Source organism: Glycine soja, chromosome 14 (genome assembly GCF_004193775.1).
Source record: "Glycine soja cultivar W05 chromosome 14, ASM419377v2, whole genome shotgun sequence".
Taxonomy (NCBI): domain Eukaryota; kingdom Viridiplantae; phylum Streptophyta; class Magnoliopsida; order Fabales; family Fabaceae; genus Glycine; species Glycine soja.
Window position 1 is genome coordinate 17,690,546 of NC_041015.1, and position 60,948 is coordinate 17,751,493.

General features: G+C 36.1%; 2 protein-coding genes across 4 annotated transcripts; one reads left to right on the forward strand and one right to left on the reverse strand.

Moving 5' to 3' along the window:
- The first annotated feature begins 29,663 nt into the window (after positions 1–29,663).
- LOC114383565 (E3 ubiquitin-protein ligase At1g63170-like) lies at positions 29,664–51,073 on the forward strand. 2 transcript variants are annotated; one of them, XM_028343259.1, is made up of 6 exons: positions 29,664–30,113; positions 30,215–30,268; positions 30,658–31,294; positions 39,540–39,665; positions 39,745–40,030; positions 50,092–51,073. In XM_028343259.1, exons 3-6 carry the CDS (start codon positions 30,684–30,686, stop codon positions 50,323–50,325), a joined length of 1,257 nt encoding a protein of 418 aa, XP_028199060.1. In that variant the 5' UTR covers positions 29,664–30,113; positions 30,215–30,268; positions 30,658–30,683; the 3' UTR covers positions 50,326–51,073. The 2 variants fall into 2 exon arrangements, with proteins under 2 accessions (XP_028199060.1, XP_028199059.1); XM_028343258.1 differs by having other exon boundaries at positions 30,215–30,263.
- A 6,564-nt stretch (positions 51,074–57,637) lies between these two features.
- On the reverse strand, positions 57,638–60,323 carry LOC114385497 (polyadenylate-binding protein-interacting protein 5-like). 2 transcript variants are annotated; one of them, XM_028345608.1, is made up of 3 exons: positions 60,202–60,323; positions 58,778–59,257; positions 57,638–58,066 (listed from the first exon to the last, which is right to left on the reverse strand). In XM_028345608.1, exons 2-3 carry the CDS (start codon positions 59,204–59,206, stop codon positions 57,905–57,907), a joined length of 591 nt encoding a protein of 196 aa, XP_028201409.1. In that variant the 5' UTR covers positions 59,207–59,257; positions 60,202–60,323; the 3' UTR covers positions 57,638–57,904. The 2 variants fall into 2 exon arrangements, with proteins under 2 accessions (XP_028201409.1, XP_028201408.1); XM_028345607.1 differs by lacking the exon at positions 60,202–60,323 and adding an exon at positions 59,956–60,074.
- Between the last annotated feature and the right edge of the window lie 625 nt (positions 60,324–60,948).

A 60,948-nucleotide genomic window follows, 5' to 3' on the forward strand; every position in this document is an offset into this window, starting at 1 on the left:
GCGTTGAAGGAAGCATTGAACACGAAAAACATAATCAATTAGATATTAGGTATTTTCATCAGCTGTTCATTAGAAATCCCCAACTAGGGTGTTTAGCCAGCCATTACAAAGAAACCCTAACAATAAATGAGATTAAAAGCAGAGAATGATAGTTCTTTACACAAGAAGGGGGATTCCTCCTCCTCTTCTCAGCATCCCACACTCACTCTCTACTCAATAATATCTCTCAAATGACAAAACCTAGGCTTCAATGCACAAGCTACTCCTCTTTTCCCTAAATAGGCCTGTGGCTGCTCTAGAATTTTGTGCTCTGGCCGTCTGTAGAAGCTGTCATAAAAGTGTCATAAAGGTGGTACCCTAATTCTGCATAAGACAGGCTTTAAATAGGCTTTGAAATTGCGATGTTGCGCTTAGCGCCAAACTCATGCTTAGCGTGAGTAAGTGAAATTGGGCTTAGCGCCAGTCTCGAGCTTAGCCTAGCTGAAGGCACCTTCTGCGCTTAGCACACTGATCTCGCGCTTAGCGCACAACTTTGATGCTAATGCTCTGCCAGATTCTCCTTTGTGCTAAGCGCGCTGAAGCTGCGCTTAGCGGTGGATATGCGTTTAGCCCAGCTGCTGAGCTTAGCCCAACTGCTACATTTTGCAATTCAAAACTTAGCCTCTTTTTCACCTGAAAATGCATAGATTTCATCATTAAATTCAATGGAAATGTTCTAGAGACAACGTTAACCATAAAACAAGATTTATTTACCAAATTTACTCTAAAATGACCATAAATTGGGGAACTATACAAGCTTTGGAAAATGATTTTTATACAAAAGTTAGTCGTATAAAGCGACTAACAACTCCCCCAAATTTACAGTTTTGCTTGTCCTCAAGCAAAGAAAGAACAGTTCACTTGTCCTCGAGTGACTAATACAGTGACCAATCAAAAGAAAATGGTGTTTGATTCATCAAGGACATCAACCATATGACCTGAATATCATGGAATGCTTAAATCAATCACTTCTCACAAGCATGCAGCTTTTCAAAGATAGGAGCACAAGTATTAGAGTCACAACTAAAATAAGCTAGTAAGCATGACAGAAATCAAGGGAGAATCATCAACCAAAACCTCACAGTCATTGTTTCACTCAACTCAAGTGTTTAGGCTTATTCCATCATAAACAACCAACACAAGTTCCAACCTTTGCATTTCATCTCCTATCATACAGAAATGAACACATAAAAATGAATCCGATGAACTTTCTAGGCTTGTAATGGGGTTAGGCTGCCAACAATTCATGGTTTTTCTAGGATTCAAAAGCTTAGGTTCTAGGAGAGCATTCATCCATAGAATAACCTTCACTTTTTCATTCATTCCTTCCCCATACTTGCCTTTTTTTCTTAGGTACTTAGCTTTCATACCTGAAATTATAGCATACACACTTATTAACTTTATTTATACTTACATTCTTTTTAACACAAAAATAGAAATAGTGTGTATATACTATTTTCTTTACCCATTTCAATCCTTACCCAGTGCCTCCCCCAAATTTGGGACAAATTTACCTTGATAATACCTCCCCCAAATTTGGTACAAATTCGCCTTGAACCATCTTCTGTGGATGATACTCTCCTACAACCTAAAATAAGGTAGCAGAAGATACAACTGAATAGGCTCGAGGTTCAATCAATCAATCAATTCATTCAGCTCAAACTGGGTGCAAGGGATAATTCATTCAATCACAAGGTTAGCTTTTTGGCTAAGTAGCTATTCATAATCAAACATGGCCTTCATCATTCTCAAGTTCATGCATCCAATCCATACTTCAGAGATTCACACAAAAATCAGCACTAAATGATGGTTGTTTCTCTCAAAATTTTAAAGATCACACTCTCACCGGGATACGGTTAATGCATTCCTTCACAATTAATCTGACAACCAACTAACATTTTCAGACATAAATCCAATCATAGGCTCATTCTCTTCTAATGACGACAAACTTGATCAAAACAATCATCCAATCATCCCAGTCCATTCGATTCATACATTTTCTCAATCAAATCATTTCCAAACACTCATTTCATACCAAACAATATCCACTGCATACAATGTTCAATCAATTCACTGTTCAATCAAGCTTTTTGTACAAGCACACAAACAACTATGCTACTGAAATTAAAATGCTGAAATTTAAATGACATAAAGCATAAAATAATTGAAATAAAACTAAAGTGTTCATAATGCAAAAAAAAAAATAAAAATTTAAACGTCCTGCTCCTCCTGTGGCTGGTCTTCATTAAGATCCAGTACTGATGATGGCTGAGTCTCCTCAAGAGCAGGTGTTGTGGGCTCCTTAGTCATAGGCTCCTAGGCTGTGGAGGCCCCACCCTCTCCAGAGGAAGAAGGCTGGTCTCCTGGCCAGGCCACCTGTGCGTTAAACTCCTCTATGCTCATAATAGAGGGTAAACCCAAGCCCTGAAGTCTCTGCATGATGATGGACTGCCTTCTATGGATGCTTTGGAGCATGGAATGAAGCATCTGAGGCATCTGAGGAGTGAAAATAAAATCTACTGGACTTGCAGAAAGAGGAGTTGGTAGTGGTATTTGTGAAGGTGCTGGAGGAATCACTGGAATATCTATGGAGGAAGAAGGAGGATGTGTAGAAGAAGAGGGTGCTGGTGCCTCTGATGGTGCTGTGGAAGGGGCCTCAGATCTCTTCCCTTTGGCCTTCCTGGGTCCTCTGAATGTGATGGTTAGATCATTGAGATTCCAACAGTTCTTCTTAATGTAAGCCAAATTAATGGCAGGACTCAGGCTCTCCAAGGATCTAGAGTCAGACTGAACTCCCCTAGCCTTACATAAAGTTGTAATCAAGGCCGGGAATCCAAATCTGGATGTATCATGCTAAGCAATGAGGGAGATCTAGTGGGAAATGAGGTACCCCACATTCATATCCATCTTCATAATAATGCCATAAATGAGTCTGGCCCTGTCAAGAGTGACATCAGAAGTATGGGAGGTGGGAATCAAGTTAAAGAAGGAAAGAACACTCCATATCTGAGCTAAGGTGGTCATGTTCTTCCTCAAAATCTTCAGGGGCTGCCCATCAGCATTAAGCTCGAATACCCTCCCCTGGATACAGAGCTTAGCAGCCAACTCCTGAGGATCAAGCCTCAAGAGTGCAAATCTGGAATAAGCACAGAGTGATTCCCCCTCTTCCACAATAACAGGGGTCTTCAAGAAAGCATTAAGCGTATCCTCATCAAATTTAATCAGATGACCTCTCACCCTCACCTGCTTAGGTGATTTTTCCTCGGGGTCATAGAGGTTGGCATAGAATTCCTTAACAATGGCAACATCAATGTTGCCATCCCCAAAGTCAGTCAACTCCTCGTCCTAGTGACGTCTTTCTAGTTCCTCCTTGAACTCATTTAACTTTGTATAATAGACCACCACGTTCCTCTCTAGCAAAAGCTTCCTAGGCACAATAATGTCTGTATATCTTTCCCAAGCCTCTTGGGAAGTAAATCTTGATTTGTTAAATCTAACTTGTGTGGGTGTAGATGATGCCTTTCTTTTCCTAGAAGTCATCTGCAAAATATAAGAAAAACACACAAGATTAGCACATGTTTATTCTAAAAAAAAATAGAAAAATAAAATTGAAAATAGGGCTGGGCGCTTAGCGCAGCATGCTGGCGCTTAGCGCACCTTATGAAATTAACACAAGCGCTAAGCGCAGCAAGCTGGCGCTTAGCTCGAAGACACAGAAAACATTTTTTCCTGCAGAATAGGCTTAGCGCACAGGGGCACTTAGCCTAAGTCTACAATTTTTAAAAACAGTAGAGGACTGGGGCTTAGCGCCACATGCTGGCGCTTAGCTCAGGCTCAACAGAGAGACACTGAGCCTTAGCGCACAGGCGTGCTTAGCCTTATTACAAAGGTTAAAGAAACAGAACTTAAGTGGTGCTTAGCTCAGCAAGCTGGGCTTAGCGCTTGAACTACACTGGGTATCTCAGTATACCATTGACGCTTAACGCACTGGCGTTCTTAGCGTTTGCATCGTTTTGGTTCAAGAGCTAAGATGAACGCGCTTATTGCGACATGGTCTGCTTAGCACGATCATCAAAAATCTGAAAAATTTTAACAGTTGCGATGAATCGGCTAAGCGCAGCAGGCGCGCTTAGCGCGTTCATCGTGAATCCCAGAAGATACTCAGGGGTTCCCCCCCCCCCCCCTTTTTAACCACATTGCCCCTAATGGGCTTCTAAACTACCTAAGGTCCTCAAATACCTAACCCTAACTAAGTAACTTGACCTAACAACAATGCTAACTATCAAAGCATAAATCCTCTATCCCAAGGTGTGAAGAATGAAATACAAAGCAAAAGAAATCAAGAGACTTACTTGGATTGTGTAATGCAGAGTGTGAAGAAGCAAGGGATGCAGAGGGGCTGGTAAGCACACAGTAGAAACAGAAATATGCTCAGAGATGAGAGAGTGCAAAGGTTTGGGTGCCAAGGTAGCAACCCAAGTGCCTCTGCCTCTACTTTTCAAAAACTGAAATTCGTATGGCGCGCTTAGCGTGCCAACGTGACGTTTGAGTTTAAAACACTGGCGCTTAGCCTATCCTCGCGCTAAGCCCAACTTGAAGTTGTAACTTCCAGTAAGCATTTGGGGCTTAGCGCAGCATTGGCGCTTAGCGCTTTCTGCAACACCAAAAATCTTCCCGCAACATGTGCTTAGCCTGAAATGCGAGGCTTAACGTACATCAAGCTTCAACTTACAGTGAGTGATTCAGGCTTAGCGCCACTACCTGCGCTAAGTGCACTTCCAATGACTTTAAAATAGAATGATGTTGGCGCTTAGCGCATCCTTCCCCGCTAAGCCCAGCTTGAAAGCTCAACTTACAAAATGAATCTGGGGCTTAGCACAAGATGGCGCGCTTAGTGCAACTATAATAAATTTTCATAGAGAGAAAGTGCGCTTAGCTGAACCATTTAGCAATTCAATCAGGGGTCTTTGCGCTTTCACTCAAAGATTCATCGGGAAATTGATGAAAAGAAGAGATGGCAGCTTTGCCTTCTGCAGTCTTAAACTCAGGGAAATATTTCTTCAAAAATTTCTCCACTACTTCATCCCATGTCTTAAGACTATTACCTTTGAATGAATGAAGCCACCTCTTGGCTTCTCCTGATAAAGAAAATGAAAACAAGCTCAGACGGATTGCATCTTCAGGCACTCCAGCCAACCTAATAGTATTTCATATTTCTATGTAAGTGGCTAAGTGTGCATATGGGTCTTCATTTGGTAATCCACGAAACAAATTATTTTGAATCAACTGGATCAATGATGGTGGATAAGTAATGGTTTGTGCTTGAACTTCTAGTTGTGCAATGCTAGTGAAAAATTGTGGCACATTAGAACTTGAATAATCTTCCAGAGTAACTCTTCTTGGATCTTCAGCCATGATGTAGTCTTCAATAGGATCTAAATGAGGATGTTCTATAATAGGAAAACTAGAAGATGCCTCAGAAGATTGAGGTTCTTCCTCTGGAATTGTTGCTGCCTCTAAGTCCTGCAAAAATTTGCTAATTCTCTCTTGATTACGCCTTCTACAAGTGGCATTAATCTCCAAATCAATGGGAATCAAATCACCTACAGAAGATCTTCTTCGCATATAAGAGCAGTACAACAATTATCCAGTTCAAAAGAATAATGAATGTACTAAACTACTATGTTAGTCAAAAGAATAAAAAAAATTGAAAATGCAAAATTAAAACAATGTTGCAAACTGAACTAAACTCTATTAACAGTTTAGTTCCCTGGCAACAGTGCCATAAATACTTTGATGCCTCCCCACTGCAGTTACTTTTTGTGCATTTATGTCTCAAGGAAATTTTTAATGGGGAGTTTTCTCACTGGAAAGCGCACCGAGTCGTCAAGTATTTAAAATTAAAACGGATGAATCCGAGTATTGAACACAGGGAACTAATGTTAGCCTAAATTAAGTTCAGAATCAAAGCATTGTTGAGAGAACATGAATAAGCGATAATTTCAAATAGAATTTAAACTAAACTTGTATGCTAAAACCTATAAAATGCAAGGTAAATAAAATGACAGCAGTAGGTAGATATGTTGGGTCTTTCTAACAAACAAGTTGATGCATATAAATATATTTCTCTAATCAATCGTGCTCTTGTTTTCTATGCTGTAGCCTAAATTACTAAACCCTTGGTCCCTCGTCAGACTGAATATCCAAGCTTCGTCCACAGATCCCTCATTTAAGACTACACCTAATTTAGACAGCCCTCTTAGGTTTAGACTAACTTAAACTGAGTTTCATCCGCAGATCCCTCATGTAAGAGTAGACTCAGCTCAAGTAGCTTACTAAAGTTTAGCCTAATTTAGCCTATGCTTCGTCCACAGATCCCTCATGTAAGACTAGGCTTAAACTAAACAACATTATTGTAACAGCATAATTAAAACCAAAACTTAACCCGCAGATCCCTCATGTAAGGCTAAGTTCCAATCCTACTTCAATCAAGTTCTAAGGCAACAGTACATTTTTCGATGCTAAAGTCACCTAACTATGCATATAAATGGGTGATCAGACCAAAAGCATACAAACATTAAGCATTGAAGGAAGCATTGAACACAGAAAACATAATCAATTAGATATTAGGTATTTTCATCAACTGTTCATTTGAAATCCCCAACTAGGGTGTTTAGCCAGCCATTACAAAGAAACCCTAATAATAAATGAGATTAAAAGTAGAGCATGATATTTCCTTACATAAGAAAGGGGATTCCTCCTCCTTTTCTCAGCATCTCACACTCATTCTCTACTCAATAATCTCTCTCAAATGACAAAACCTAGGCTTCAATGCACAAGCTGCTCCTCTTTTCTACTTCTAGGGCTCCTTTCCCCCAAATAGGCCTGTGGCTACTCTGGAATTTTGTGCCCTGGCCGTCTGTAGAAGTTGTCATAAAAGTGTCATAAAGGTGGTACCCTAATTCTGCACAAGACTTGCTTTAAATAGGCTCTAAAATCACGATGTTGCGCTTAGCGCCACCCTCGCGCTCAGCGCACGTAAGTGAAATTGGACTTAGCGCCAGTCTCGAGCTTAGCCCAGCTGCTGAGCTTAGCCCAACTGCTACATTTTGCAATTCAAAAATTAGCCTCTTTTTCACATGAAAATGCACATATTTCACCATAAAACAAGATTTATTTACTAAATTTACTCCAAAATGACCATAAATTGGGGAACTATACATGCTTTGGAAAATGATTTCTATACAAAAGTTAGTCGTATAAAGCAACTAACATTCTACATTAGCCAGCAAAAAAATGAAGAGAAAGCGTCTAACAATGAGAGAGTGGTTCGCTTATAGACTTCAGTCCAGGCCAAATGAAGCACACACTTTATTGATTTCGAGGAAACTATTTCATCAATTCATTGTTGAAGGATATACCATGATTGAATCGGAAAGACTTAGCTACATCAGAAATAATCAAAAGAAACTTAGAGTTGATAAGTATTGCAGCTTACAAAGTTCATTGGATGTTGGAACAAGCAAAGGCTTAACTAAAGGGAAAAGAGTCATTTTACCTTCAACCTTTTTTGGGAGCCCACGCTACATGGATCAACTTTATTTTGATGGTATGACAATATGCAGTCATGTTGGTTTCCCAAATCTTTTTATTACTCTAACATGTAATCCAAATTAGCCTGAAATTCGTAGATTACTTTCACCTTTGAATCTGAAAGCAATAGACAGGCCAGACAAAGTCTCACGAATTTTCAGATTGAAGTACGAACAAATGCTTTCAGACTTAACAAAGGATCACCTGGTTGGAAAATTTGTTGCATGTAAGTTTACTATTATTTTTGTTGTTAAAGTTAGACATCAGTTTATTATTTCCCCACTTTTGCTTATGCTATAATATAAACGTTAAATTTTTATATGTTACTGTTTGTCTAAGGTTGCTATTATTTTTGTTGTTAAACTTACACAATAGTTAACTACTTTCTAGTTTTGCTTATCATGCAATACAAAGTTTAAATATTTATATGTTATTGTTTGGCTATTAATACTATCATTTACCAATGCCAGATATGCATACAATAGAATTTCAAAAGCGAGGACTTGCTCACGTCCATTTATTGTTATTTTTACACCAAGACAATAAATATCCATCTTCAGATGACATTGACCAAATAATATCAGCAGAAATACCTTCCCATGAAGATGACCCAGAACTGTATACATTGGTGCAAAATCATATGGTACATGGCCCATGTGGAATTCTACAATCTCAGTCTCCATGTACGAAAGAAGGCAAGTGCAGTCGTTTTTATCCTAAAATATTTCAGCCTCAGACTCTTTTGGATTCAAATAGTCATCTAGTCTATCGCAGAAGAAATGATGGTCGTACAATTTCAAAAAATGGTGTTATCATTGATAATGGATACATAGTACCTTACAATCCAAAATTACTCAGAAAATATCAAGCACATGTAAATATTGAATGGTGTAACCAAAGCACTTCAATCAAATATTTATTTAAATACATAAACAAAGGGTATGACAAAGTGACTACTGTTATGGTTTATGATGGCAACGATGCAGTTCAGAATCCTAGCATTCAAAATGACGAGCTTAAATAATATGTAGACTGCAAGTAATATTATCTTAACCTGCATAATTCATTTGTTGATTATTACTTTTATTAATCAATCTTTATGCCAAATACATTTCTCCCTGTGAAGTTGCTTGGAGAATCTTTGCTTTTCCAATACATGGGAGAAAACTTGTCGTTGAGAGATTGCATTTCCTTCTTCCAGGCCAACACATTGTTCTTTACGAAGATCATGATGATATAGATGATGTCCTATCGAAGAGAAGCATTTTAGATTCAAAATTTCTAGCTTGGATGAACACCAATAAATGTTTTCACGAAGGCAGAACTCTTACTTATTCACAATTTGTCTCAAGATTTGTATATAATCAAAAAAATAGATCATGGCAGCTCAGAAAAAAAAGGATATACCATTGGAAGACTAATATGGGTCCCAACAACCACAGGAGAATTGTTTTATTTAAGAATGATGCTTAGTACCTGCAAAGGACCTACTTCATTTGAGAATATTAGAACTATTGCAAATATTCAATATGCTACATATAGAGAAGTTTGTTTTGCCATGGGTTTTTTACAAGATGATAGAGAATATGTTGAAGCAATCAAAGAGGCTAAAGGACTAGGGCACCGCTAATTATTTAAGTAAATTATTTGTGTTAATGCTATTAACAAGTGCCATCAGTAAACCTGAAGAAGTTTGGAACCAATGTTGGCATTGGTTAGCTGATGACATTCATATCAATATAGAAAATCAACAATGAACACAGGTTACTTTTAACTATTTTTTATGTTGAATACCATCATTTATAATCATTGTTTAACAACTTCCTTTTTATTTCTAAGAATTACACATTGATGATCATGCTCTTAGGAATTTGACATTGTTTGAAATTGAACAACTATTCCACACAAACCAAAGATCACTAAAAGACTATCCTGCAATGCCATATCTTGAGAATATCAATTTGACATCATGTCTAGCCAACAACTTGATATTACCAGAGCTTGATTACAACAATGATGAAATCATATCAGAATTTGACCATCTTTTTGCGTCCATGACAAGTAATTTACCTATTCATATATTATAAATTCTATCCCTGGCAATAAACTTCTCACTAAAATACATAGAGTATAATCGCCATCTGCTTCTTTCAATCAAGAATTAAATTATTGTTCATTTGTATATAACGGTAACTTATCCATAATTGTAGATGAACAAAGATCAATTTACAACCGAATTATGCAAGCTGTCAACAACAACGAGGGTGGCATGTTTTTCCTATACGGGTTTGGAGGTACAGGAAAAACATTCATATAGAGAACATTGGCTAGTTCATTGAGAGCAAAGAATCAAATTGTTATTATGGTTGCTTCTAGCGGCATAGCTTCTCTATTGCTTCTAGGAGGCAGGACTACACATTCCAAATTTAAGATTCTTGTACCAATTTTTGAAGACTCAACATGCAACATACATCAAGGGAATCAATTAGTAGAATTGCTAAATCAGACAAGTCTAATTATTTGGGATGAAGCACCAATGGCTCACAAATTTTGCTTTGAAGCATTTGATCAAATCTTAAGAGACATTATTACAAATAAATCAAGCTCTAATCAAATCTTTGGAGGTAAAGTTATCGTATTCGGTGGAGATTTCCGATAAATACTACCAGTCATTCCAAGAGGAAGTCGCTCATACATTATAAATGCAACAATCAATTCATCGTATCTATGGCATTCCTGTGAAATATTAAGGCTAACAAGAAACATGCATTTACAAAGCAATGTACAAGCAGTTGATGAACAAGAAACTGCCTAATTTGCTAAATGGATTCTAGACATTGGAGATGGAATTATTGGTCACGAAAATGATGGTTATGCTACAGTTGAAATTCTTAGGCACCTGCTCATAATTGAATATGATGATCCAATCCATGCTATAGTCAACTCAACATTCCCAAACTTATATCAGCACCATAATAATCCTCAATTCTTCAAATTCAGGGCAATATTAGCTTCAACCAATGAAATAGTCGAACAGGTCAATGATTATATACTATCGTTGATTCCAAGTAATCATCCCATCACTTATGTAATTGGCATTACTTCAGTTTAAAGTATGACTGCTCAAATTGTAATTTTACAAATTTACTCTCTATTTAGTATTTCTACTCTTACTAACTGAAAAAAATATCATAGGTGAGCACATGGAATACCTAAGCTCTGATTCTTTTGACAAATCAGAAACCATCGAAGGTTGCTATTTCCAATCAATTACTATTGAATTCCTTAATTCATTGACCACATCTGGTTTGCCAAATCATTCTATAAAACTTAAAATTGGAAGTCCTATAATGCTCTTAAGAAACCTAGACCAAACTCAAGGGCTCTGTAATGGTACTAGATTAGTAGTTACAAGGCTAGAAAAACATGTTATTGCAGCTGAAATTATTTCTGGCAAAAATCCTGGCCACAGTGTTTATATTCCAAGAATGTCAATGTCCCCTTCACAATCACCATGGCCTTTTAAGCTTTTGAGAAGACAATTTCCAATTACGCTCTCTTATGCAATGACAATTAACAAGTCGCAGGGACAATCACTATCTATGGTTGGACTTTATTTGCCAAAACCTATTTTTAGTCATGGTCAATTATATGTTGCATTATAAAGGGTCAACTCAACAAAAGGATTAAAAATTTTGATTCATGATAAATACCAGAAAAATATGACTTCTACTACCAATGTAGTTTTCAAAGAGGTCTTAAAAAATGTAAGAAGGTAAATTTAACTTCTGCAAAAGCCCAATTATTATCATTTATTTGCCGTTTTACTAAACTGATAACTTACTCATATGTATTCAAATATGTATTCTAATATGCAGCTAAATAGAAGATCATATGAGCCACAGTTAAATTTTCTATTGTGAGGTACATAATGTCATTTGCTATATTAAAATCTTCCAATTGAAATTTATAATACTCTCTTGGCCTTATAAATTGCATCTATTTCAGTTGATTTTGGAGGTTAAGATTTGACCAATGATATTCTGATTATCACACTATTAACTGCTTTACAAAAATATCCACAGCTTATGAATGTTTAGCAGTCAATCGCATCTTAATCTACTACTATATGCTTTTTTTGAATATTGTCTGCTTAATCAAATATGACCAACTTCATAAATACCGAAAACTGCTAGTATTCAATTGCCCTGATTTGCATCAAAAGCACAGATTTACCCTATTTTATCTAAAAACACTACCTGAACCCGAGAATAACTATATATTTAGTAGCCCTGTCGCGATAAAATTTCTCTCTATTTCATTCATTGGTTCTTATATAGTAATTATTTTGTTTACCATAGGAAATGTATAATCTCCATTACCCCATTTATCTTAGCTATCTATTCACATAGCAATCCCACAGGTATACCAAAATATGTTACACCTACTCCATCGGACGAAATCCTTGCATTATATGCTATTGTCGTAATATTTTTTTACCAACACATTTGTCATAATGGTATAACTTTATTCAGACATATTTTGGTCATTTTCAGAAGGTAAACAAAAGATAGCAAATAACTTGCTCTAAATTTCCCCAAAATACTCAATTTTAAACCATTGAATCATCGAACATAATTTTCCGGCTGTATGGAAACTGCTCTCCATCCATGTATAGCAAAAACTCAAATTTTGTTTTTTAATCTTTTTGTTACATTCCTTCCCGGCAATTATTTTATACAATGCTCTTACCCTCTATTCACCTTTCCTACACAGGCACACTCCAGCACGTACACAAAACACAATTGGTGTTTATACTTCATCACTCTCCTAGTATAATTAAATTTAATCTACATTTGACATCTATACTTAATAATTTGTTGCCATGTCCAACAAAATAAAAAATTGCATGCTAGTAGCTTACAAATGCAAACGAATAACTTTGCATACCCACAAATATTAAAATTCGAATAAAACAAGTGTCAATTGTGATCTTATACTATGCCAAACCAGTCATTATAAATAACATTGACACCCACAGTAATATCTCATATATATATATATATATATATATATATATATATATATATATATATATATATATATATATATATATATATATATGTACTTTTCTAAAATAACTTCAAATATCATGTGATTATTAACAAAATAATCATCAATAAATTCAATTTCCAATTACATTCTTTACATGGAAATTCCACCGAAAAAATTATATTATGCTATTATCCTTTACACTTAATTTTTAACAAAACAATCATCATATTACAATTATAATATTCTATATTGGGTTTCTTATTCCTTTTGCTGTCAAATCACTAATTATACCCTTACTACTTATGAATCTTTTTTTTATCAAACTAATCCATTAACCCAAATAGCTCATGGCAGAAAATTGAGTCATTTGCAGCTGAGAAGATTCCATGCTTTTATTACATTCCTACATCACTTATCATATACACGTGATAATCATCAACCTCTATCACTAAAGTGCAATCATACAAAACATCATAATATTAACCATTCACAAAAAACCTCCCACTTGCTTGCGCACCTATTCATCTTCACAACCACTGATATACCCACTAATTTTGGCGCTTCAGAGGCAACAATTCAGGTTGCAGCATTCCCAACAAGCCATCTTCCGCCACTTACACCATTGGGAACATGCATCAATTAAGTATATGCACCCTACTACTAAAGCATCATGCACCACACTATACCCTACGTTTCCCTGCAAACTTCATTTCACTTTCCTTTCGCCATACCTTCACCTTTAGAGCATCAACAAAATGAGCAGCACATCGTCCACTACCTAAAGTATAGTAAGCCACATCTTGTGCCCTCTCTATAAAAGTTGATTTCTTCCTATCAATCTTTTTTCTCTTACCTTCAACCACAACACTTCATCGTCTAAATTTTTAATGCCTGGCTTACTGTAGATGACATACCCAATTATGAGCCCACCCTTGATCATGCAATTTAAGGCAGCCTTCCACAATGATAAAGTTATATTTTACTATGCTTTCATTTACATATTTTTTCCCTCACTATTACCATACAATATATGACCTACGAGTCTACTGCGATCAACTTCTTTGCCTGCGATCATAACTGCATCTTCGATCTACACTTCATTCCTGCACTAGATCAATAGACATGTGCCTGACCACACCTTACATCGAGGCAACACATCTGGACTGTTGAAATAACTCAATGCATACTCGGTGTCCCTCAACCCCTGGTAAGTGACCATTACATAAATTTACATTCTTATTACAATTTTAATTCCATGATTAATTTGTTTTTTTAAATCTGCAAGAAATTCCAACCTTTGTAGCAAGACATATCAATGAATCTGGTAATCATATGACAATTTTAAGGAAATTTGGGCCTCTTTTACAATGGAAGGTCATTACCCTCGACGCTGGCATTGGTGATAGGAGTGTTCTTCAACCATGGTATGACTTTCTCATCGAGAGCGACTTCGATCATGGAGATGAAGTGTCATTCTATTATCGGCGTCATGAAAAAATTTGGGAAATTATGATTAGAAGACAGAAGGACTGGCAGGATAACAATACCGATTAAACTTCATTTTGTATTTTGTGAATTTTGGCCCAGATGTTTTGTTAATTTTGTTGTCTGAACAATTGCTCTCTTATGAATATTAAACTTTATCATGCTTCATGGTTCATCTATGTATTTAATCTTATATGTACATTAAACTTTGCAATCTTTGGTTAAATTTATATGCATATTAACCTTTGCAATAGCGCTTACCAAGCGACCTGGGTCGCAATCTTTGGTTAAATTGTCACTGTTGAGTATTGCTTTTTTAGATGGTTCGAGACTCTTTTTTTTTTCCAAATATTTATCTATATAAGATTGTTTTGTAAGAGATACTTGTGGTCTAAACCCAAAAAATGTATATAGGTCATCTATGGCATACCTATGGATAATCTTCTCTATGTAAATCAAAAGCATGTATATTTACTTCCTCAAATAGGAGGAAGGATATGCTTGCATGCTCATGGGTCATTCATGACCCATAGGATCTTATCATGATATTTTTTAAAAAAAAATTGTAGCTTCATGTTTTAATGCAATTTAAAGATTATGCTTGCATGGTTCAAATATTTGGTGTAGGCTTTATTTTAAATTCTTAAAATTAATGTATGTGAGTATACATAAAATTAAATTGAAAATATGATCATATAGTCAATTTAGAAGGTTATATTAAAAGTTAAAAAATAATCATAATTAATGGATTGAACTGTTAAACAAATATTGTATCATGAATAATATAATAAATAAATAATAAATACTTAAGAATCTAAGTTATATATTTAAAAGGTTAAAAAAAACATTTTATAAAATAATTATTACTAATATAATAGTTATCTATTTTGTAGTCAATATATTAATATTATTAAATAATGTTTGGTCCAAGTTTTTTTTTTGGGTGGAGGATGCTTCTATTTTCTTTAAAAAGAAAACGTAAATCGAAATTCATTTTTTAAAATCTCTTAATATTTAAATTTAATGTATTTAATGTTTATATGAATAATGTTTAATTTTTTATATTAATAAATTCATATTTTTTTTATAACTCGATAGTATAAAATTTATAATTTATAAACTAATATATATTCTATTTATATCACACTAATCCATACTTGTATCCATGTATTGCGAGACTAAAAGAATTTCCATTTGCGATCTCTACCAAAGCTTCTAAAGTAGTGGACTGGTGTATGCAGATCAAGTGGCTATGGCAAAAGAAGATCAAGATGTTGATGATAATGCCAACTTAGTGTACCCATGTGGTCCTCATGAAGAGCTCAACAACATGAAGATTCAAGAATTTCTTGTAGTTTTTAATTCCCTTTCAAAGTAATTGTAATGCAAAATTTAATATTATGTTCATATCTTTAGTATGACTTTTGTTCAAAATGGGCTCACAAGTTACTTTTAGCTTATCACATGAATGAAATGAATTATGCATATTTTAGTTTATTCTTTCTATTTCTAGTCCCTTCTCCCCTAAGTCTTACCTTTTATTTATTTTCTTTTATTTCGTGTTAACGCTAAATTGCAAATCTGAAAATGATCATTTTAAGAATAATAGTGTTAGTATCGCCTGCTACAATTTTGATCATCCTATGTATCAAGCTGACGAGGGTGATGATGATTTAGAAACTCCGCTCGAGTTGAAGAGGTTGGTGGAGAAAGATGACCAAATCATTTAACCCCATGAGGAGGAAATTGAGATGATCAATCTAGGGAATGAAAATTATAAAAAGGAAGTCAAAGTTGGCATTGTCATAAAAGAGGATATAAAGGACCAATTGCTCAAACTCTTGTCTAGCTATATTGACATCTTTGCATGGTCATATCAAGATATGCCTAGGCTAGATCCTAGCATAGTTGAACAAAGACTTCCTTTGAAGCCAGAGTGCCCACCAGTCAAGCAAAAGTTGAGACGAATGAAGCCAGAGGTGTCCTTAAAGGTCAAGGAGGAGGTTAAGAAGCAACTTGATGTAGGATTCCTCGAAGTGGAAAATATAGTACATGTTCCAAAGAAAGATGAAAAGGTCAGAATGTGTGTTGATTATTGTGATCTGAATAAAGTTAGCCTCATGGATGATTTCCCATTGCCTCACATAGATATGTTGGTAGATAACACAACCCATCATTCCTTATTTTCCTTCATGGATGGGTTCTCCATATACAATTAAATTAAGATAGTGCCTGAAGGCATGGAAAAGACCAAATTCGTCACGTTGTGGGGAACTTTTTGCTATAGAGTAGTGTATTTCGGATTGGAAAATGTTAGGGAAACATATTAGAGGGCAATGGTAACTTTATTGCATGACATTATGCATAAGGAGATTGAAGTGTATGTGGATTATATTATCACTAAGTCTAGAACAAAGGTAGACACATGTTGTTGACCTGCGAAAGTTGTTTGATCATTTAAGAAAATACAAGCTTCAATTGAATTCTGCTAAGTGCACCTTCGGCGTAAAGTCAAGCAAACTGTTGGGTCTCAAAGTCAGTGAGAAAGACATAGAGGTTGATCCTGATAAAGTGCAAGCAATCTTGGAGATGCCAACCCCTAGTATAGAAAAGAAAGTTCATGGGTTCTTGGGAAGGTTGAAATACATTGTTAGGTTCATATCCCATTTAACTGCTACTTGGTTTGCTCGTAGGCTCAAGCAATATATGTTGTCTCACACCACTTGGTCTCCAAAATGGATTCAATCAAGTATATATTCGAGAAGCCTACTTTCACCGGTCAAATTGATTGCTGCCAAATGTTACTATTAGAGTATGGTATTGTTTACGTCACCCAAAAAGTTGTAAAAGGTAGCAACCTAGCAGAATACTTGGCTCATCATCCTATAGAAGACTACGAATAGATGCAATTTGAGTTCCCAGAAGAAGACATAATGGCATTATTTGAATACGGAGAACCTGGGGATGGAGAAAAATGGATTATGTTATTTGATGGAATTCCAATGAACTGGGGTAAGAAATTAGGGCAATGTTAATTTCTCTGATGAATCAATTCACATCGTTCGTGGTAGGCTGGGTTTTGATTATACCAATAATGTGGCAGAATATAAAGCTTGTGTGATGGGGGTTAGAGCTACTATTGAATTCAAAGCTAGGATTTTGGAGGTGTTTGGAGACTTAACCTCAGTTATTCATCAACTCAAAGGTGAATGGGAGGTTTGAGATGCAAAATTAATCTCATACCACTCTTACATTAAGGTAATGCTGGAACAGTTCGATGAAATTACTTTCCATCACATCCCTTGTGAGAATAACCAGTTGGCTGATGTTCTAGCTTCTTTATCTTCAATATTCATGATAAGTCAAGAAGAAGAAGTACCACTAATAAATATTCAGAATTGGGTTCAGCCAGTTTACTGCTAAGCAATAAAAGAAGAATTAGACGGGAAGCCATGGTTTTATGATATCAAGCATTATATGAAAGATAAAGAATATCCTCCCAACACTTTAGAAAATGATAAAAAGACCTTAAGGAGATTGACAATGAGATTCTTCTTCAACGATGATGTGCTTTATAAAAGGAATCAGGACATGGTACTGCTCAGATGTGTTGATGTGATCGAGGCCAAAAAATAATGGAAGAAGTCCATGAAGGCTCATTTGGAACACATGCAAACGAACCTATGATGTCAAGAAAGAATCTTAAGGCCGACTACTACTGGTCGAAAATGAAAGTTGATTATTGCAACCATGTGAGGAAATGCCATAAATGTTAGACATATGCTGATAATATCCATGCACCATCAACATCTTTGAATGTCTTGGCTGCACTACGATCATTCTCGATGTGGGGAATAAATATGATTGGTCCAATTGAGCCTAAGGCATCGAATTAGCATCATTTTATCCTAGTTGTCATTGATTATTTCACTAAATGGGTTGAAGCAGCATCATATGCCAATGTAACAAGGAATGTAGTGGTCAAATTCATCAAAAACAATTTAATTGTCAATATGGTTTGCCAAGCCACATTATTACTGGCAATGAGACCAATTTGAATAACAAAATGATGAAAGGGTTGTGATAACTACAAGATTCAACACCATAATTCCTCTTCGTATCGCCCAAAGATGAATGGAGCAGTGGAAGTAGCAAATAAGAATATCAACAAGATTGTCCAAAAGATGGTGGTAACAAAGAAGGATTGGCATGACATGCTCCCTTTTGCATTGCATGGTTATTTACCTCTATCCGCACCTCAATAAGGTCAACTCCTTATTCTTTAATGTATGGAATGGAAGTTGTGCTCCCAATTGAAGTAGAAATCCCTTTGTTGAGAGTGTTAATGGAAACTGGACTTGAGGAGGCTAAATGGGTCCAAGTTTGTTATGACCATGTGAACCTCATTGAAGAAAAAAGATTGATTGCCTTATGCCATGGTCAACTATATCAAAAAAGGATGAAAAGAGCTAATGACAAGAATGTTCATCCTTGAGAATTCCAAGAAGGAGAACTAGTACTCAAGAAGATCTTGCCAACCCAAATTATGAAGGACCTTATGTGATGAGGAAGGCTTTTTTAGGGGGAACATTAATTCTTACCAATATGGATGGCAAAGACCTGTCCCTTCCTATAAACTATAATGCAGTCAAGAAGTATTATACTTGAAAGATAGAGAAATGAATAAAAGAAAAAGAAAAAGCTCGCTAGGCTAAAAACCCAAAAAGGGGACCTCGACAAAAGATAGAGCAAAAGACTTGGGGTCGAGGAAAGTTGTCGTCCAGAGATGAGGAATGATGCGTGCTTCAAAGTACTTAAAAGTGGGTTACACCTTGAAGGTTAAGGCACAAAAAAAACTTGAAAGTATTGGGTTTAACAAAACATTTGATGCCCTTAAAAGCTAATGGATGAGATTCTTAAAGTTGTACACATGGAAATTAACATTGTTATTTTGTTCTATCTGCCACTTCTTTTGATCAGTTTTTTGTTGGATCTATCATTTTGCTCTAGCGAAAATTTGCTTTTGTACTTGCAATTTCATCCCCAAAGAAATAAAATACTTTCATCCTATCTTATTATTCATTGTTTCACCGTAGTATTACATTATGTGATACGTTAAGAATGAAACATGCAATAAAACTTAAAAAAGCATTACAATTATAATGAACACACTAAAAAATATGGAAAGTATGGTGAATCTTTGACCAATTCCTACATGGGTAGTGGCCAATTAATAGTTCAAATGTTGGAAGAAGTTTCCCAATTGTTCTAAAAAATAGGGATTCCTCTATGAATGTTGAGGCACTTAAAGCCTAAAGGGATTAAAGGTTGGAAAAATGGATAAAATAAAATGCACATCAGTAAATAGCATTTCACATTGCATAACATGCATACATGTCATCATCAACATATACCTCCATTTTCTAAGAGCTTGTTTTGGGTCCCTACACCCACTACGTTTTACATTTTAGGTCTCCACACCCGTTGCATTTTACATTTTGGGTTCCCGAATCCACTAGCTTTTACATTGCGGGTCCCCGTGCCCACTGCATTTTACATTTTTGGGTCCCCGAACCCGCTATTTTTACATTTTGGGTCCTCGTGCCCATTACCTTTTACATTTTATGTCCCGATGCCCGTTGCATTTTACATTTTGGGTCCTCAAACCCATTGCTTTTACATATCAAGTCCACGTGCCCATTACCTTTTATATTTTGGGTCCCTACACCCACTGCATTTTACATTTTGGGTCCTCGCGCCCATTATTTTTACATTTCGGGTCCCTGCGCCCATCGCCTTTTACATTTTGGGTCCCCGCGCCCATTGATTTTGCATTTTGGATCCCCGCGCCCATTGATTTTACATTTTGGGTCACCACAACTGATTTTACATTTCAATTCCTCATGTTCACTGCTTTTATATTTTGGGTCCCCATGCCTACAACCTTTTCATTTTGGGTCCCTACGTCCATTTCATATTACATTTTGGGTCCATGCATCCACTAATTTTACATTTCGAGTCCTTGAGCCCACTGCTTTTACATTTTGGGTCCCCATGCCTACTAATTTACATTTCGGATTCTTGTGCCCTTGTATTTTTCATTTCAAGCCCCTGCGCTAATTGTTTCTATTTTTTAGGTCCTCGCACCCATTACTTTTTTTATCTTGAGTCTCTATGTTTGTTGCTCTTAACTCTTGAACAAAATTGGTGTTCATATCTTTACTTATCTTTTACTATGATAATATCGAAACACTATGTCATTCGTTACCTAGTAAAATCTAAGTAAAGAGGGGCAACTATGAACACCCAATTTTGTCTGTCTTTTTATCATTTTATTTTAAAAGCTTCAACTTTCTTGTTTTCTCTCTCTATTTTTCCCTTTCTTTTATCACTTTGTAAATAGACTGGGTAGTTGTCCCAATAACTTAATTTTGTTTTTTTAGCACAATTGATGAAAAGGTAGCAAGTAAAAAAACAAAAAATGATAAAAAAAAAAATGCTACCCTATCAACTCTTAGCCACTCTACTGCATTCGCATGTTCCCCATCTCTTTTTTACAAAATCTCATCTCTTGTTCAAACTAATGATGCAAACCAGTTTGATGGCTTTTGCAATCATCTGAGGCCCTTAATCAAAGATAAAAGAAATAATAGTGCTAATTGCTTCTACAAGTAATCATATTGTTCTAGTGATCTCAAGCAACCTTAAAACATATGAGTCTATAAATACCATGACAACAGACAAGATACGGAGGTATGAAATATAAGAGAAAAAGAGCTAAAAAAAAGGGAAAATTTTTAAAATCTGAAACTAGAGTGAAGGAGAGAGTTGGCAGCCAGAGAGAAGAAGTCAATGCTAGAGGCAAAGAAAATCAAAGCAATTGAGACTCCATAATTTGGTATATAATTTTTGCTCTTCTATTATTTGATTTCTTTGGGGTGTATGCTTAACCATCTAGTACCCGGATCTGCTTACACATCAAACAGAAAACAAAGCAACAAATACTATCACTAAAAGAAATAAAATAAAACAACATAAAAAAGGAAAAGAAAGCTCTGCACCACAATATTTTGTTGCACACAACCATCGGAGATGAATCTCGGTGGCAGCATCTCCCTTTGTTATTCTTCCTTCTTTCTCTCTCATCTTCTCCCCGCTTCTCTCCAATTTTTGGTCGTACCGTGAACCTCCATCACATGCGCTAATCTGACCAATACGACATCAGAGGCATCTCTCTTGGCCATATCATTCGTTATCGGTGTTGGCTTGAGCGTCACCTTTGTTGGTGTAAGCATCATTGTCATCGTCGTGTTCTTCCCCTGCCCTCATGATTTCCCTTTTTGCAGTGAATAAGGGTAAGAAACAAAAATTAGGCTCGAGCGTTGTTGTCATTGGTGTAAACGCCAGTTAAGTGATGACATGTTTGTTAAATATTTCATAACGTGATTTGTGGTGGCTTAAAAACCGCCAATATTTGTTTCAAAATAAAATTTAAATTTTCTAGTGATTAAAAACCGCTAGAATCAATTAAAGTAAAATAAATAAATAAATCAAGCAATAAGAACCCTCTTTCAAGTCATTCACTAACCCTTCATCTACCTTTTTCTCCCTTTCAACCTTCATGTTCCAAAACCGATCTCAATTTTTTTTATAAAAAAAATAGATCTCGAAGGAACATCAACAATAAACCTAGCCTAATTTAAATACTATCATGCAAACAAACCTTAATTTCCATGGAGGAACATGTCAAGCTACACCATCATAGGGTGAGGGATTTTCCAAGGCATGAAGAGAGGGTCCAAAATCTGTAGAATCTCGAAGGATTCCCCCACTACTGTCGACCTCATCAGTGATCTCGAGAATGGGGTTCAAAAACCTTAACCGGTCAACAATTTCCATGGTTTGTGCTTTGAGGATGTTTTCGCGGCTTCCATCTCAACATACGCTTCCTCATTCACTGATTTGATCTTCGAGCATCTTTTTCTTCTTCATTCACAATTGCCATGCGAACTTGCAGTTCGACTCCATCCACTTCCTCTTTCTCTTGTTCATCGCCATCAGATCTCCTCTTCCCTCCAACGATCCCAGACTTGCTTGATCTCTAGCTTCTGCTTTGAATTTTTGGGTTTTGTTAGGGTTAGAGAAATTAGGATTTTGCATATCTTATTAATTAAAAAATGGGGAAATTGAAGGGGTTAGGTAGGGGATTGAGAGGGAGTTAGTTCATGAGAAGACGTAGAACCAGTAGAGGAAGACAATGGAGAAGGAATGAAGGAGACATATTTGTTTTAAATTTGGTTAAGGAGTGGAGGAGACGACAGAGAGAGGCGAAAAAGAAGGGGGAATAGAAGAGAGAAAGAAATTTATTTTAAATTTGATTTTGAAACAAATACTGGTGGTTTTTGAGCCGCCACAAATCGCGTTATCAAATATTTAATAGACATGTCATCACTTAACTGGTGACAGGGATCTAAAACAAAACTTTTCAAATATGAGGAAGTAGATGCGAAGGAAAAATTTCTCAGAGATCAAACACAAAAGTCGAGTATATATCAGGGATAAAAAATATATTTAAGTCTTCCAATAATAAGGATATTAGAATGAAACAATGAGTAAAATATCAAATAATAATAATAGATAAATGATGAAAGATGACTAGAAAATAAGTTAAGCTCCATTTTGTTAGTTAATTATCTTATAATAGTTAATTATTTTGTAACTATAGTAATTAAAAAAATATATTTTCTTAAGAAGAATAATAATAGTTTTAATAATAACTACTTTGGATGTGCTTCGGACTTGGTTGTTATTAGAGCTATAAAAGTTTAATGGTAATCACTTTGGATGTACTTCTAATTTGATTATCATGAAAGTTTTTTTTAATATATAAAAAACTAAAAAGAACTAAAACAATAAAAATATTAGCATGCAAATGTTTCCTACCAAAGAACTACGTAACTTTGATTCTCCATTGCACTTGGAGATACATAGGAGCAAGAAATCACTATTGTTGAGCTAAAAAAAATATAAATTTAGAAAAATAAAATACAATAATAATCCTCTTTTTCATAAAATTAATTTTATTTTAATAATAAAAATTCTCATAAAAAAATTGAATATCTAAAAATATTCTTCTTTTGTTTTGAGGGATAAAATAAATAAATTTAAAGTTATAATAATTTTTCACATTTAATTAAAGGTAATTGTCGTTATGACAGACATCATAAGGTGCTAATACTTTCCGTATATGTAATCGACCCCATACTCAAATTTGGTTCCAAAGACTACACTTTTGTTAAAAAAGGTTTTTCTGATGTTTTCCTTAATAAATATTGGTGACAACTTCTTAGTTTTTTAAACATCTTACTTTTTTCACCGTCCCACCGTGACCCTAGTTGCAACAAAGATTATGTAAAAATTTCATGATTTTTCCTAATTTTAGACATGGTAGATGATAAAACTAGATCTTGTGGTCAACATCGAAGTTGTAGATTGTCTTAGCTTTTAAACAAGATAAAGACCAACTTGATTGGGTTAGTATAACTCTAGATAATATTATTACACTCAAATAAGGACATATTACATAAGGAAAATATGCCAATATGTAATAGAAATCATAATGGTTATGTATGATCTAAATTGTCAATATATATACATACATACATATATATATATATATATATATATATATATATGTATGTATGTATGCATGCATGCATGTATTATGCGTGTGTGTGTATATGTGTTAAGACTTGTTATAATTTATGGTATGCAAATATGATGAATGATCCATGTGACCATTCAAATACTATAATAAAATGTTGTAAGTGTCAATCATGGAAACTTGTGTTATGGATTTAAGATTCCCATGAAGCATGATGCCTAGGAGTATGAGATATGGATAAAGTGATGTCATGGTACATAAGTAAGATTTGAAATGTTAAGCGAACCTAGTCCATGAGGGATAGGATTTTGCAAGTAATGTGTTAGGTAAAGCAATGTGCATCCTATGTGACCACATTTCATGAATATACATATGTGTTTTTCTCGAAGGATGTTATTGAGCTTAATTGGGGAGGCAATAAATGAGTTGAAGTATGACTTTGGTCTTAGGGTGTTATCTAGTTTAGAATCTTCGTGTAACTCATGTTAATCTAATGGGTTGGAGTATCCTAACAAGACTGGGTAACTCTAGCGCACTATCATTAGTCTCATCTCGATTGAGAGTGTTAGTGTCAAATTAAGTGAGTTCATTAATTGCATGCCCTCCCAAGCTTCTTTCATGAATATTTTGAATATTACCACATGCATACGAGAATAGCAGTTAGACAATATTACATTATTCCTTGTTGTGAATATGTTTGACCCAAATGGTTGTGATGACAATGCTACATGGCTATGTGTGTATGTGTATTCCATTAACGACTGATGTTTTGCTATATCTAAATGCAAGCGCTGATATTGTGATATTAATGTTAATGATGTGTGGACGGTTACACTTAGAACAATGTTATGTGATCAATCCCAGATAGGAAGAGTGTAAATGTGAGGATTATTATATTAAGAAATGTGAGTTAACAAGATGAAGTATTGACAAGGGTAGTAAAATGAGAACAAGATCCTTAGATAATAAACAAAGTAATTAGCATTAATGATGTTGTGGGTTCACCCTACTCTTCTGCTTGGTTCAGTGGATCTCTAGATTACACTCCATCCTTTCCAATTCTCACTCAACAATGGGGATATCTTTTGCTTATGGACATTTACAACAATGATAAGGAAAAGGTTAGGTTAAGGTATTAAGAACTACTCTATCAGGCCATGGGTTGAAACAATTGATGTTCATGTTGGTAGTTATCTCTTGATGTATTTATTTCATTTTTGCGTATTTTTGTTTCAATTGTAATCATTTCAGATGTGATGTACGAATGCTATGTTTCTTTGTTGTTGAAGTCTAAATTAATTCCACTTTTTGTTATTGATGTTATTGCACAACAAATTTCATAGGTTTTCATAAACAAAGTTAAATGAAGAATTTTATTAAAATTAAAATCAAAGGTGTTTTACATATTAATTGGGACAATATAATGAGGGGTGTTATAAGGAGAGCTAAAAACAAATGTGAAGAGAGCTAAATGTGATTCTACACAGGATGACAAATGCAACATATGTAGTCAATAACCTAAAAGTCAAATCCACCTCCTAACAAACTGCCATTTTGCTAGATTAATTTGGGATTTGCTATTAGATACACAAAAACATGACTTCTTTCAATTAAGAACTCTCTATTCTTAGTTACTGACAAATTCGAAGCCTCATAATAAAGTTAGCCAACATAACTCTTAGCATATTAAGTATGTTATTGTCCTATGGCTTTTATGGAAGAACATGAATCTTTTGGTTTTTGAAAATGTGACAACCACTCTGCAAGGAATTGTGGCTCAAGTTAGGAATTTAATGTAAGAGTTGACTCAGCCAAAATTCTTTACAAATTCACCAGAGAAGGAGTTTTCAACTTTTTGGCTTTTGGTTGGTCTCCACCACCGTTAGGGTGGTTAAAGCTTAATGTTGATGGATTTGTTCATCTTGGAGGGTATACAACTTTGTGGGGGATGCGGGAGTATTCCAAAATGATCACGGATATTGGGTTGGGTTGGTGGTTTCTCTATGAAAATTTGAGCTTGCAATGGGCTAATGGAAAAATTATGGGATATTCTATTAGCATTAGAGATTTATTTTTAGAGAAATGTATCAAGCAATAATGTGTTGAAAGTGACTCAAAGTTTTTGTTCAACTTTTTTCTAGACAATTTGACCATAATCATCGATATCCAACTAGTATTAGAAGGATACAACAATTGTTGTCAAGAGATTGGCAAGTTTGCATAACTCATACATATCGTGAGGGCAATGTTTTAACAGATTGGCTGGCTGTGATGGGCCATGACCTACCTGTGTGTTTGGTTTGGTTTGACCTACCACATTAAGGTTGTTGGAACCTATTATGGAGAGATTTTGTTGGGGTTTCATTCTTTAAAAGAGTTAGTATCTAGTTGTTGTTAAATCTCCCTTTGATAAAAAAAAAAGTGGAAAAAAGAGATATGTACAAAAAATGACACAAATATCCTAAAAAAAAGAAAACAGAACAAATTAAATATGTTTTTCTTTTAGAGTTTTTCGTATAGTTCCATAACTAAAAGTTATCGGTCTTGGTACTTAATTTATTCTTCCATTTAGTTTTCATCTTTATCATGATGCATCTCTATTAAACAACAATGTGACACTAGTTTTATTATTGTTTAATTACATTTTAAGGTAGTGAGACATAATGTCTCAATGAGTGCTCTAAGACTGTATGGCTGGGTTAAACTCTTATACCCAAACAATTCATCTATTGGTCGGGTTTCCTATGGATTTTCCCTCACTAGGTCTCTATCAAAATCTATCATTACTATAGTTGGGTCTACATCCATCAATCATAAACACTTTTTTCTAACACATCTCTCGTGCTTACTCTACTATGATGGTTCCCCTTTATCAATATCATAGGATTTATCCTTTAACTAGCAAGTTACTTCCATTACTCTCTCTAGCATTAACTTCATTTTTCATACTTGCATTCTACTCTTTAACACTCACTTTGCATCAATCTATTTCTCAATAAAATACATCATAGCCTATACTAACATAATGTCATTTTAGGTATACCTCTCTCTACGCCCTTTAAGAGTCATACCCCACCCCATTACTAGCCACCACAACAATTTAATATTTAGAAACATATATATTCACAAACATACTACCACTAGGGATATAATCATTAACACATCACATAAGTACAACACAAGGCATACATGACATCCACAACATAAGCCACACAAGGCAAACAAACTCATAATAATGCACTATGCAATTCGATGTTCCTTTCTTTTTTCTCACATATATATGGTACTAGTAAAATATTTGCACAAGAAGCTCGGAAGGATATGTAATAACGAACCCACATGATTCCTTTACCACACTATCCCCAAGATGAGACTATTGGCGATGCGTCAGGGTTACCTAATCTTGCAAGAATACTCCAACCTATAGAATTAGCATGAGTCACATGAAGATTCCAAATTGGATAACACCTCCAAGTACAACATCATACTTCAACTCATTCATGTCCTCCTTGGTTCAGCTCAACCACCTCCTACGTCTTAAAAACATATGCACATTTATGATGCATGTCTCTAACATTCATATACAAGTGGTTCCATTGAACCTTACATCAAACTAGTGAGCCTATTCTCGCCCCATATAGGTTAGGTCACTAGTCTCAATGGCATATTAACATGTAACCACAACTTATCATAACATGGTGGTCTCTGTTCCACATGACCTTGGGCCACATGTAAATCTTTTCAAAACATTGCCATGAAATCACTGTATTCACCAATGTACACATGAACATCATACATTGCAATTCACACTTAGAGATAATGTAAAACATTCAATGAATCCACTACACTCTAATCATCATTCAATCAATCATGTACCTAAAATACATCTTAACTCTATGCCACACATCAATTATAGCATCTACCCACTTTTTATTATGATTGGTATTACATAAATTATAGCATCTTAATCATCTTAGAAAGGATAAGGGAAAGCACACACCAAGGAAAGCATGGAGACAAGCTCTGACCAACCCTTATGAACCTTGTGGTGTCATCCACCATGACCCCTACAACAACTCTTACTATGGTTAAAACTTGGTGTGATTTAAAACATGATCCCTAAGCCCTGAGTTTGGAAACTCTAAGGGGAAGATAAAAATATTAACTATTAGGTTTTATGCGCTAGGGGTGGAAATAGGCCGAGTAGAGCTAGGCTTTGCTCGACCTGTACCTAGCTTGGGTTAAAAGCATATGGCATGAGCCTGACTTGTTTACTCGTAGAGGCTTTTTTAAGGGTTTGAGCTTGGCCTGGCCTACAAGTCTATTTTGAGGCCTAGTTTGTGATAATTTAGCACTATGATAGAGGTAAAAATATGTATGTGAAACTTTACAATAATCAAATCTAATTTATTTATATGATATAAGCATATTTTAAGGTTTAATATAGCATTCATGATCTTACTTAAAAATATATTTTGTAATAATACATTTAAATGACAAATTTATTTTTTTAATAAACTTATTTATACACTTTAACTTGACATTTTATGTAAACCAACATGATTAACATTTAAAAAGACAAATAAATGTAAGATTTTAATGAATTATAACATTTTAGTACAATAATAATACTAATAATGAATGATTATTTATGAATTTTTAAATAGGACAACTTGTTAGACCTAAAAGGCTTTTTGAATGGCGTAGGGCCTCACATGTTTACCTAAATAGGCTTTACTAAAAGCCTTGGCCTAGTCTAGTTTCTGAAAAGGCCTAGCCTGGTCTGGGCCTAATGTACGCTAGGCCATAAGCTTTTGTTGAGCAGCTTGGTCTATTTTCGTCCTACTCTACACATAACTATAAGTCCACTCTATTATTTTGTACTTCTAAAACTTGTAGGTCTCTTCTCTCTATATATAGGAAGGAAGAGATTTATGAGATTATTTTGTCCAATGTGAAACTTAAAGTGTTTTTCATGATCAAGTAGTCTACTTCATAGTCAATTTTCTCTATGATAGAAGCCTATTTTGGTTTCTATGATGTAGGGATGAAAAACCAAATAAAAGAATAGATTAGGAACCAAGACTAGTCAAATATAAGTTAAGGGATTAAAAACAAAAAACCGTAAAAGTTGAAGAATGATAAAAAATCAAACAAAACATTGATTAAAGATTAAGACTGATTAAATTATATTTTTTTGTGTTGACTCTATGTTTCATCACAGGAAAAAAATTCTAATTAAATTTTAATTTAAGGACTAAAAATTAAAACCTCTAAAAGTTGAAGGATTACAAACATATTTTGCACAAGAAAATATGTAATAAATAAGATTTTTTTTCTTATTTTCTTTTTCTCTAAATTGATAAGAAATATTTGAGTGAGTTCCACCATATTTTTTCTTTCCTCGTCTTTTTTTTTTTCATATCAAATGTGGGAAAACTTCACATTGATTCTTTCCCTTTTTCTTTCTCTTGTTTTCCTTCATTATCCAGAAATAAGACACTAATGTATCCCATTTACTATTGCTATTTATTATAGGTAGAAAAAAAATTAAAGGTGTTTTTGAAAAAACTAGTTAAATTTATCTTATTTAGGTGAAAGAATTTGTATTTGATGATTCTGATAAAAAATAGTTAAACTTATCATATTTTTTTATATATTTAAAGACCACATTTATTTTTTTATTCTTTCACGAAAATTCATCACTTATCATAATTTTGAAGAGGAATTTGATTATTGTTTTTTTAAAAAAGTAAAAAGCCCAAACTTTTATGCCTTTCCCTTGTCATCATTTTTGAAGGAGAAAAAAACAAATAAAAGAAGAAGAAAAAAAAAAGATACTGCGAGGTAAAACAGCAAGGAAGCAACGGAAGTGTGCATGACAGCCTTTGCCTTTGTGTGATTGTGACCCCGTTCGTTCCTCTTTCCCTCCGTCACCATCCCCCAAACCCCATACGGCGCCGTTTCCCTCTCTTCTGTCGTTTCTTTCGCCTCTTCCCTCCGATGCGCTTCTCCATCTCATTCCTCGTTGTCGTTTTCGTCGCGCTTTGCGATTCTTCGAGTCAACGCTCCCGTTTCGCTTCTCTTAATTGTCGTTTTGTCGATTCATCCGCATAAAAAAGCACCTTCTTCACACGCTTTCTTCGTCATTCTCTGAGTCTCAGGCACTCCCTTTCATTCCGAATTTCCTTTATCTCAATTCAAAGAAACCACAACTGCCACGTGGTGACGCGAAATCGTACACTGCTACTTATTTCGTTGAAGAAAAAAAAAACACGTATTCGATTTTATTTTATTTTTCTTTCTATTTTTAAATTGTTTAGGTTTTCAATTTTATCGCCGTGAAACGATTGTTATTATTATTTTCTTGTTCTGCAGGTTTTAATCGGTGTTTTTTTTATGCCTAAAAGTCACTTGCGGAAATTAGGTTAGGTAATGTTCCTTTCTCGCTTTCCACGCTACTGTATGCATTTTGTTTTGAGCAATTTGTTTAAAATTGCTTATAAAAAGAAAAAGGAAACAATTTTGTTGAAGATTTAAATTTAAATTGTTAACATATTGATACATATAGTGCAAGATGAGAACTATGTATGGTTTTGGAAGTAAATGTTGTTTTTTTAACAGAATACCAATGGAAGTAGCTGATTTTTCAGCATCCTGGTTTTGCTAGTGCTAAGGAATAGAGTTTATTTTCAGTCAATTTGTATTTAAAGGGGGTGTAAATATGTCTCTGTGTGTGTTTTTCTGGGTTAATCTTATGATCCCTTGGTGGTGGAGTTAGATGGATGTTATTGTTGTCTCACTCAATCTATGTCTTGAAGGTTCGAGCGGCACTTTGCCATTGTTGATGGAGCGGTCCGGGAGCTTAAACAGCAGTCAGCATGTTATAGAAATAGCTGGGAGCGCCGATGCTTCCACATCGTCTGCATCACATCATGATAGACATTTTAATGGCACAAATGTGACGCAGCATGAAGAAAGAATTAGCGGTGCAAGGATGCCTCTTTCTCAGCCTTCAGTTTCAGCAACTAGTGTATCTAATGGGTCAAATAGTCGAAACTCATCGTTCATAAGACGAGGGGATACTCGGCGGAATAGGAGTCCTGTGCATTCAGGGTTATGGATATCTATTGAGCTGGTCCTACTCCTGAGCCAGATTGTTGCATCTATAATTGTTTTGTCTTTGTCAAGGCATGAACATCCGCGTACCCCGTTGTTTCAATGGATCATTGGTTATGCTTCTGGATGTGCTGCTACCCTCCCTCTACTTTATTGGCGGTATTATCATCATAACCATATGCAAGAGCAAGAGTCATCTCAATCTAGGCAGACTTCTCCTCGGATTAATGATCCTTCAGGGACACTTCTTTTCAGTTCTAGAACTAATGGTGGAGAAGATGGTCAGTCTGCCGTTGCATCTTCCAGAAGCAATCAACCTTCATTATTGATGAATAGAAGGTAGTGAATTAGTTACTATTGTCAATTTTTTTTATACATTGTTAGAATGGCACCTTTTTTCTTTACTGTGAATTCATGAAAGTTCTGTTGTGAATTCCTCACAGGAGCTTAATATTTCTTTAACTGTTGTTGAAAATTGGTTTCAAAGCCTAGGGTGTAACCAGAAATTTGAAAATTGAGCATAAAATATATTAAGAAATTTGAAAATTTTAGTCTTCAAACTCTAGCTTTTAATCTTAAAGGGTTTTTGTTTGGACATTATTTCCTTCCCTTGTTCTTCCAATAACCAAACCAAAGCAATTAAAAAGTAGGGCTAGTTAAGGTTTTGATCTCTATAAAATCTCAGATTTTGGGCTTTTCTCCCATTAAACTTCTCAGTTTTAGTCATCAATATTAGTCTCTGTTGGGTAAATTTTTTCCCTTCTGTTGCCCATTTTTAGTCCCTAAGATTACTAAAAATAGAAACTTAAAATGGGCAAATTTTTTTATGGAGACTAAAACAAATTATTAAATTGACAAACTTTAGATACATGTGTTTTTTTATGTTTTTCTCTAATTAAAATTGGAGCTTTATCTTGGTAATCTATGCTGATCTTTAATGCAAATTTTTATTAGACGGATTGCCATGGTTAATCTATTGTTTTTATTGCAAAACAACACACAAGCATGTGAGGAATCATGCTTTTGTAGTAATGGTGGTCGTGCCGCCTTTCGCGGCCAAAACATGTAAAATCGTGCTGTTTTGTGAGTATCGCAGTTGCGATCTGCACTTTAGGGTTGGGGGAAAGAGTAGACCCAAATGTTGTCATTTTTGGCTTTTAGAGACTTACTAAAGGGTAAAACCATAAAAAAATAATAATATATATATATATATATAGAGAGAGAGAGAGAGCGAGAGGTAGAGAGAGAAAGAGAGAGGGTGAGTGTGGGGAGGGGGGGGGGGGGTGAGAGAAACACAGAGTGGTTGACTATAGGATTCCGACGACAACCTAGTAGAGATGGGTATGGCCAGAAATGCGATATTAGGAGAAACTGGAGGGATGCATCATGCATCTGACATAATCTCGTTCTATTTCACAAGATTTCCTGAAGACATGAATGAAACTGAGCTGTGGTACGTATTTAAAAAATGGGGGGATGTTCGAGAAGTATTCATCGCAAGAAATCGTAATAAGTGGGGAAAGAGATATGGCTTTGTTCGGTTTAAGGGGGTGAAGGATGCCACGACATTGGAGAGAAATCTGGACAGCTTGGTAGTAGGAGGACTAAAGATGCATGTTAATGTACCAAAGCATGGCAGAGAGAGGATTGTACGCGGAGGAGACAGCAGGAAAAGTCGAAACTACCACAAGATAAGAACGAGGCAGCCTCGTATGCGCAGGTCCTCATGATGGAAAGTAAGAAACCGGTCACAAGGTGGACTCAACCAGCTCTGAGTTCAGTTGGATCTGCATCCCACTCATCGGTGCACCTGAGTATACTTGTAGACAAAAACACATGGCTAAACAGGACATGGGTGGGAAGATTGAGGAAGCTCACATTGTTTGACAGGATAGAAGATGATCTTACGTGGAGTGGGTACGACAGCATAACACCAAAATATATCGAAGATGATATGGTAATGCTAATGGGCCTTACAGAGACTAATGCTGCACAAATAGCGGTGGAAGTAAACGCACAACGCTCGGCAATATTCTACTCCCTGGAAAAGTGGTCACCTCAACTAAAGACTGGACACCGTCTGGTTTGGCTATCATACTGGGGTAGACCATTCCATGCCTAGGATATGGAACACATTAAGCAGATTGCAACGGCGGTGGGAGAAGTGGTGGAGGTGGATGACGACATGGATGAACTCCACAGGCTGGACAGGGGGAGGATATTGGTTAAGACATCACGACCACCATTAATCCAACATAAGGTCGGACTATGGATTAACGGAGTAGAGTACAACGTCCATATGGTTTAAGAAACCTGCTATAACTAGGATAGATGCAAGTGCTGGGGGAGAAGAGGTACTGGGTCATCGGAGGAAATAACTTCCGTCGATAGTGATAGCGAAGCAGGGACACAAATGACGAGTGGAGATGTGTTTTCTGATACAGAAATGTCGTCGGAGGATCATCGGCCAAGAATGGTGGGATGCGAGAAGGACCAAGGAGACACGATGATACAACAGACTGAAGGACAACACCAGCCTGTTAGTCCGCAGGTCAATAACCAGCGGTCACTGTTGACTACAAATGAGTGGGCCATACTACAGACCTGCAATGGTCAAAGAGGAACTGATCGAAGCAACCTTAGGTCTGATAAAAGCAAAATAATTCAGGCACAAGGAACTGCTGAGGTGTCAAATCGTACCCCTAACAGCCAGCTAGGGAAGGAGGATAAGGCAAATGAAGACAAAAAGGAGGAGGAGGTGCTTAAGGAAGGAGGAATGGTGGCAGCAGAAATTCCAGAAAGAGAACTTTCACGGGAATCACAAAACTGCAAGGAGGACAATGGGAAAAAGGTGGGCCTAGTGGCATCAGTAAATTTTGAATTTGAGGCACAAGGAACTGCTGAGGTGTCAATTCGTACCCGTAACAGCTAGCTAGGGAAGGAGGATAAGACAAATGAAGACAAAAAGGAGGAGGAGATGCTTAAGGAAGGAGGAAAGATGGCAGCAGAAATTCCAGAAACAGAACTTTCATGGGAATCACAAAATTGCAAGGAGGACAGTGGGAAAAAGGTGGGCCCAGTGGCGTCAGTAAATTTTGAATTTGAGGACACAACTCTGTGCTGGTTTACTAAATATGGAGGATAGTGGGCTTTCAATGGGCCTCTCAACAGAGTATCTATGTGATAAAATAGGGGGTGCAGAAAGAAATATCCATAATGAACAGACAGGCTGAAGACATGTGGGAAAGGTGTACTCAAGAAGTAAAGGGTGTAGAAAGAAACTGGACCAAGGGTATACTGCTGGGCTGTTAAGAAAAACAGATAACAACGCCCAAAATGAAGCCAGTAATGTAATTGAGAACCAGGAGATATTCACAACAAGAACTAGAGGTAGGTGATCGGAAGAAAAGGCTGTGTTAACAACACCAGACCAAGCGCAGCCTGCAACTCAGGCTCCATTGCAAAAAGATAGTCATCAGACATGTGATCAGCTAATGGAAGCATCAACACAATGGGAGATGACACAAAACTTGGGAGTTACATGCGAAGGAAGAGATGCAACAATAATCACCAAATTTATGAAGATGGAGGTGAGGGACAAGGAGGACGCTGACAAGTTGGGTAGCAGGAGGTCTGAATAATGAAGATCATCACATACAACATTAGGGGACCTCCTGCTACCCAACTTGTTGGATCATTGCCCAATTTTGCTGAAATCAGAAAGTGTTGATTGGGGACCTCGTCCGTTCCGGATTTTAAACTGTTGGTTCCATGATAAATCTTTTCGAAGGGTGGTTCAAGAATCTTGGTCGAACAATCAAGTAAGGGGATGGAGGGGTTTTGTGCTCAAAGAAAAAATAAAAGGAATTAAGGCTACCCTGAGAGCATGGAATAAGGATCAATTCGAAGACACCCGACACAAGTTACTAACTATTGAGAAGGAGCTAAATAAAATAGAAGCGGAAGGTGATGTAAGACAGCTATCTGCCCATGAACTAATGTGTAGGAAAAAACTCCAGGAGGAGTTATGGTTAGTAGCCCAATCAGATGAGTCCTTGGTGAGGCAGAAAGCAAGGTCATGATGGATTATAGAGGGGGACATTAATTCTAAGTTCTTTCATAGATTTGAAAACTCAAAATACATATTTAGTACTTTGAGAGGACTGGTTGTAAACGGTGTATGGGTTGACGAACGGGGAAGGGTGAAGGAGGAGATATACTCGTTTTATAATAGATTTTAGGAGGTTGCATAGGTGAGACCCAAACTTGATGGGGTCAGGTTTAAAGAAATTGGACAGCAGCACATTGTTAGGCTGTTGGGGCCATTCACTGAAAAAGAAATTAAGGATGCGATTTGGGAGTGTGGAAGTGATAAGACTCCTGGTCCATATGGTATAAACTTTAGATTTATTAAGGAATTCTGGGAAGTTCTCAAGGTTGACGTGCTGCGGTTCATGGACGAGTTCTATGTACATGGATCTTTCCCGAAGGGGTGTAATGCATTCTTCATAACCCTTGTCCCTAAGGTCAAGGACCCGCAGAACCTTCATAAATTCAGACCTATTTCTCTTATAGGTTGCATATATAAAATGGTGTCCAAGGTGCTAGCAAGGAGGTTGAAGGGGGTGATGCCACTATTAATAGATGAGACACAGTCAGCATTCATAGAGGGTACTCACTTGCTGCACAGTGCTATCATTGCAAATGAAGTCATACAGGAAGCAAAGATAAGGAACAAGCCATGCCTGGTATTCAAAGTAGATTATAAAATGGCCTATGATTCAGTATCTTGGGAGTTTGTACTATATTTGTTGAAGAGGATGGGTTTTTGTGACAGGTGGGTAACTTGGATTGAAGGCTGCCTAAAGTCTGCTTCCATATCCATATTGGTTAACGGAAGTCCTACACCTGAGTTTATTCCCCAAAGAGGCCTAAGACAAGGAGACCCTCTATCCCCGTTCCTGTTTAACATTCTTGTGGAAGGACCAAACGCGCTGGTGAAAGAAGCAATGGATAAAAACCTGTTTCAAGGTTTCAATGTGGGCAGAAATGAAGTCAAAGTCAGCATATTGCAGTATGCAGACGACACACTTTTCCTTGGGAAAGTATCCATGGAAAATGTGAAAGCCATTAAGGTGATCTTGAGAAGCTTTGAACTAGCTTCAGGCTTCAAAATTAACTTTTCAAAGAGTAGATTTGGGGTGATCGGGATGTCAGATAGTTGGGAGGCGTCTACTGCTAGTTATCTAAATTGTGAGCTTGTGGACATACCTTTTCTCTATCTGGGTATCCCGATTGGTTCATACCCAAGGGGCTCAGAGCTGTGGGATCCTATTGTCAAAAAATGTGAGAGGAAATTGGTGAAATGAAAACAAAAATTATCTTTTGGGGGAAGGGTAACACTCATAAATGCTGTCCTAAATACTATTCCTATATACTTCTTTTCCTTTTTCAGGGTTCCAAAAAGCATTCTGGATAAACTGGTCTGGTTGCAGGGGTGGTTTTTGTGGGGTGGAGGGGCAGAGCATAAGAAGATAGCGTGGGTGAAATGCGAGTCGGTATGTTTACCAAAGGATAAAGGAGGAATCGGTATTAAGGATCTTAGGAAGTTTAATCATGCTCTGCTTGGAAAGTGGAAATGGAACCTGTTCCATAATCAAGGAGATTTGTGGGCTAGAATACTAAATTCAAAATACGGTGTTTGTGGTAACTTGGAGGGGGTACGTCGAGGTGGTAGAGTATCAGCTTGGTGGAAGGATATAAACAACATACTCTTTGATGGTGAGGAAGGCAGATGTTTAGCTAATGGCATACAATGGAAAGTGGGGTGCGGAGTAAAAGTCAAATTCTGGGAGGATGGATGGAAGGAGGATGGAGTACCATTTAAGCAGAAATACCCTACTCTTTTCTCAATCTTGAAGCAGCAAAATTAGGTTATCCAGTGTATGGGCAGATCTTCAGACATAGGGTGGGAATGGGATTTCAAATGGAGACGCCAATTTTTTGACACCGAGTTAGATTTGGCTGTGAGGTTCCTAGAAGACCTAGAAGGTACCAACATTCATTCGGAACGACTAGACAAGTGGATTTGGAAGGAGGATGGCTCGGGATTATACACGGCTAGGAACAGGTATAGGCTGCTCCTGTCAGACCAGATTAATGACAATCAGGATGGTGCATTTATAGAGCTGTGGAAGGTCAAGGTCCCCAGTAAAGTCACATTCTTTGCGTGGAGACTAATCAAGGACAGATTACCAACTAAAAGCAATTTGCGCAGGAGGAATGTGGAAATACATGATCCTACTTGCCCATTTTGCAAAAATAAAGAAGAGGATGCCACACATCTCTTCTTTAGCTGCAACAAAATCATGCCGCTCTGGTGGGAATCATTAATGTGGACAAATACTTCAAAACCACTTCCAGAGAATCCTCGCATGCACTTCCTCCAGCATGTGGTTGGAAATGGAAATCATACTAGTTCTCAAAATTGGCAGTGCTGGTGGATTTTCCTGACATGGAGTACTTGGCAACATAGGAATAAGATTGTTTTTGAAGAGGAAAGGTTTAATGGTACTAAGATCTTTGAGGATGCCATATTCCTATGCTGGACTTGGCTAAAATTTTTTGTTAAAGGTTTTGATATGCCTTTTTATCATTGGTCCAGCAATATGAAAGAGGCCTTCATGGGATGAGGGGGGATATAAATAGGAGTGGGGGTAATAGTGTATTTAGCATACTGTAGGTACTATGGTATCTTAATTCATGTTGCTACATATGTATTAGGACTCCATAGTCTACCTAAAATGGACCCTCTATAATCATTCAGTACAACTTGTGCTGTTATATATATATAATACAATTCTACTTTTGCTGATTAAAAAAAAACCCATAAAAACAGGTTTTACTCGATTAATCAACATTTTCACCCTTCCCTTGTTTCGATCCTGCATCTGAGAGCCTCCAACTCAAAACCTATTCGCGGCAACCCCAGCCTTTGTGAACCTTTTTTTTTTCATCAAAAGTATATATATATATATATATATATATATATTATATAGAATATTAAAATCAGTACAAGCAGTAGTGTTGTATATACATCCTAGCATTTGCAAGGTGCAGAACTATGGTGACCTAATACATGCTAATCAGCATGAATTAGGAAACCAAAGATCTGGCTAACCGCTAGGTACCCAACTAGCCAAAATTTGATTCTTTAAGCCAGCTCCCCTCCTCAGACAAATTCCAAACAAAACTAAGATCCCGCCACCAGAGAGATTCTTTGATGGACCTCCTTGTCGCATCCAAATTCCTCCAACTCCTATACTTTGATTCCAGAACTTGTGCCCCCAACTCCCCGTGATGGTGAAATAGGTTCCAGCGCCATTTCCCGAGTAAAGCAAAGTTAAACTTTCCCAAATCCCTGATACCCAAGCCCCCTTTCTCCTTTGGCAGACAAACTATACCTCAATTCACCCAAGCAATCTTCTTCTGGTTTACCTCTGCAGCCCCACCAGCCTATCCACCACTTTCTTCGGCACCCTGAAAAAGGAGAAAAAAAAAGATAGGGATCGAGTTTAGGACTATATTAATGTTACCCTTCCCCCAAAAGAGAGATATTTTTGTTTCCACTTTGATAGTTTTCTGTCACATTTTTTGATTACTGAATCCTATGTCTCGCTACGCCTTGGGTTTGCCCCAATAGGGATACCCAAATAAGAAAAGGGTACTGGCCACATTTTGCAGTTTAAGTACGTAGCAGCATCAAGTATGCATTGCTCAGTTGCCCCAATCGCACCAAATCTGCTTTTGGCAAAGTTTATCTTCAGTCCCGACACCAGCTCGAAGCTCCTCAACATCACCTTGATTGGTCTAACATTTTCCAGGGTTGCTCAAATTTTATCTTCTGTGAATCCTAACCGTGTCTGTTCTTTCTCTGTTCAGCTTTGTTTGTTTTCTCTTTTATTTTTCTGTTTTGGACATATTGATTGGTTGTTATTTTTCTGTTTTGGACATCGAGATTGGCTGCTATTTGCTGTTTTTGATTGAATCTATATTGATCATCAAAGTTAATGAGCATATGTTTGTAATTTTAGGTGGTGGTCTTTATTTTTTCGCATATATATATATATATCTACTTAGCGATCAAAATAGAACTCATCCTGTCACTGCTACTCTGCACTAAAACTCATTTCACTCCTTGTGTGTGTGTGTGTAAGGTTAGGTTAGGTTTTGACAAGAAATTTGAAGTCTCAAAGAATGTAGCTGTTTTTACTCTAATTTGTGATGAAAGTGTGATACTGATTACTGGCTAAAAGAATTGAGATTGATCTTACCTGTAATAGTTAAGTAAGAAGTTAAAGGTTTGTGTTATGAAAACTGATATGAAGGAAACACCCAATTCTAATTTAAATATTTTTTTTGCCTATGTCATGCTTGTTGCCATGTTCCTCCACTCACTCCAATTTCACTGTTTATTCAATTAGATTTGATATTTTAATGTATTGTTTCATGGTTATAACTTCCAAGTATTGGTATTTGTAATAACTTATGAAGCTGCTAAGCCCTTGTTCTTGTTGCACCACAGAATGAAGACACTAGTGGAGTACTTCAAAATATCTTTAGATTGCTTTTTTGCTGTATGGTTTGTTGTTGGAAATGTATGGATCTTTGGGGGACATTCATCTGCCAATGAAGCTCCTAATTTGTACAGGTAGCCTTTTATTCATTCTTGCATTTAATCTTCTGATTTTCAGATCCTGAAATTATATCTGCTTCATATCTCTTGGCAGGTTATGTATAGTGTTTCTTGCATTTAGCTGCATTGGTTATGCTATGCCCTTCATTTTCTGTTCAACAATCTGCTGTTGTCTCCCTTGTATAATTTCTATCCTTGGGGTTAGAGAGGATATGTCACAAAACAGAGGGGCAACTTCTGAATCTATTAATGCTTTGCCGATTTACAAGTTCAAGATGAAGAAAAATAAAAGAAATGGCAATGGCAACTCAGCTGCTGCCGAAGGTGGAGTTGTGGCTGCAGGAACTGAAAAAGAGCATGTGATATCTGGAGAAGATGCGGTAAGCACCATCAGATCTTTAGATATAAATTCAGCATACTTCATTAAAACTTTAGATAGTAAATTACACTTTCCTTTGAGAAATGCATAATAACGCCGCCGCCCCCCCTGTCTCTATTTTTTAAAATAACATTCCCTTTCCTTAACCCATCATTTGGTCACGAGGAAAGACAGGGAAGGAATGGGAGAGGATAGATGAGAAAAGAAATAGAGAAGAAATATAGGTGATTTGGTTGAAGAGAAATAGAGTAGAAATAGAATGATTAGATTTATGAAAAAACCCTTTTACCCTTACAAGATTAATGTTTTTTTTTCTTTTTAACTGTGGATCCAATAGCTGTTGGCAAGTGGAACTATCCCACTGAGGCCATCCTGGAGAAGCTTTTGATAGACTCCACTTAGGGGTCTTTATCTTTTTATTTTTGTTTGTTATTTGTTCCCTTCTTTGTATTTGTATTCAACCAAAAAAAGAAGCCATAACTGATTGTGCTTCTCTAAAAAAAATTAACATTCTCATCAAAACAATAGTGTTAGGAGAGAACAAAGTAGAACCTAAAAAACACAACACCAAACAAAAAAACAGATCTCAGCAAGTCAGACCAGATCTGTAATGGCGTTGGAATGTAAAAGCAATTTGAATTTTCAACACGGATTCTGCCATGAAATCCGTCGTTGTGGTGGATCTCGACGTGGAGGAGGACTCGCACGATTTGATGGCGTTCGACAGAGGTAAGGTGGATCTTGACGAAGAGGAAGAGTCACTGTGTAGACGAACATTCTCACCACTTCCAGAGAGACCTACATGGACGGAGATGGGGATGATGAAAGAAAGTGAGGGAGAGAGAGAAAGAGGGCAGTAAAGTAAAATACCGAATTTCTTTGCTAATCTTCTCATCGGAGAGTGGGTCCCACACAATTCAAAAAAATTTCTTGCCTATCTTTGCACAACCAAACCTGGGAAGTCTGTACCTTTTTCTTCTCTTCCTATCTTTTCTTATGTATTTTGGTGCAACCAAACGATGGGTAAGGGATGAAAATGTGCTAAAGTGTATTTCTGGTTAAATAGAGGTGAAGAATAAAACCAGTTAGTGCAGTCAAGTAGTTAGGGACGTCTAACTGAATTAGTTGGGAAAAGTAGAGAAATAAGGAAATGAAAAAGATGTGGAGAGTGCATGATATGGCAGAGTATGAGAAAAAGGAGGGGGGGGGGGCAGACTTATATTGTAACTCTCACCTGAACTCTCTAGGATCAAAACCAGAGGCGAGAGAATTGCAATAAAATTCCATTCTTTACTTGTTTCACTCTCATCATTATAAGAGGTTCCAAATCCTGGGGGTTCTCTCATGGTTCACTCAAGAGTGGAAGCATGACTGTACTATGTGGAAAGAACCTTCAAAATATTGATTAGAAAAAAAGATTGAAAATAGTATGGTAGTGAGAAGTGCAAGAATCAAGTCTCCAGAAATTGGAAGAGATTCTTGAAAGATTATTGCAGAAACCAAATGGTGAGTTGAATTGAGTGAACTCATAATTGGAACAGATTCATAAAAGATTATTGCAAAACCTGATGATGGTGAGTGTAATCAGTGAACAAATAAGGAGAAACCTGATGATGGTGAGTGCATTATTCCTACTTTGGACTTGGCTTAGAAACTTGGAGAAGGACTTCACAATTCACTACAATCAGTGATCTAGTAGTATTCGACAAGGTTTTTTGCATAACTAGAGGATAGAACAAGTAGGATAACAGTAACTACATACTACAACAGCAGCTCTTGAATGTTTCCCTTGCAGATTTTATTTGTCTGCTCAAGGATCCATTTGTAGGGTTGTAAATACATATGTACCTTAGTACCTCTGGTACTTTTTATTATATATATAAAATTACTTTTGCTGATCAAAAAAAAAAAAAAAGGAGGAAGTCGCATGGTGGAAGGGGATGCAAGAAATGAAGGGAGCAAAGAGTGAAGGAGGGAAGTGAAAATTCCATTGTTAATGGGAGATGATGGATGAGAGTGGGTCAATCTGGTTGAGTGATATTTCGACCTCATGGGGTGGCTGATAGTGATAGTGCAGACTATGACAGTGGTTGTGGAGGGTAGAGTCTTGTCGTGTTCTGATGGAGGGTCTATGCTTGCAGAAACTAGCGTGGATGGTCTTTGGGATGCAGGATTTGAAGGTAATGAAAATTTAACTTATGGTCAAATACATAATTTGGTAGTGGATACAGGACACAGGTTTGTACTGATTTCAAATTACAAAATAAAATTCGAAAAGAAAAGGTGACCAGTAAGCAAGAGGTGGGAACCTTTTGTCAACAATATGGGATAGAAACTATTAGAGCTCCCAGTGCTATACAGAAAAGAAAAATTAGAAAACAATCTAAACCAATAAATGCTTATAGAAAACCTTACCAAAATAGTAGATAAAAAGGACATAAAAAAACTGCATCAACAAGTAAATTACTCTAATACCATGTTAGAAACGATGTCAAAACAATTAACAAGAATAGAAAATAAAAATTGTATGGATATGCCAAGTTCCTCAAAATTTAACGGACCAATAAAATCTCCTAACCAACCAATTTATAAATTAAATAATGTACCTCAAGAATCTAGAAGCTATTAGATTTAAGAGTCATGTGGAAGTAAATATAGAGGATATAGAAAGGACACGAACAGATACTATGGCTTTACAATTATCAGCGAAGTAACTGAATCCTAGAGCATTAGGCTTTGAGTGGCGCCCATCATCACTAAGACTCGCTGTTGGTAAGGAGCAAGAGGTAAAGATGGTTAGAGAGAGAAACAGAGTGAGAGAGAGAGAAAGAGAGGGAGAGAGATACAGAGATAGCGAGAGACAGAGATTCAGAGAGGGAGAGAGTGTGAGACCTTACGATAGGTACAGTGCGAGAGTGTGGGATAGAGAAAGGGTGAGAAAGAGAGAGGGTAGACCGAGGGAGAGAGTATACACACAGAGAGCCGTAGATGACAGGAACTTTCTCCATCGACGTGAGCTTAGGAGCAACACAGTGCGCTCTTATCGGGCTGATGAAGACTTCATACGACCAAAAAGACGATCATCCTCACGCATTGCATACGTTGACCAGGAGGATTAGAGTCTTGATGATGACAATCATGGTACCTGGGTTGAAGTAACGCGTAAGAAGAAACTGAAAGAGATGACCAATAGAGGTGGAACGGGTCGTGGCAGCCATCAACAGGTAGGACAGAAGGCGACATGGAGAGATAAGGCTGATATCACAACCTTCTACTTCTCTAGATTCCCCGAAGGGATGATGGAGAAGGGCATGTGGCGCATCTTCCAGAAGTGGGGAAAGGTGTGGGAAGTCTTTATCCCCAGAACCAAGAATAAGTTGGGTCACAGGTTTGGTTTTGTGAGGTTTAAAGAAGTGATGGATGAGCAAAGACTGGAGAGGCAGCTTGATAACAACATTTTCATTGATGGGGTGAAAGTCTTCGTTAATAGACCAAAGTTCGAAAGAGGGAAGGTGGTAAACTCCTGGGAAAAAGGGACTTCTAGTCATGGTGAGGGGGATATTCCCCAGATATACAAAGATGGTAATGGGGTTAAAGTTGCTCAGGTGGAAAACAATATCCGTGTTAAACATCGATCATATGCTAAGGTTGTGAAGGAACCTGCACATGGTGCAACGGAACCTATGTACCCGTTGGTAGGTATGCCGGGGTCCGACAAGACGAAATACAGCCCAGTCATCCTGCAATCAACCAAGGCGTCCTCTGAGTGGATTTCTAAGGCCTGGACAGCAAGACTAAAGAACAGGGGTATGTTTGAGAGGTTGGAGGAGGAGTTGAAATGGGTGGTTGAAGACGATATTAATCCTTGCTATTGGGTGGATGACTGGGTCATCTTCCCGGACATGGATGAATCAAAGGCTGCCCGCCTCATAGACCAGGAGAAGGAGCACGGGTCTACCCCTATATCGGAGCTCCAGAAATGGTCTCCGGAGATAAGACCCACACATAGACTCACCTGGGTTCTTCTCTGGGGTCTTCCGCTGACAGTGTGGGATGAGGAGCTCATGACGAAGGTGCTGGCGGAGGTGGGGGAGGTGGTTGAAGTAGATGAATACGTGGAGGCTAGGCGGCGTCTGGATGTGGCGCGTATTCTCGTACGGACGCAGAAGGAACCTTCGTTCCAGGCGAGTATTCCGGTCATCATTGATGGGGTCGAGTACGTTCTCCAAGTCGTGGAGGACATGACGAGCTTGGGTAGGTCGAAGAAGCACCCTTGCCATGTATCCTGGTTTCCCCCTTCCCCATACTCGACCCAGCCAAACACCCCGGCAACAGGGGAGGAGCCCCACCCAAGAGTCTTCTCCGACGCCGATTTCCCCGATGGTGTTTCCGACGACAACCTAGGTGGAGATTTCGACGACAGGGGAGGACATGATGACGCCGATTTCCCCGACGCTATCCTTCCGCCTAATCCGCGCAGAGACCACTAGGTAAAGACCCTGGCTCATAGCTGCAGGGACCGGTCCTTCACCATTGATGACGTGGAACCATTTCAGAAGGGCAAAGTTCAAATTATGAACGGTATAGGGGCAGAGGTGGCGTTGACATCTTCCAACGGCCAACTTTCCCGAAATGGGGCAGCCTTAAATGAAGAAGCTGAAAGGGATATGCAGGGTATCATGTTAAAGGCAAAGCATACTGTCAAAGACAGCCTTTTAGACCAGGCCCATTTGACTTACACTCTTGTGGATACCCAACATAGGTCAGAAAAAGGTTCCGCAGAGGACAAAGAGGAAGCTTTGCCCCTTGCGGCAAACATACCTTACGAAGCTCAAGTCATGGATAAGGACAAGGGTACTGCTACCCATCTTCCCTCTGAGTTGGTAGCTGAGGAATTGGGCCAGCTTATAGGCCCAACCTCTTCAGTTAATAAAGTGTATGTGAGAAGAAAAGAGATGATGAAAAGTAAATCTAAAGCCCATCAGGTGGAGGACCCTTTTGAGGTTTGCAATTCAGAGCCTCACGCTGAGTTTATGTCTCCTTTACAACACAAGCCAGATTTAATTGCAGGCCCTATGGTTGATGTTCTGACCCATATACCGAAGGACTCTTTTCACACGCAATGTGCCCTTCTAAAGGAAATGGGATTATCCTGTGAGAATCAAGACAGCAAGGTAGAGGAGTTGTTATTATCCATGGAGAACAGAGATGCTTTGATGGCAGGAGAGAGGGGAATAAAAAAAACACAATCATGATTATACTCTCTTATAATTCAAGAGGTTTGGGGAGGGGGGTCAAGTGGACTGCTATAAGAAGAATTATTTCAAAACACAAGGTGGACCTTGTGTGCATCCAAGAGACTAAAAGGGGGATTTTTAATAAGTATATTTGTCAGGCCATTTGGGGGGATCCTACTGCTCAATGGGATTATGTTCCCTCAGTGCAAGCTGCTGGGGGGTTGTTATGTATGTGGAATAATTCCACCTTGGAGGTTGTAAGGAGGGTGAAAAGTAGGAGCTTCTTAATGCTTGAAGGGAGATGCATTCCCAATGATCAGAGGCTGGTGATTGTAAACGTTTATGCTCCATGTGACCTTGAAGGGAAGAAAGCTTTATGGGATGAGTTAAGGCAGTTGAAAGCCTCTAACCCAGGGGGCCTGTGGTGTGTTCTTGGGGTCTTTAACAGCATTAGAAGTGCAGAGGAAAGAGTCAGCTTATCCCAAAGAAGGATAGACCCCCATGATATCTCAGCCTTTAATCAGTGGATTTCTGATTTGGATCTTCAGGAAATTAAATCTGTTGGGCCTAACTATACCTGGATTAGGCCTAATGGTTATGTGAAAAGTAGGCTTGATAGGTTCTTGGTCTCGGATCAATGGTTGTCTTTGTGGCCTGACTGCTGTCAACATGTTCTGCAAAGGGACTTATCAGATCATTGTCCAATCATTCTGCAAACTAACATGGTGGACTGGGGCCCTAAACCCTTTAGGGTCTTTGATTGGTGGCTGCAACAGAAGCAATATCAGAAACTGGTGACAGACACCTGGAATAATGACCAGCAGGGTGGTTGGGGGAGTATTGCTTTAAAAAATAAGTTGAAAAACTTGAAAGTTGTCTTAAAGCAGTGGAGTAAGGGGGAGGGGAATGTTGATGTTAACAAAATATCCATCATCCAGAAGAAACTTAATGAGATGGAGGACTTAACTTCTAATCGTATTCTGTCTGACCAAGAGATCCAAATTAGAAATTCCCTTCAGCAGGACCTTTGGAATGCTTCAATTGCATTGGAATCTTTGTTGAGACAAAAGTCTAGGATATCGTGGTTGAAAGAGGGGGACTGCAATTCTGGGTATTTCCACAGAATGATAAATTATCGGAGAGCCTACAATGCTATTCCAGGAATTTATATTGAAGGAGTGTGGGTTCAGCAACCTAATTCAGTGAAGAAGGCAGCTGTTAATTACTTTCAGTCCAGATTTACAGAACTGAATTACTCAAGGCCGCAATTGGATGGGGTCCCTTTTAGATCTATATCTCAAGAGCAACGAGAGCATCTGACTTTTCCCTTCTCTGACCAAGAGATCAAAGAAGCAGTGTGGAGTTGTGGAGGTGACAAATGCCCCGGGCCAGATGGCCTTAATTTCAACTTTATCAAAAAAATTTGGGATATCTTGAGACCAGATTTTAGAAGATTTGTGGATGAGTTCTATGCTCATGCCAGCTTTCCTAGAGGCACCAATGCTTCCTTTGTGGCTCTAATTCCTAAGATGAATCATCCTCAATCCTTCAATGATTACAGGCCTATTTCCTTGATAGGCTGTATGTATAAGGTTATAGCTAAGTTGCTGTCTAACAGACTGAGATCTGTCATGGATGGGCTAATTGATGAAAGGCAGTCAGCCTTTATTAAAGGAAGACACATCCTTCATGGTATTCTGATCCTTAATGAAGTGGTTGAGGAAGCAAGGAGAAATAAGAAACCTGTGATGATTCTTAAGGTGGACTTTGAAAAGGCCTACGATTCAGTTTCTTGGTCTTTTCTGGATTACATGCTGTGCAGAATGGGTTTTTGTCCAAAATGGAGATCTTGGATATCAGCTTGCCTCCACTCAGCATCGATATCAATTTTGATAAATGGTAGCCCTTCTAAGGAGTTTAATCCTTCTAGGGGTTTGAGGCAAGGGGATCCCCTAGCTCCCTTGCTTTTCAATATTGTGGGTGAAGGTATTACTGGAATGATGAGACAAGCAGTCCATAAGAACCTTTATAGAAGCTTCTTGGTTGGGAAGAAGAAGGAACCTGTAAATATATTGCAGTATGCTGATGATACTGTTTTTGTAGGGGAGGCTGTGTGGGAGAACATTCAAGTTTTAAAGGCCTTATTAAGAGGTTATGAGCTAGTTTCTGGGTTAAGGATTAATTTTGCCAAAAGTCAGTTTGGGATTATAGGTGGTAGAGTTAATTGGGCTTTGGAAGCAGCTAATATCCTACATTGCAGACAGCTGGAGTATCCTTTCATCTATTTAGGCATACCTATTGGAGCTAATCCTTCAAGTCAGCTGGTGTGGGAGCCTCTCATCAATAAATTCAAGTCCAAACTAGCCAAATGGGCTCAAAGAGATATATCCATGGCTGGGAAGATCACTCTTATAAATTCTGTCCTTAATGCCCTTCCAACTTATCTTCTCTCCTTTTTTAGAATTCCTCAGAAGGTAGCCACAAAGTTGATCTCCCTCCAAAGGAATTTTCTGTGGGGTGGAGATAATGACCACAAAAAAATTCCTTGGGTAAAATGGGATGATATCTGTTTGCCTAAGAATGATGGAGGCTTGGGGATAAAGGATATCTCCAAATTCAACATAGCTCTGATGGGTAGATGGATATGGGGCTTTGCGTCTGATCAGCAGCAGCCCTGGGTCAGAATTTTAACTTCAAAATATGGTGGTTGGTCTGAATTCCTGAATGGCTCTGACAAAAGGGGCTTTTCCCATTGGTGGAAAGATATTAGAAAGCTGTATCACCAAGAAGACTGTAGTATTTTTAAAGACAATTTGTCTTGGAAGGTTGGATGTGGGGAAAGTATCAAATTCTGGACTGATACTTGGTTAGGGGATCAATACAATCTGCAGCAGAAGTATCATCAGTTATTCCTTATAAGCAGACAGCAAAAGGATCATATTTCCCATATGGGCCATTTCAATCATAATATCTGGAATTGGGACCTGAGGTGGAGGAGGAATCTCTTTGATCATGAAAGTCTCTTGGCTGCTCAGTTTATGGAGGAGATCAGCTCTGTTCCTATTCAAAGACAGGTGAAAGATAACATGTTGTGGCTGGCTGAATCTAATGGTCAGTATTCTACTAGGTCTGCTTATAGCTTATGCATGAACACCACTTCAGCAAACCCTGATGGCAACATTTTTAAGGCAATATGGCAGCTGAATATCCCCCCCTGGGTGGCAATCTTCTGTTGGAGACTTCTTAGAAATAGGCTTCCTACCAAGGCTAACCTCCTAAGAAGAAGGGTCAGTATTCAGGAAGACACCTGTTCTTTATGTGGCTGTGCGCAAGAGGATGTGGGGCACTTGTTCTTCAACTGTAAAATGACAAATGTTCTATGGTGGGAATCTATGAGATGGGTTCGGGTAGTTGGTCCCCTTTCCATTAACCCAATTCATCATTTATACCAATTCTGTGAGGGGTTTGGATCGAATGTGAATTATAGTTCAAGATGTGGGTGGTGGATAGCCTTAACCATTTCTATATGGCAGCATAGGAATCAATTGATTTTCCAAGGAAAACCTTTTGATCCCTGTAAAGTCATGGATCATGCTATTTACTTAGCTTGGTCATGGTTAAAGGCTTATGATAAAGATTTCAGCATTAATTTCCATCACTGGTCTTCTAATATATCTACTTTTGTTGATTAGATGGGTTTGGGTCTGAATTTTTTTGTTGAGTTTGTGTGTTGTTTTGGAGGGTAGCACTCTGGTGCCTTGTAATTCTGCTCTTTGGTACCTCTGGTACTGGTTTACCTATTAATGATATATATATATTTGCAGCCTTCCAAAAAAAAAAACTGAATCCTAAATTCATTACTGTAACTTTTGCGGATAGATAACCTACCTTCTTTTTGTAAAGAAGTATTTTACAGAAATAGACTTGGCAAACTACAGGTTCTCTTGATGTAGTTCCCTTTTGTTATGTGTTTTTCTTGATGTCCCCCGTGTTTCGTTGTTTTTTTTTTCTTTTTTTCTGATTAATATAAATTCCAGGTGATCTTATGATGGCTCAGGTAGGGGGTCCCAACATAGTTGTGATGTCCTACCTCGCTGCCATTCTTTAGTTCACCTTTAAAAAAAAAGTTCATTACTGTAACAATTGGCTTCACAGCCGCACAGGTTCACCCAAAATCCTAATTTCATCTCATAAACTCCTACAGTCAATACCAGGGATTTAAACTAGCTGTTGGTGACGCTGAGTTGCAGAATAAAATTGCTCCTAAGAGACTCATTCCCATTAACATAGACTAGAAGTTTAGCACACATTAATTTCTTTGGGGAGGGGATTGTAATTTTTCAAAATAGAGGGGAGTGTAATATAGTTTAATCGTCTCTTAGAAGAGGATGTAATTCACCCAACTTCATAGCATCCTGACATTGTCTAGTTACACTTTGTCCTGTTATGTGAAAGATTTTGGTATTATAGCACTTTTATTTAATCAAACTTCTGTCTCTTTGGGCTATGGAGGAACAGATTTAGGCTTTTCGACTTGGTACATTAGCTCTTATTTTGTTGCTTTAGTCTAAGAAACATTTTTAAGCCATAGTATCTTAAAATTTTATTCGTAAATGTATCATCCATGACATCAGGTAAAAGAAGTTTGATTTGGTGTGTTTGTGTTGAATTAGATTAGACTATTATTTCATTTATTCTACTGAATCCATTATAGTGTAAAGTGTTAAAAAGACCCTGTAGCACCGTATGCCTTTCTCATTTTAACCAGGTCCAGGATATTGTTTTTTTGTCTGCTGCTTATGATTGAGAATGCTGTTGTCGACAGGTTTGCTGCATCTGCCTGGCAAAGTATGAGAATAATGATGAGCTGAGAGAATTGCCTTGTTCTCATCTTTTCCACAAAGACTGCGTCGATAAATGGTTGAAGATAAATGCATTATGCCCTCTTTGCAAGAGTGATGTTGGTGAGAACTTAACAGGATCGGTCTCTGGAGAAGATGCCAGCCAACAACAGGGTGAGAGCAGGGTTGAGAATGGCCTCACGAATACCTCAGTCTAGTTGAGTTATATAGAAATATACAATTTGGATCCTCTCATTTTCCCCTTAGAACTGGAGAATCTCCTCTGGCAAGTTACGACGAGAGAGAAAGAACCAATCACCTATTTAGAAAAGCTGGTGAACCCTGCACAGGTAGTGGTGGGTAAACTAATCACATATTTATGAAACCGGTGGATCTTGCACAGGAAATGGTAGGTTCCTATGCAATAAACTGTATTTTTCTCTCTCATGACAAGAAGCTCGTCTTCTCAACGATAAGGAAATAATCTGAAGCCCCTTTTATGCATATGCACACTTTGTGCTGTTGTAAAGGTTTTTTTCAATGCACTACACTCTTTGGAAGGATGTTTGATTGAGGTCATCCATAGCATTTTTGTTGATGTGTTTTTCTTTTCTTGTTGGAACTTAAGGTGGCCGATACAAGGCATCACCTTCTGTAGTCTGGTGATGCAGCTGTTTGTTCAAGGGACGCTCATCATGGCCGTGTAATCTGTGGTATTGACAATGGGAATTAAAGCGTATGATTTCATCTAAATGGGTCACAGGAATATATATATATATATATAACGTGAAAGGTAGCGCCTTTTTCATCATTTGGCAATTGTCATGTATTTTTAAATGTATTTGTTTTAATTCTCGAGGATTATTTATAGGCATTTTACTAGAGGCTACAATTTATTATGGCCTCCTTCATTTGTTTTCAGTATTATTTGAATAATAAAAATTCCATAACAGAGTAGTTAACGAATTTAGTCTTGAAACATAGTACAGTACGTTGTTATTTTATTTTTTTGATAGTCATATTATTTGTAGGGAGTACTCACTGTTGATTAGTTTTTATCAGAGAGAACTTGGTTGATCATTTTTAATGGAATTTTTATTTAATTATGTTTTTTTATTCACAGACTTTGCTTAAAGAGATTGTGTTTGGTATTCTCATACTAATAACTTATTAGTATATATATTCTATTCCTATAAAAAAAGTATCTATTCTATTATTTAATATAAAAAAATAGGTTATGCATTAATAATGTAATAATTTTAAGATAAATATATTGATTTTATAATAGTTAATATATATCAACACACACACAAAGCAATTATAAATTGATACTAATCAAGATACATATGCATTATTCATCTTGCGGAGGTAAGGTTGTGTTCGTTTACTTTTTGTACTATTACGTGGGGGTTCTTATGCATTGGGGTGTATGTTTGTTTTTGTGGTAAAAATGATCAATCAAAAGGATAACTTCAGATAAAGGATAGTCTATTGTGGGTGTTCTTAGAAAAGCAATCAGAAAAAACTCTTATTTGAGACTATTAGAACGTCACCGAGCACCTGTTGTTGAAGCTTTTGTTACTCTTCAAACATACTTGATCTCACGTCAATCAATGACTATTATTTAATTGTATATGTTGTTTTGTTAAACAACATTAGAAAAATAGAGGCATATAAGTGTGAGATATGTTATAAGTACATTTAAGAAACCGCTTTTATAGTTGTTTAGGTAGAGAGAAGTTGATTGAGTTTTTAAAGTAATAAAAATGATGTGACATATAGAGATATCTGAAAATTTATATAAAATTATTTTTAGAAAGACATTAAAGTTGTTTACTTGTCCTTGTAGTTACATTAAAAAGTTATACTTCTAACATAGGGATGAAATGGAATCAACTTTCCCTGTTTAATAAAAATATGATAGCAACAAATAGAATCAATAGAGACTGATTCTATGATGTAGTGTTGCTTCATATGGTCTATGGCACACCATTTATATATTATAATAACTTAGATTAAAATTCTTCCTTCGTTGTCGGATGGTGATGCTGTTTTGTTTCTATTTTGCTTCTTTTCTCTTTGCCAACACAATTGCCCAATAAAAAAGATAAAGTAACTATTGAAAAAATACCCAAGTCCCATATTGACTAGAGGTAGTCTTAAGATAAAGTTTATAAGGTGAGGGCAACCCTCATCTTATGAACTAATTTTTGGAGTTGAGTTAGGTCTCTCACATTATTCATTCTAAGAGTTTCTATCAAACTAAAGTTTTTACTTCTCTAGCACATGAATCAACAATTCCTTTCACAATATTATCATGTCAACGTTGCTCATCCCTAAAAGTGAAGTAACCATTACATTCCCTCTTTGTAATTGCACAAAGAAAAGAGACTTTGTAATTAAAGGAAGAAAAAAAACTTATGTAATACCACTATCAAAATGTGCCGTTGTGGTCGCAAACCAGATCTTGGAGATTTTGGTTGACGACGTGAAAAGAGTTGAGTTTGGTGTCAATGGTGTCGCCAGAGGTGGCAAAGAGGTAAAAGAAGCAACAAAAAAAAAGAACGGATCAACGCTTCAAGAAATTGCTTCTGAGGGTGTCACGCGGCATAGACTAAGACCGGTGAAGGATCACATGCGGAGAGTGCAAAAGTGTGCAATTTAGCAATACACATTTGCAACACGTCTCCGTCTTCTTTATTTCTTTATGGATATTAGAATCGTTTATTTCATCCACTTTACCCCTACTATTTTAGGATTAATATGTGACTTAACGGAGTGAATAATGATCATTTGGTTTTAACAAAAATATTCAAAATTAAAATACCTGACTTACACAATATTTTTAGAATATCATATAATTTTTTTTAAAAAAAAACAATGAAGTAGTTGGGACTTTTTATTTTTCACCTAATTAATTTTCCTCATTATGATGATTCATTTTGAAATGAAGTAATACCTTCAATTAAGAGTGTTTGTAATGTAGTTTGATTTAATTTTTAAACAAAATCCTTCCACAAATATTCATTAAGTTCCATTTGGCTCATCTTTAATATAACATCAAATCAGAAATTTATTATTGTTGTTTGATTTGATTCAATTTGAAGATTTTTTAAAGCAACAAAAAAAAAAAGAACGGCTTCAAGAAATTGCTTCTGAGGTGCCAAGCGGCATAGACTAAGACCGGTGAAGGATCACATGTGGAGAGTGCAAAAGTGTGCAGTTTAGCAATACACATTTGCAACACGTCTCCGTCTTCTTTATTTGTTTATGGATGTCAGAATCGTTTATTTCATCCACTTTACCCCTACTATTTTAGGATTAATATGTGACTTAACGGAGTAAATAATGATCATTTGGTTTTAACAAAAATATTCAAAATTAAAATACCTGACTTACACAATATTTTTTTTTTTAAAAAAAAACAATGAAGTAGCTGGGACTTTTTATTTTTCACCTAATTAATTTTCCTCTCTCATTATGATGATTCATTTTGAAATGAAGTAATACCTTCAATTAAGAGTGTTTGTAATGTAGTTTGATTTAATTTTTAAACAAAATCATTCCACAAATATTCATTAAGTTCAATTTGGTTCATCTTTAATATAACATCAAATCAGAAATTTATTATTGTTGTTTGATTTGATTCAATTTGAAGATTTTTTAATTTTTTTTTATCATAATTTAAAATCTATCAACTAAGTTATGTTATATTATTTTAAAAATGATTTTTTTATTAAATTTTGTTTAAAATATTTTAGTTGAAAATTATCATTTTTCCTTCTATTTAGTATTATTATAAAATGGTATTACTATTTCTTTTTGTAAATATGAAAATAAAATATGTATCTTGATTACAAAGCAATTAAAATGTGATAAATTGATACTTATTATTAATTACCACAACAAAAATCACATATTATAAACTTATTATATAAAGAAACACACTATAAATCAAATATAACCATTATAAATTTAGGGGGTTGTATTAGAGTAGAATTTTGAAGGATTTAAAAAAATATATAAAAAAAGTCTTGAGATATTTAATCAAGATTTTTAAATAATATAAATAAGTCTTGTTGTATTTAGTTAGGATTATTAAGATTTTTAAGGAGTACAACAAGATCTAATGATATTCAATTAATATTTTTTACAACTTAAAAAAAGTCCTATGGTATTAAAAAATGAAAAGATTTTGATGAATTCTTTTTCAGTATGGATTTTGATTAATTTCATATAACTTTTCAATAGAAAATATATATCAACCAATCCCACAAAAAATCTTGAGACTTTTTGTAAAGACAAATATCATAAGAAGAGATGTTGAATTGTGATTTTTACTAAATTTAAATCCATTTCAAAAACAACAAAGTTATCGTCTAATGAAATAAGACTTAAGAAAACATATCTCAGATTTTTGCAAAACAAATTAGACGATAGTTTCAAGTCTTTGTAAAACAAATAGAGTTTTTCAAAACTAAAGATCAAATTCAAACCCTAGGTCAATTCAAATAACATAAGAGAACATAAAAAGAATAAGACATAGGAAATTTATAGTGGTTCGTCTCAACTACTACTGAGACTATTTCTAATTCTCGGTAAACCACTAAGTTTCACTAGCTTTAACAGGTTACAAGTTACAAGTATTTGTCACTGTCACTTTTGGTTCCTTAACTCAACTTTACGCCAAACTTGTTACAACTAGTATTCTTTGTCCTACCAAGCCATTGTTAACTCTAACAAAAATAAGAAGATTTGTTGGTTTGATGGCACAATGACTAACACTCTGTTGTCTTACCGACGAATAAACAATTTTAGCACTTTGTCTTTTCTCTCAATATAAACAAAGTATTTTGAGAGCTTTGTTAAACTTTACAAGAATTTACACAGAGAACTTCTTACAAAAAGAATTTGAATAATTAGCATTTCAATTCATACTTATGTCTTAAAAGCTTTTGGTATTTATAAGTCCCCTTCAATCAAGTATTTGTTGTCTCTAAACGGGCATATTTCCTCTCTTAAGTTTGCATCTGAAAAATTTGGTCCTTGGTTCATTAAATGCACGCACTTCCTCATGCTAGGAAACTACTCTTTGTTGCTAGTGTTTTGAACACCATAGCAGGAAACCACTTCCTTTTTGTATCAAAGCATGTCTATGCAGCATAACTTTTCTTTTGATGGCAACTGAGGAATTGCATAGCTTGACTTCATTTATTCTTCATAAGATTCGAGAGATCCTAAGAGAATGTTTCTGCAAAATAGATCTCAGACACAGTATTTAATGAAATTTTAAATGTTATCTCTAATGTTGTATCATATCAGGATTTCATCTTTCTACCATCTGAAACATCAAACACAAACTTTGTGGAACATGTTTTGATATCTCATAAGACACAACTTTTAAGCTTTATATTTGCTTACATCTAATCTTAATAATTAGGGGGCTTGATTTATCTCTTTTGACTTAACACTTTGCTGAATTTTTTTTCTTTTTCTCTCAATACTCATAATTCTCTCTCTGAATTTTTTTTCTTTTTCTCTCAATACTCATCTCTCTCTCTCTCTCTCTCTCTCTCTCTCTCTCTCTCTCTCTCTCTCTCTCTCTCTCTCTCTCTCTCTCTCTCTCTCTCTCTCTCTCTCTCTCTCTCTCTCTCTCTCTCTCTCCTCTCTCTCTCTCTCTCTCTCTCTCTCTCTCTCTCTCTCTCTCTCTCTCTCTCTCTCTCTCTCTCTCTCTCTCTCTCTCTCTCTCTCTCTCTCTCTCTCTCTCTCTCTCTCTCTCTCTCTCTCTCTCTCTCTCTCTCTCTCTCTGGCAATATAAACATTCATATACAATACTTCATAACAATTTACCACTGTCATGTACAAGTTACTTCTCCTTTCTCTTGCTTCTTTGTAACAACTTTTTGTTATTAAAATACAAATACAATCATTTGATATGTATTATGAGCACGTAGACATTTTGGCCCATGGGAGCTCTATCTTTTTGTATTTGCAATTGTTTACGGAAATTTGCGGCTTATTTAACTTTTCATTATTAATACAAATATAATCTTAGTTGTATACTCAAATGGATATTTGCTTCAATACTAAAAAGATCCGCAAACTAAGATACATTTTTTGGTATGCAAACATGTTGGAAATTTGGTGATGAGGAACAATATCATTTTTAACAATGGTAGGCTAAGTTGTCTAAACTCATCTCATCTATTAAAACTTATGGAAGTGATTATTGTACAAAGATGAGACTCAACCAAGAACATTCTATTTCTCATGATGCACCTGTCCTAGAGCATGTCTTTTCTCATGATTTGTGGATGTTTTTTTATAACCAGTACTATATTTTGCTTTTGCCTTAAAAAAACAATAATTTGTTGTGAAAAAACTTGCAATAACAAAAACTTAATTTACTAGCTTCAATTGTCAATTGAGCAAGAGTTACTATGCTCAAAAGTTGAATCGAATACGATAAAAAAGGATCATGTGACTCACTCATTTAATTTTTCATGGAAAAATTAACGGTATTGACGTTGAGTTTTTGAGTGGAGGAAGGATTAACGATTATCAATTATTTTTTATAGACTTTTATAATTTTAAATCTTATCTAAAAATTTATGGAGTACTTTAAAATCTTGTAAATTCATAAAATCATTCCAAATCTTACGAATTTATATTTTATAAATTCATTAAAATGTAAACTACAAAATTCAAATCATAAAAAGTCTTTAATAATTCTCACAAAGTCTTTTAAAATTTACATAATTTTTTTATACTAAAAAAATCTTTTACAATCATAATCCAATACATCCGAAACAATACTAAGTACATAATGTTAAATATCCATAAAATAAAATAAATATACTTATAATATGTGATTTAATTTGATTTCTATAATAAGATCCAAAAATAAAATCACAAAAAATATATAATATTTTAAATTTTCTGTTTTTGTGATTTTCAATACGATTTTTTTTTATCTATTTTGATCAATTTGATGATTTTTAAACGATTTGATTCAATTTTAAACATTCCTCTAATTCTCGAATCATGTGTGCCAACAAGTTTTTGTATCATAAGTTTTATTCAAGTAATAATGTAACTTGAAGATTTTTTTAATTTGATCATCCACATGTAATTATACGACCCAAATTTGCGTATTTCATTCTCATGTAAAAATGATTTTAAAAAATAATTTTAAAATGTTATTATATATATATATATATATATATATATATATATATATATATATATATATATATAATATTCAGTTATTTTAGGAGTAAATAGTCTAATTCCATTTAATAACTTTTAAATTTATATAATTAAAAAATCATTTTATATTAATTATTTTTATTTTAATATATATGTTTTAAGAAATATATGTAATGTTTAATTTATTTCAAATTTGACATTAACAACCATTACACCACTAAACAGAATAAAAAAGAAAATAAATATGTTGTATTATATCTATAGCAGTAAAAGATTCAAGCTAGCTCACCACGGCACAATCCAGCGAGCAAGTCAACAAGATTATCAATCCCAAGAGAAAATCACCTTCATTTATGTGTTGTTTTTCTTTTACCTTTCTCCCCCATTCTGGACACTTCCAATTCATGCAATTGAAAGGGGGTCCCAATTGTACAAGCAACTCATCAAAAGAAAACAGACCACCAAAACAAGACAATGTATAGAACTATACAAACCATAAAATCGATGATAGAGACATCTCCACCTAAGGTAAATTTTTTTATTTTTACACATATATCCAACCAAAACAATTGTGAATGACAAACCAATTCACAAGACATTGGCTGATGCCATGTGACTAGATGAAGTGTTGGTTTCCTCTGCTACATTCTTCTGTTTTAGTGAAGCAGAATCAGCTGGCAATCCGGACTCTGAAACGTCACCAATATCCAGTGTCTCTGGAAGAATTCCAGAAGTTTCATCTCCCTCCAACTGTAAGATCAAAACAAAAAATCCTCAAAACTTGACTTACAACTTAATGTGTTCCAGAAGTGATCCATTAACACTTGACATGATTACTCAAAGTATTTTCTCCTATCGCTAAGCAATGTTTGGCAATTGACATGATTAATTCAACTATGATAATTCGATCAATTCGTTATATCCAGATAATGGCACAGCAGGTTTTAGACAATCTGATAATCTTTAGATCTGCAAATATAACAGAGAACAGAATATTAGTTTATTTCCTTTAAACCAGTTTCCAATCAGTGATGTGCAATATTTCAACATTTGTGCTCCCGAATTGGGGGGGGGGGGGGGGGGGGGGGGGGGTGGGGCGGGGGTGAAATCAAGAAATCAAACTTGTGGCAATCTCAGATCACTTTAGCTTCAACAACGATAAGATGGAAACGTTTTCTTCTATCCAACCCAATGTCATCTGTAGAGACAATCTTCAGGAAAGAAGGGAATGGAAACAGAAAGGGGAATCAATTTACTCTTTTTCATCACGATTTTATTACACATTTACCCGAAATTTCCAGTCAAATGTGATAGCAATTTACACAGAATAGAAGCTAGTATTTAACTACACTTGAGTATATGAAGACAGAAAAAGTTGTCACTTAATCAATTGGAAGAATAAAAATGCGGCAATAGATAAATAAATTTAAACCTCCAAAACTAATAAATTAAAAACTATACCTCAAGTTGGCTGAGCATGTCAATAGCAGCATCCAAGTCACCACTGTTTACATTATAGACATCTACAAGGGACTGATAAGATATACCAGGAAAATTCATCCTAAGATACTCCAAATCCATATCAACTTCTTCATCTAGCAACTGATTATCCGATAACTCTGCCACATTCTGTGATGAAGTGTAGCCTGTGTAGGAACTAGAAGCAGGCTGGCCTTTTGCCAGAAAAGATTCGGATTTCGAGAGCCTTTCCAAGCTAGTGTTGATAAGTTGTGGATCATTTGTGGCACCCTGATGAGTCTGAAACCATACTGTCCCATTATAAGTCTTGGAATCTTTTTCAGTCGAAGGTGTTCTACCATCTACCCCCCTTTTAGAGAGAGGAACATATGACGTTGCATATGGATTCAAAGACGATGATTGTGGCTTCATGGACTTGAATCAGATGTAGATAAACAATTCTTCTTCTTGATATTCCTTTTCCTTTCCCACACATACAAGAGAAAGAATCCGTCAACATGATGCTAAAGTCAATTAAAAATTAAATTCCTTTCTTGGGGAAGCTAAAAAATACAAGGAATTCACAGCTTCAAACCCCAAGAATCTACAAATGCAAAAACTAAAAAAAAAAAAGATTGACAGAGAGAGTAGAGTATGATTGAACAAACTCTGAATCAGTAAAGAACAGAGCCAAAACACAAGATATAAATGATGATTCAATCATCAAACTTTCTTGTAACCCTTTTAACAACTGCATGCGTAAGTAACTAGGTTCAATCATATATATTAGTATCACTCCTTGATGGAGCACTCATATGGCAAAATAAACAAATAAATAAAAACATCAGATCAAGAATTTTTCTGAAAAGATCAAGAAACACTAGTAAAACCAAAAACAAAGCTTTAAAATTTGACTTTTCAGTGATCCCTTTTGAAACACCAGCACAATCAAGCAGAACAAAAACTTAAATCAAATTTTAAAACAATTTCAAAAAAATGAAATTTGCAGCGATACATCGATCCAAAAAAATATTGATTGGAACCCAATAACACCAAATGATAATTTGATCGTCGCTTTTTCATCTGCAACGATTAGTGAATAACAAAATTGTGTTTCGAATTGCACAAAAAACAAAAGAACAAACGAAAAAAAAGGAGATTAAAATAAAATGGGAACAAACCAGTGAGACAGAAATCACGAAACGAAACCCTAACTGGAGATCGCTGGGATTGGAAGGGAGAGAAAACTATAATGAAATGATTGAGACAGAGAAGTTAAATTATTTTCTCCTCTGCGCAACTGTTATTTGGTTAGAAATCAATCAGCATGTATATTTATAATAATAACTCTATATGTAATAAGTGTATAAAAATAATAATTTGTTGAAAATAAATATGAAGAAAATTTGATGTGAATTTTAACTTACAGTCTTGTCTATTTACGGTACAGGTTGAGACTATAGGTGAAAGTAGTTCGGGTGGTCTGCAGGAGACTTATGACTCAGTCCGTTTAAACCTTGCCTGTGCTTGACTCGTTTTTCAGCATGATTAGGCTCACACATTTTACCAAACCTTTTTAGTTAAATAAATAGGACAAAACATAAAACTTAAAAAGAAAACCAATTAATCACATCGGATTGAACTATTTGATAATAATATTTTTAAATAAAAATATTATTATTAATAATATATAATAAAGACTTAAATATATTTTTTATTTCTGATATATATCTGAATTTTGTGTTTGATTTGTGATAAATTTGTTATTTACATCTGCTCTTTAATATATGAAAAGTTTTGTTTTAGATCTCTGCTGTCAGTTAAGTGATGACGTGTCTATTATATATTTGATAACACGATTTGTGACCCTGCTAAAAAATTGCCAATATTTATTTCAAAATTAAATTTAAATTTTCTAGCGGTAAAAAAATACCAGAATCAATTAAAGTAATAAATAAATAAATCAAACATTGAGAACTCTCTTCCGAGTCATCCACCAGCCCTTCACCTACATTCTTCTCCCTTCAACCTTCATCTTCCAAAACAAATCTCTATTTCGGAAAACATTCCTCTTCCCAATCTTTCTCAACTTCATCGCTTTTCCTCTTCCCAATCGCTTCTGAACCCACATTAAGGTCTTTTCCTTTGTTGGAATCGCATTTCATCTTCTTCTT

What these genes read in the sequence shown, in the direction of transcription:
- LOC114385497 (XM_028345608.1), bottom strand. Translation starts at nt 59,206, where the DNA reads ATGAAGCCACAATCATCGTCTTTGAATCCATATGCAACGTCATATGTT. An exon ending in ACATGCTCAGCCAACTTGAG is followed by an intron (nt 58,067 to 58,777) that starts GTATAGTTTTTA and finishes TTGATCTTACAG; the next exon opens with TTGGAGGGAGATGAAACTTC.
- LOC114383565 (XM_028343258.1), top strand. Translation starts at nt 30,236, where the DNA reads ATGCCTAAAAGTCACTTGCGGAAATTAG. An exon ending in TCATTATTGATGAATAGAAG is followed by an intron (nt 31,295 to 39,539) that starts GTAGTGAATTAG and finishes GTTGCACCACAG; the next exon opens with AATGAAGACACTAGTGGAGT. An exon ending in GAAGCTCCTAATTTGTACAG is followed by an intron (nt 39,666 to 39,744) that starts GTAGCCTTTTAT and finishes ATCTCTTGGCAG; the next exon opens with GTTATGTATAGTGTTTCTTG.